This window comes from Dasypus novemcinctus, chromosome 23, assembly GCF_030445035.2.
Source record: "Dasypus novemcinctus isolate mDasNov1 chromosome 23, mDasNov1.1.hap2, whole genome shotgun sequence".
Lineage (NCBI taxonomy): Eukaryota > Metazoa > Chordata > Mammalia > Cingulata > Dasypodidae > Dasypus > Dasypus novemcinctus.
The window spans coordinates 58319575-58391663 of NC_080695.1; the positions used below are offsets into that span (position 1 = coordinate 58319575).

The 72089-nt window shown below is 42.0% G+C and overlaps 1 protein-coding gene across 6 annotated transcripts; it reads left to right on the forward strand.

The window, feature by feature from the left end:
- Positions 1-8838: 8838 nt before the first annotated feature.
- On the forward strand, positions 8839-31979 carry LOC131273041 (transport and Golgi organization protein 1 homolog). Of its 6 annotated transcripts, none has more exons than XM_058286433.2 (21): positions 8840-9032; positions 10957-11079; positions 12458-12479; positions 13952-14040; positions 14297-14374; positions 14464-14574; positions 15246-15317; positions 16461-16581; positions 16663-16738; positions 17933-17988; positions 18077-18167; positions 18331-18466; positions 19983-20084; positions 21166-21226; positions 21338-21373; positions 21451-21518; positions 21984-22078; positions 23720-23793; positions 23925-23993; positions 26528-26684; positions 31402-31979. In XM_058286433.2, the coding sequence occupies exons 9-21, from the start codon at positions 16720-16722 to the stop codon at positions 31611-31613; spliced, it is 1176 nt and encodes a 391-aa protein (XP_058142416.1). In that variant the 5' UTR covers positions 8840-9032; positions 10957-11079; positions 12458-12479; positions 13952-14040; positions 14297-14374; positions 14464-14574; positions 15246-15317; positions 16461-16581; positions 16663-16719; the 3' UTR covers positions 31614-31979. The 6 variants fall into 6 exon arrangements, with proteins under 6 accessions (XP_071067440.1, XP_058142416.1, XP_058142414.1 ...); XM_058286431.2 differs by having other exon boundaries at positions 8842-9032; positions 23922-23993; XM_058286434.2 differs by having other exon boundaries at positions 8847-9032; positions 23922-23993; positions 31442-31594.
- The last annotated feature ends 40110 nt before the right edge of the window (positions 31980-72089 follow it).

Consider the following 72089-nt stretch of genomic DNA (forward strand, 5'->3'; position numbering starts at 1 on the left):
AGCTGGCTCATGCAGAGTGCTGGTCTCTGTGGAGTGCTGGCCTGTGCAGGAGTGCTGCCCCACACAAGAGCACTGCCCCATGCAGGAGTGCTGGCCCATGCGGAGAGCTGGCACAGCAGTATGATGCAACAAAAAGAGACACAGAGGACAGGCAATAAGAGACACAGCATACCAGGGAGCTGAAGTGGCACAAGAGAATGATCATCTCTCTCCCACTCCAGAAAGTCCCAGGATTGGTTCCCGTAGCCACTTAATGAGAATGCAAGCAGGCACAGAAGAACACAGTGAATGGATGGAGAGGGCAGACAATGGAGGGAAGGGGGAGAAATAAATAAATCTTTAAAAAATGTATAGATAGATAATTGGAAAGACTAAATGTGGCAAGATTTTAATAATAAGGAGGGAATCCAAGTGAATGGTGATTGTTGTTCTATTCTTTTAACTGTTGTGTAGGTTTGATATTTGTCAAAATAGAGTTGAGGGAGATTTTCTTTTCTACCTGAAAGGTTAGTTTATAAATAGTACTAATCCTTTCCAGAGTAGGGCAAAAATGAAAGGGCTTTCTCTGGCAGTAGGAAAGACTAAGCTTAGCCACATGGAAGAACTGTCCAGAGATGAAGGCTGTGGCTGTCACACACTGGGCCACCTCCAGGAGATGGGTAGAGTCGCTGTCTCTTCAGATACCTCAGAATCATCCAGCTAAGGCCCAAGACCATATCCCTTAGATTCAGGAGTCAGGCAGGCCTGGGCTTTAGTTTCTGCTCTGGCAGACCCTCTGACCTCTCTTAGCCTCAGTCTCCCCATGTGTAAATGGGGTCATATCTGCTCTTGAGGAGGCTGTGACATTGACTTGAGATGATGCCTGTAAATGTTTTAGCACAGAGCCTGCTTCAGGGAGTTCAGGTGATTGCATCCCTTTACCATAAGTGTTCCTCTCATTGTTGACCAAATGCCAGAGTGTGCGTTCGTTGCCTGCAGTAGAAGGAGGAGTTATGATGGAATTCTAGTACACCCAGGTCATGGCAGATTTTTGAGGTCCCTGAGCCCACACAGTGGCCTCCATGGTGCCTCTCCACTCTGTCACCCTGGCAAAGCCTCCTACCCCTGATGTTTTTGGGTGAGGAGGGAGGAGCACTGGATTGGGGCTCAGAAGACTGGGTGGGAACCCCAGATCAGACTCTCATTGGCTGTGTGATTGTGGGGTCACCCTGCCCAGCTTGGGACTTCCTCTTTCTCACTGGTCAAATGCAAGGGTTCTGGTCAGTCCACACCTACTGCTCACCACCGTGTGTGTATCAGGGAGCACCATTAGGCGAATGTGTCAACTTGGCCAGGTAATGATACCCAGTTGTTTGGTCAAGCAAGCACTGGGCTAATTGTAATACAGTGGCACATCATGGACTTTAATCAGTGAGTTGATTGCATAGATAGCTGATTACATCTAGGATCATTTGAGAGATTGTCATCAGCAATGAGTGTTGTCCCATCCAATCAGTCGAGGGCATTAAAAGGAGAAGTGATTTCGACATTCAGAGAGAGAATCCCCATCTCCACCCCAGACAGCCTGTGTGTGGTCCTGGGGAATTCAACAGGGAACTTCATCTGAGCCCCTGGCTTGCAGCCTGCCCCACAGAATTTGGACTTGTGCACCTCCATAGTTCCATGAGACAATTTTATAAAATCTCATTCTATTTATAGATAACTGCTGTCAGTTCTGTTTCCCTAAAGAACCCTGACCAGGATCCAGAGAAATAGCTGGACTTGGATACCAGAGGCTCCCAGTATGGGAGGAAGCCGTGCCTGGCTTGACACTGATCACTTGAAATGCAAAAACAAAAAACAAATCTATATCTTTAGTGTCTGGAAAAAAGACAAAATGGAAGGAAGGAAGGGAGTGGGGGAGGGAAAGAAATAATTCCAGGTGTAAAAAACCTAAATATCCATCTGGGTAAAGGAACCACTAACTGAAGAATGGCCCAGAGTCAATCTGATGAATAAACCTTAAAATCCTCAGTGTGTGTATATGTGTGTGCGGGGGGGGGGGGGGGGGGGGGGAGGTTGTGTACATTTTTGTTATTGTCATCATCATTGTTTAATCTCAAAGGGGGAAATTGTAAAAATTGTGATATCCGTATCCTGGGGGAAGAAACCTGAAGATGCTAATGATTTAAAGCCTTTAAATTGACCTTGTATCTGAATTCTGAATCAGGACTTCTGGCAAATACTCAAGCCAGCATCATTTCTATGAAATCCTCTGACAGGACAGACCAATGTTTCTCAAGGGTGACTGTGCATTGTTATTACTTGGGGATTTTAAGAACTCCCAATACCCAAATTAAATGAGAATCTCTGGGGTTGGAACCCAGGCATCAGTATCCTTTCTGATCTCTCCTAGGTGATTTCATTTTCAGCTAATTGGAGAACCACTGATTTAGACTGAGCTAAACCCCTTAGTCAGTTACATATAGAATGAGACACATTTTCTCTCCTAGTCTATGCTCAGCACCTATTCTTTAAATGTCCACCAAGAGCAAATGGCTGGGCATCCATTGTCATTTGTCTGCTACATTGTGTCATTTACTTGGCCTACATATATTAATTGTCCACTTTGAGCAGGAGACTTAACTCTGACAGAATCTAAGATTTGCTGTATAATTTTGAAAAATGGTGTTTAAAATTCTCAACACTTAGTTCTAATAGGTTGGTTGCTTTACCCATTAAATTGAAACCTTTCCCTGTTTTTAGTCCCTTTTGGACTCTGGTGCTGAGCCGATTGGCAAAATTCTCATTGTTCCTGTTCCTAAAATATAGTTTGCTATTATAACTGGAAACTTGTAAAAAAAAAAAAAAAAATGACCAAGACACCAGCAGATACTCTAGTACAGGTTCCCCAAGATCAACACTCAGAAAGACTGCCTGAGCTTTGCATGTGCAGAAGAAAAGAGCAGCCTGTACCGGTCACCTCCAGGGGTACCTCCAAGAAAACTGTTTTTCTGCCCCTCCATTCTCTGAGCTATCAGAGGACAGAGAGGCTCCCACCCTCAGTAGCCCCTGGGCAGGCAGTGCTTAGCAGCCAGAGCTGAGAGACTTTTCTCCCACTGGAAGAGTAGGATGGCTCCTCATTTCAAAAGATGCTTTTTTTTTTTGCCCTTTATTTTTTTTTTAAATATTACATTTTAAAAATATGAGGTCCCATTCAACCCCACCGCCCCCACCCCCCACAGCAACACTCTCTCCCACCATCACGACACATCCACTGTACCTGGCAAGCTCATCTCTGAGCATCACTGCACCCAATAGTCAATGGTCCACATCATAGCCCACACTCTCCCACGCTCCATCCAGTGGGCCCTGGGGGGATCCACAATGTCCCATAATTGTCCGTGAAGCACCACCCAGGACAACTCCACGTCCCGAAAACGCCTCCCCATCTCATCTCTTCCTCCCATTCCCCGTACCCAGCAGCCACCATGGCCACCCTTCCCACACCAATGCCACATTTTCTCTGTGGACATTGGATTGGTTGTGTCCATTGCACACCTATGTCAAGTGGGATGCTTTTTGAGGCAATCCTGTGTTTGATTTTATGGTTTCTTTATATTTATAGCAAGAGATAATGGTTTTGCATATCCAGTAGTGATAGAAAGTTTCCTGTTTACATTAGATTTACTTAACTGTAAGAAGTGATGAGACTTTAAACCATAAGCTTTAAGCTGCTGTGGCCTTGACTGAGCCTGGGAAACAAGGTGTGCAATCTCACAGATAAGCCCCTCAGGGGGCTCAGCTCAGGACAGGGCCCAAGAAGAATAGGTGGTAGCGGGATCTGTTCTAGACACCGGGGTCCCTGGGACCCTGTCTACCTCCTCCACCTGGACCACCTCTCACCCTGGTGCTACCAAGCAATCTGGGTATTGTCCAGTAATCCCCCTAGGAGAAAAACTGATGAACTTAGTGAAAGTGCAAAAGTTCCTTGTAGATCCGAGAGAGATCAAGCATGAGTCAGCTTGGATGTTTGAACCATTTGCACTCATAACTTAAAGCCCACATTAGCAGGTAGTAGGGTGACATGGTTAAATGACATATCCACAGCTATTTATCATTTTAGGTTATAGGGAATGATTTCAAGATCATAAAATCTTTCCAACCCAAAATGTAATGTCCAGGCCAGAAAGCGATGTGTTTTAATGCCATGTTTTCATTATTACTTTCATTCAGCTCAACTATATTCTCTTTTCCATTGTCATGTCTTCCTTTCATTTTATTAAGAAGGGTAATTCTCAGAGAACAGATGTAGCTCAGTAGCTGAGCACTGCTTCCCATGTACAAGGTCCCAGGTTCAATCCCCAGTGCTGCCTAGACAAGAAAAAAATGGTAATTCTTGATTTCCAAACATATGGGGAGCTCTAGTTAGTATTTTCTCATTACTTTCTAACACAATTATAATTATAATTATAAAACATGCTCTGATTTCATTTCTCTGTTGAAATATATTGAAAGTTGCTTTTATTGCCAGAATAGGGTTAATTTTTGTGAATGTACCATGTGGGCTTAAAAATAATGTATCTTTTACAGTTGTTAAATATAATGGTCTCTATTATGTCTGTAATGTTTAGATGGCTTCTTATACAAATCTGCTCTTTCCTCATTTCTTGCCTGCTTCTATCAATTGCTGGGAGAAGGGTGTGAAAACTTCCCACTCTGCTTGTCTGTTTGTTTCTCCTTGCAGTTCCACAATCTGAGGGCATCCCTGGGATTTCAGGAAAGAAGGGAGGGACCTAGAAAGGGGGGGAAGTGGGTGGGGCTGGGCGAGCTGGATTGGACAGGACTAGAAATCAGAAGTGAAGCTTCCACAGAAGACTTGTCCTTCATTGGGATGGCTCATGAGGGAGGATCCGGTAGGGGGAGGGGGTGTTCTAGGTGTGAGGTCATGCAGGGTCCACTGTGATGGCCAGGAGCGAAGGCAGGGTCTAAAGCATCCAGGTTGCCAAGGCAGCAACCAAACAGTAGTAGGGACCTAGGAAGACAGAGCCTCGTCCTCCTGCTCCCGCTGCTCCTGCGAGTCCACTGCCTGTGGCCCCAGGTCCTGCTGTCCTGCTGGTTTACCACCCCTCAACCTACTGTCCTGTCTCTGAACCTTCCTCCCATCTCCCCAGCGCAGTCGGCTCCCCTCCTCCCCTCCCTTCTCCCCATCCCCTCCCTCATCTCTCCCTACCCCCACCCCCCCTTAGGAACCCAAGTGCCCCCTCCCTCCCAGCTCTCACCCCCACCCACGTCCTCAGCCGCACCTTGGTCCTCACCCCCAATTCCAGCCCCGCGCGCATCCTGAGCCACTCTGCCCTGCCTCCTCCCACCGCCCCCTTAGGGACCTGGACATGGAGGGGCCGCAGCTACTTTTCTGGCTCCTGCTGGGGTGTCTCAGTTCCCCATCTGCGAGTGTGAGTACACGCTGCCCATGATGTGCTGTCCTCCTTTTCCCTGGGCCGTTGCTCGCTGTGGTTTAAAAAGGTTTTTTCTTGGGTCTGTGAGGGGGCACCACCCTCGCTGTGGACGCAGTACCCCAGGATTTTCTTTCTTTTTCCTTTTTAAAAAAATTTTAGGAGGTAAACTGGGGATGGAACCCAGGGCCTCATCCATGTGAAGCAGGCGCTCAACCATTGAGCTGCACTCGCTCCACTTGCAAACCATTTCTGAGCTCTTGGTAAATGGATAAATTGTTAATAAACCGCAGGAGGTTCTTAACCAGCCTGCCTGGACTTTGGCAGCCGCTGTCCACAGGGAACTCTGGGGCTTGCCAGCTCTGCCTGTCCCCTACACAGAAAAGATTGAAATGGTAGAAACCTGAAAATAGTAACTTTATGTCTTCAAAAAGTAAAGAACTGTCGACATACTGAGAGCTATTGAATGGTAGGCTTTAAAGGGAGGAATTGTATGATATGTGAATTATCTCAATGATGTTTTATTACAAAGTAAGGGAGGGAAGCGAATTTGGCCCAATGGATAGGGCATCCGCCTACCACATGGGAGGTCTGTGTTTCAAACCCTGGGCCTCCTTGACCCGTGTGGAGCTGGCCCATGCACAGTGCTGATGCACGCAAGGAGCGCCCTGCCACGCAGGGGTGTCCCCCGCATAGGGGAGCCCCATGTGCAAGGAGTGCACCCAGTAAGGAGAGCCGCCCAGTGTGAAAGTGCAGCCTGCCCAAGAATGGCGCCACACACACAGAGAGCTACACAACAAGATGATACAACAAAAAGAAACACAGATTCCCAGGTGCCACTGATAAGGATAGAAGTGGTCACAGGAGAACACACAGCAAATGTACCCAGAGGGCAGACAACTGGGGAGGGGTGGAGAGAAAGGGAAGAGAAATAAATTTTTGTAAAAATCTTTTTTAAAAAAGTCAGGACCTTTTATTTAATAGGCATCATGGGCATTGCTCTTGCTAAGGCTCTACTTAAGGCTCTGCAATTTTGGAGTCCATCCCATGTACGCTTCATTTCCTCTATATGTATTAGTTCATATTTGTGAAAGCTTGGCCACCATGGGAATGATAATATCTACTCATTGGAGTCATTACTAGTCTGTTAAAAAACCAAAATGCCAGCTGCAATCTGTGCTTTCAGGATTCTTCCTTGGCTTTAGCACTTTCGGGCAACCCCTTTCCTTCTGCTCCTGGAGTTTGCCCCCTTCCTGGGAAGCGCTGAGAAGCCCATGAGGCCTGGAAATCCATGCTGCATCCTGCTGGGATGTTTCTAGTGAGGGATCCCCTGGGAGGACAGGGCCAGGAGGCCGAGGATTGCTGCCCTTTCCTTTGTTAGAGGTGTCTTGGTGGACTCCTGCTTTACCCAAAACAGATTAGGTCCTTGATGTCCTTATGATTGTCCCAGCATAGGTGGTCTAACTGTGAACACTTTCACTTCCACTCTCATAAGAAGACAAAAATAAACTCCCCAGAGAGAGATGGAGAGAGAGACACTCAAGACACCCCAGAGCAATCAGGAGATTTGTTTGCTCTACAGGTGCCAGTTTGTGGACAGGGCTCTGGGAAGGTCCACTGGTCAGGCCCACCGCTTGCATGGAGACAGAATCACCCCAGTGGAATCCCTCCATGCAAGGAAGAGTCTGTTTCTTTCAAGTTTACTGCAGGGGCTCATTTCTTGATAATCTTTATTCTGGAAATTTTTTTTCCTGACACCTTGGCTGCATTTGTCGTAACAGTTAGGTTAGGTTGTCTTCTACTTTAGCTTTGAGATTTTGTGGAGGAATTAACCCTTACTGTCTTGCATATCCCACCTCCACCCTTGCTCATGGCCATGTCCTCCTGTAGAAATCCTAGGGATGGTACTAAGGTGAAATCTTATCATTCCTTTTTGCAAAGTGAGATCTTAGGACCAGCCAGAGGGAAACTTCACACCCAGAGTTTTTCAGGGGAGCTTTGCTTGCCTCTCCCATGAGGCAGTTGTGTCCATTGTCCTGCATTGCAGCAATTGTTTACCTGGCTTTGCCTCCCCTAGAAAGTCACATCTCTGTAAGGGAAGAGGCTGTGCCTGGCCCATCAACCTCTTTCCAGAGAATACCTACAGGGCAGTGACAGTCATTTACATGCATTCTGATGATCACTAAGGCAGAATTTGCCTTGTAGAGGCAATACTCCACCTGCTTTGAAAATCAAAGGATGGTACAGAAAAGTAAACTCAAGCATCACATGGGTGGTGGGACATACAGATTGCTTCCTGTGTTGAAGGCAAATGATTGTGTAAAATTACTGGTGCAATTATAAGAACTTTGACACCACCCCACATATAACTAGAGAATTGATATCACCCATGCCTTAGTGCCAAAGATTAAGTCAAAGTAAATATCTTCCTTTCTTCATATATTTCTGATTGCTTACTCTTTTCTCCTTTCTTTCATTCAGATTTTCCTCAAAATGGAAAGTGTATTTTCCCTCAGCATCCCCTCTCATTGCCAAGCCTTGTACTAGAGGAAATTTAAAATTCTCTCCAGTTGGCTTTCCACAGGATTGTTTCTGACTTTTAGATTTCATTGTGCAGGGTTTTTTGATTTCTTAATATTTCTGACCCTGTCAGAACCACAGCTTTTAGTGGTCCTTTCTGATCAAGTCTAGCCAGCATTACTCTTCTAATACCAGAGTCCAGAAGTAATGAGAAAGCCCCGAGTGGGGATGTTTTGCCAGTTAGGGACAAGTTGGCCTTTGTCCTTTCTGTGTCTTTGTTCTGCATCTTTAACAATTGCACTTAGAGCTATAGCTCCTCCAGAGGGTGGCTGCTGAGAGGTAGTGTAAGTTTTCCCAGAGCACATGCTTTACCTCCCTCAGCTGTGAGGGCTGAAGAGGAAAGGGCTGTGGAGCTCAGAGGCTATGTTCTAGACAGGTTTGAATGTGCAGGAAACTGAAACAGTGTGTAGATTGGTATGAATTAGGTTGCAAATGTATTTTCTTCTAAAATCTAGTTTTTATAAAAATGATATATTTGCTTTTTGTATGTGGTGACCATACATGCCAGAAATTTTGCATTCTTCTTACCTAATAATTTCTATGGTAATGATTGGTTTAGGTACAATACTCTGCAGTATGAAGGTGAAGTCTAGGTAGTGGCTATTTGAAATTGTCTTTAGAACTAGCTACAATTGCCATCGTTTAATTGATATTCAAGATTCCTCTACTAGCAAATATATGTACTACAAAAATCTGACATTACATGCCCTGATTTAGAGAGAAAATGAATGTAGAAAGAATTCTTTAGTGGGTTTCGAAATGTGGGCTTAACCATATTCTGTTCTAAATTTGTATTGGAATAGTAATATCAGTATAATAGCAGTTTCCTATCTCTCTGTTATGTCCATTCTGTAAACATATATATATTCCTCTCATTTATATCTTTAATATAGAAATTTGATTGCTATTTTGTTGCATTCATTTATGCAGGCTCAGTGTATTTTTGAAAATATGACAAGGAATTTAATTCCGGTGATTTATGAATATACAAAAGAAAACTTATTCTTCCCTTTCAATGTAAGTTTCCATTTTCTGTCAATTATAAATTGGCTTCTAAATTGATCATTTAAATTGTGAGCTATTTACAAAATATTTGCAGGTTTTTGCCAGGAAAATAAAAAACTAAGTTTGCATATCGGGTTATTTTTCTAAAGCTCGGTTGAGCCATGTGATGCATAATAAACAGCACCTATTTAATGTATCTAAGTAGTTGATTTTGACATATATACACACCCTTGAAACTATCACTATGATCAAGATAGTAATCATATTCAACAAGCCCAGAAGTTTCCTCATGCACCTTTGTAATCCATCTTTTCATCCCCTCTCTCCGTTGCTACCACCTTCCCTCAACCACTGATCTGCAGTTTAGAGAACTTATGTAATGGAATCCTATAGGAGGTATATTTTTTAACTGGAGTCTTTAAGGCAACATAATCATTTTGAGATTTATTAATTTTTGTTTTGTGTATTAATAGTTTGTTCATTTTCATTGCCGAATAGAATTCTTTGTATGGATATACTACAATTTGTTTATCTTTTACCTTGGAAAGAGACCTGTGATTGGTTTTAACCATTTGGTCATGGCCATTAAAACATAAGGTAGCACCTCTGTGAGATATACTTGTTTTTTGCAACTCAATGCTGAATTGGATGGGGAAAAAAATCCAAATGGGATGGTGTCTAAAAGAGTGCAGACACCTTGGCCTTTAGTAACTATTTGGATTCTCATTCAAAAGAGCAATCAGTCATATGTACTCTTTTGGTTTTGCTAATACCCCCAATATCTTATGAAAAATTTCAATGAGGTAGCAACATGAAGTCATTAGCATTCAACTAAACTCGATTTATCACAACTTTGCATTCATCCATCCACCTACCGATCCTCCATCCATCCCTCTATCCATCCATCAATCCATCTTATTTTGGTACATGTTGAAGTAAATTGCTGGCATAAATATACTTCCTTCCTAGATATATCAGCATGTGTGAAATTAACTAGAGCTCAGTGTTTGTTTACAGATTTTTCTTTTACTGTAAAAGTTACACAGAATGAAATAGACAAATCTTAAGTGAACGTGCCCTAAGCTTTGACAAATACATATGACAGCATAATCCAAACCCCGATCCAGATATGTACATTATCATCATCCCAAAAGGTGCCCTCATTTTCTTTCCCAGTCAGTCCCCACTCTAATCATAGGTTAATTTCACTTTGTTGTAGAATTTCAAATAAATAGATTCTTATCATGTGTACTCTTTGTGTCTTCTGCTCAGTACAACATTGCTGAGATTCATCCTGCTGTCGCCTGGATCAGTAATTCATTCTTTCCCCTTGTGAACTCTGTGTTCTGTTGAATGAATATCCCTGTTTATTTAAAGCTCTGTTTTCAAGGAAACATTTAGAATTAACAATATCTAGTTGTTGTTTTTTAAAGCATACTGTTAAATTCTGAGTTATCTGTCTAGACCAGTTATCAGGAGCACTGTCAGCATTTCTTCCTTCACATCTGAGTGCTATAGAATTAAAATCAAGAATCTTAGAGAATTCTCACATTATTCATGTCATCCTCATTATCACCACTTACATTTTATTTAAACCCTAAAAGTTGACTTTCTGAGTAAAGGTATCTATTGTTTTTTATAAAATGAATTCCCTCATGCTGATAAAAATTAACTCATCCAAGAGAAAATTGTGATTCAAAGGGACTTCAGCCCAGCTTTAGACACAGGAATGGGTCCATGGTGACCAGGAAGTTGTTTTCTACTTAAGGACACACACTCACAATATCCAGCAACACTGCCGGCCACGGGCAACACAAGGTGCCAACTCCCAGTATTTCTTAGAGGCCAGTTTAGGGTTTCTGTGGTTGATGCTTTGTGACTGCTATATGACAGAGTTCCTTAAAGCTCTTCCTTATTTCCAATATTTATATTCCAGCTGGTTGAATATCTGCCTGATGATTTTCATCCTAGTCCAGATGTGTATGGCATTGCTTGGAAACCTGTTGCTTACTTGGGAATTGTTACATTTGCCATTTTCATCTCTTACTAAGTGCTTGCTGTGAGTATATTAAAGTGCCTTCTAGGTGTATTGAACTCTTAAATATGCAGGAGATTCTCTATTTCTTTGTTGTTTTTTAAATTTGCTTTTAGATGACTAACATGAATGTATGTTTAAAGTGGACACTGACCTTGTACAATCCAATCTTTGAAATAAGGACTCAGTGGGCAAGATAACTGTATACTCTTGATGGAACACTTACTTTATAAATCCTTTTTATTATAAAGTAGTACTAATATTAAGCATTTTCTGAGCCCCTCATATAGTGCTAATGAAATTGTAGGTTCACCTGAAAAGCAATTTAATAATGTGTCTGAAGCCTTTAAAATGTTCATATCATTTTTATTCATTATAATTCTGCATATGGGACTCTACCCCAATGAAATAACCAAACATGCTCTCAGTGGCCTTGGAGGAGTATGTTTGATCAAATGGTATTTATTACAATGGAAATGTGGCAACAGTACAGAAGAGTTAAATCATTGTATGTCCTTATAGTGCTGCAGTGTTAGGCAGCTCTTAAAATTCGTATGTTCCAAAGATATTTCAGGGCATGGACAATGCTCTTGATCAAAGGTTGAGTGGAAAAAACAGAAACCAGGGATTTCTCTATAGTTTAGTTAGAATGTACATGCTTCCACACATACAGGGCTCTCAGTTCTGGTTATGCTTGTGCATTTTCTCTGCCCCTCAAGCACTCCATTTCTGATTTGTTGACCTCTGTTTAAGTGTTCTGATAAAATCATAGGACCCACTTTGTTGGAATTGTTAATCAATTCAGTGAATAGTCAACTCTGAAAAAGATGTTTTAGATTCTGTATGGTGAATAAAAGTAACATATCTTAGTCTAAAAGATTTTGGTTTTTCTTTTGTTTTCTCAGGGACTTTTAGCCATCCCTGGTTATGGATTTCAAATGTCTATTGGATTTGACAAAAAAAAATTTGCAAATACATGATAAAAATGTGTGCTATTTCCAAGAGGGAGGTTATTGATGTGGGAAAGTGGGGGGGGGAGGGAAAGAGAGGGGCATATGGCAATTCCTTATATTTTTTTATGTAACAATTATGTAATCTAAACTTTATTTAAATATTAAAAATTTTTAAAAAGTTAGGGAGATTGTGTTCTTTTAAAATAGAATGTTAACAGATCAAGATAAGGCATTTACCTTAGTACTCCTTACTAGGAATGATTTATGAATTATCACCATTTAAACAGAATATTCTCTCGTTTTCAAATTTTAAATTCAGTGAATAAACATTGAACTTAATAAACAGTTGTTTTAATTTCATTGAATTATGATTTCATTCATCGGAAACTAAAGAATTTTATTAAGAATATGTTTTGACTTCAAATTTAATTTTTCCCCCACTCTTCTAGGTAAAGCATCAAATCCATAAAGGTATGATTTTAGACTTATATTTTCTTAGTAATATATTTTAAATACTGGTGTTGATATGGGTTTTCATTCAGCCAGAACGATGTATGGTAATTTCTGAGGTCTTGTTGGCTTCTTACATCTCAAAATCTTACTATTCCTGGGCTGTCAGCCTGGGTGCCAGAGAGGATGGAAGTGCCACCAATGGAGAGAGGTGATGAGGAGGAAAAGGTTTAGGAAGCTGTTGATGAGAAGAGTCTGGAGCCTTCAGGGAGGAGTTTGGCATGACCTGGCTGTGGGAGAAAAGTGAGATGAGCAAGACATTGACTGTGCCTGTCAAGAGGTTAAAGCTCAGAGATATCCAGACCTTGCTAGGCAGAGATGTATCATCATAGAGGTTTAAACCAGTAGCTATGGGGTTCAAGAAGGGCCATTGATTCCAGGGGCACGATGGACATGATGTTAAGTGGAGATGATGAAATCTGTATGTGCTTTGTTGATGATGAGGCTTGAATGGAGCTCTCTGTAGGGCAGGACAGCTGCATGGCCCATCACAGGCCCTCAAATGCTGCTGTTTATTAAAGGGATGATAGCATTTGGGTGGTGAGAAGTGTGGCCTTAGGGCACCAGAGCTCTCAGTTTGGGCAAATAGAAGAAAAGTGTTCTTGAGCTCAGAAGAGAGAACTAAATGCCAATTGGAGGAGTCTGGTTTCCTGAACCCTGTCTGAGGTGCATATAAATGGTGTGTACCTGTAAGGTGGATGTTTGTTATTTACCTGTGCAGTGGGAGATAACATTCTCATCTTGGAAGTGAAAAATCTTGTGACTTACAGATATTGGAAGTTGTCCAAGGTCCTCCAGAGACCACATGATAAAGTCAAGGTTCAACCAGATGCATCTGATGCCAAGCCAATGCTCTCTAGACCACCCCACACTGATGGTCATGAAATGGGTTCTGTTGGGTTTCAGGTCAACCCAGGTGGCTTCTGAGTAGGTCCAGCAGGTGATGTTCAGAAGGACCTCTAAGGAATTATAGTGGTCTTTTTCTAAGTGAGAGGAGTCATAAGGTTTTCCTCTGTAAGGCCACCACAGTGACATACTTATTTATCTTGATAATTAGAGGGCAGAGATGGAAGTGAACAGGGTGCTCAATTTCTCTCTCTCTCATCTCTGGCAATGGTACACCTATTTGAAGAGACGACATTTTTTAAGAAGGGTGCTTAGTGAAGGGAGAGGTATTAATCTAAGATAATTTACTGTTTCTCAATCTCTGAAAAAATTTTAAATAGGAATCTCATTGAAATAGGATTCTTTTCATATTTTAAAATAAACTTACATATCATTCACTAAAAATTACTTTTTTATGGCATGATATTAATACTAAGAAGTTTTTGCTCACAGGGCCAGATAATGTGCCTTTTCTGTTAATGCATTGGGTCATTCAGTTTTATAGGATTTTCCTCATAATTTCAGAGATTGTTTTTATCTCTCTTTAGCCAATGTACAGCAAATGATGGTGATAATCAAGAATTGCATGGAGGAAAACACTAAAATTCTGGAAAATCTATCCCATTGGGAAAAAACGGTAAAATTACCTTTTCATGTTCTTTTCTTATGACTTTACCTTGAATTCTCCCACCTTCTTGTCATTCAGGTCTTTTCCTCTTTCATGTTCTTGTTCTATTTCATCCTGTTCTATAAACTGCAAATTCAAAGCAGCACCATGTGTACACAGTAATGCTTTCTTTATGTCTGTGAGGAGTCCCCCACTTAGAGACATGTTTTGCAAATCCTATCATTAATGTTTTGGAATTCTGAATCTTTTGTGTATATCCATACAGATCAGAGAATCAGAGGAATGGATTCAACACACAAAGAGGAGTAATGACAGCCTGTCTGATGAAGTAAACCAACTTAAGGTAAAAATCCCTCTTTTCTGGATTAGCTTCTGAAAGCAGAAGTAAAAGGAGTGAATAGTTATTACTGATCTCGATATGCTGTCTTCAAGGTTAACATCAAAACCCTGGAAGAGAAAAATGACACACTGACTGACATCCTTGAGCAGACACAATCATCCCTAGAGAATGAGAGGCTTCAGAATGCCAACAGTCAGGATTTGGTGAGAGTTTTAGGACTTGGTGTTACTGTTGTTTGGCTTTTGAGTCTCTGTACATGAGGTGAAAAGTGTCCCCTGCTTTCCCGTGCTGTCATGAAAGGTGAGAGGGGTTCTGAAAGATGAACCTTCCTCTGAACATTGATCTGGAATATCCCTAAGTCTTTTTGTATTTTAGGACCTAAGAAGTATAGATTTTCAAAAGCATGGGTAATTTTCTCACCATTTGGCATGCTGTCCATGAAAAGTAGAACCGAGGGCCAGAGAGAGATGACCGAGAATTTCATGCCAATTTGAGGGTTCTCATCTCTCTTAATGTAGAATAGAGAATTTTCAAAGTGATGGTTTCTTTGTTTTTTCCCCATTAGGAAAAAGCTTTCATTGGAGCTGTTTGACTTGAAAGATTCCCCACCCTCTTTGTGTTCACTTTGTCATCCAATACTCTCTCCCACCCTCTCATTGGAAGGTAGTAGAGGCCACAGATTATTTATGCCTTCAAGGATTTTCTTTGTTTCTCGTTGATGTGCTTGAGTTTTCTCATAGGGTTTAAATGAATCAAGTGATTGTACTTGAGCTATAGGGGTAGCTGTGAGATATGTCTTGTGGTGTTCTTTTGAGCATATGGCCTGTTGTTTCTATTGGAATCCTAATATTCTTTGTTTCTATCCTACTTGCAGATTTCAGAAAAAGAAAAAATTATCACCAGCTTGAAAGAATCTCTTTCAAAGACTGCTGCAGATATGGCTGAGGTATGTGTACCTTAGCTTTGTTGAGGAACAAATATTTCATGTCTTAGGAAATTAAAATTATGTGACATCTTGTGGGAATTGGGAACTCATTTTGTTCATGGATGAATTCATCCATGGGAATATTTTGCTTTGGGTCAAAAATGCCCTTCTTGAAGCTGACATTTCTCTGGTGAAATCTAAGACAGAAGAGGAGAAGGTGAGGAAGGAAAATGCTGAGCTGAAAGTCCAGGAGGAGCAGGTAAAGAAAAGTCACTTCTAGAGCCTAGGCAATGAGACAGCCAAAAACGCTACCTTCTTGGCTGTTATTTCTCAATTCTGAAAGTCAAGGCAGGGGAGTACAGGGTTCTCTTCTTATTGGCAAAGGTTGAAATATGTCCCCAGGGCCAGGGTGTGTGTGCACATTCCTTGTCTCTGCATAATTTGTTGTGACCATCAGGAGGTTCATTCTTTGACCTATCACACACCAACCAGATTCTAAGTCAAGTCACCCACGGAGTGATGGCAGCTGATTCGACTTGAGGAGGTCTTTGATGACCCTCACCCGGGCAGTTACTGCCCCAGTGACCAGAGGAGGTTCCATCCTGTGGTTCCAGGCCTGGGAGACACTGAGCCAGGCCCTTCCATCCAAACTGGAAGTAAGATGTGGGAATTCCCTGCTTGTGGACTCTTTTTATAGGGCAGGAAAATGCTTTCTGTGAGATATTCTCAACTCTCACTGGATCAACTTCCTTGACAGTTATTTCTGGGACTCCAGGCACCCAATTCTGGCCTGACTCCAGCACTAAAGTTTTGACACCTTCCCTCCTTTTAATCAAGGCCATGGTTAGAGTTAGACAGAATAGCCAATGAGGGGATCTGGTATCCTCTTCCCTGTCTCAGTCATGTGGGCCCCAAATCCTGACTTACCTAATGCTTTTTTTTTTTTTGAGGTCCTGGGGCTGTGGATTGAACCTGGGATCTCATATGTGAGAAGCTGGTGTTCAACCACTGAGCCACATCGGCTTCCCTGAGTTGGATTTTTATTTAATAGCTTGCTGTTTTTATTTGTTTTTAGGAAGCACTGGGACCTCCCATGTGGGAAGCAAGTGCTCAATTGCTTGAACCCACATCTGCTCCCTCTAATGAATTTTTTTTTGCTTTCAGTCACAGCAAGAATTTGAATGCCAGATAAGAGAGCAGTCTGACTTTCAGGAACAAATCAAAGACTTAGAAAACACACAGAAAGGTTTCGAAGAAGCTCTGTCTGAAACATAATAATATTGTCGTAAGTTCACCACATTAATAAAGTTGGAAATTTGCTTAACTATAATTGGGAGACTTTCTGACTGTCTTTTTCTTTTCCCAGGTGTTGGCTGATTGTGCTTCACAGCTGAACTGTGTCTCTGCAAGTGTATCTGAGGACATGAATGGAGAACTGGCAGGTGAGTGCAGCCTCAGTGGGGTCAGACCACTTTCCCCTTATTTAAGTATTCAAATGTCCTTTTGAACCAGTTGCATCTCCTCTCAAATACCGGCATGTGGGCTCCCAGCCCCAGACCTGTGTCCGTGTGTCCGTGTGTCCGTGTGTGTGTGTGTGTGTGTGTGTGTGTGTCCAGCCAGGCGGGTGCCAGCCAGGCAGGTGCTGGGCATGGCAGAGCAGGAGGCACACCAAGAACCCTCATATGTCATTTCCCTGAATTGTACACTTGAAGTAGGTGAACTGTATTGAATGTGGAGTATATCCTAATTACAGTATTACTTTAAGGAAAACACTGAGATACCTCTTCACATCCCATAGGATGCCTGTAATTTAAAAGACCGACAATGACAAGTATGGCCAGGATGGGCAAAAATTCTGATCCCTGTACATCAAAGTTGGAAATGTACAATGGTGCAGCCCCTTGGAAAAAATGGTGTCACAGTTGCTCAAACAGTGAAACAGCATTACCTTATGACCCACTAGTTTCACTCCTAGTATATATCCAAGACATACAAAAATGTATGTCCATGCCTAAACTTGCCCTCAAATATTCATAGCTCCATTATTTATAGGAGCCAAAAACTAGAAACAAACGAAATCACCATGACGTATAGATAAAATATGGTGTATCTGAAATATGGAATGTTATTTGGCAATAAAAATTAAGTACAGGTACATGCTACAACATGGATAAACTTTGAAAACAATTTGTCAAGCTAAAGACAACACACATATGATTCTGTTTATATGAAATGCCCAGAATAAGCAAATCCATAGAGAAAGAAATTAGATTAGTGGTTGCCAGGGATTAGGAGTCCAAGGTTTGGGCTAAGTGGGGAGTGACTATCAATAGGTCCAGGTTTTCCTTGGGGGCTGATGGAAATATTCTGGAACTGGATAGTGGTAACGATTGCACAACTTTTTTATTTTATGAATAGACTAGAATCCACTGAAAGTTTACTTTAAAAGGGTAAATTTGGTGTGTATTATCTAAATATAAAAAGTTAATTCTGCTTCATTCTGCTGCTAATTGGGATTTTCTCTGAATGTTTGAACATGATGAAGTGTTTCCTTCCTTGGGAACCTCTAGAATCAAGAAAAGGTAAAGTTAGCAAACAAAGGAGTATAAAGCAACTTAACTCTTCTGTTTTTTTAGGTGACATGAACCCAAGAATGAACACTCAAAAGCACCAGATGATAGATGTCTCCCAGGTATAAATCTTTTCATAGTTTCCTATGTGCTGCCTGGAAGCTCTTATTATCCCTCACTTTTAACTGTATTTCTGTTTGGAACTCGAAGGAAAAAAATGCCATATCAACAGCTGAGAATGCTCTGAAACCATTTAAATTTCATCTGAGTGACTTGATGCCCGCTGTCTGTAAACTGCAGGGTAAGTTGCTTGTTGGAAAGAAATCCCCATTTGAGGAAAGGATTTTGCCCTAGAAAGGTAAAGAGTGGCTTCTTGCTGTGGCGGTGTACTTCCTTCTGCCCATCAACCAAGCTCTCAGGCCCACATGCTCACACAGATTGGAAAAAGGTGTTCTTCTTTACAGAATACAAAAAGAAATTGGAAGCTGACTGTTCTTTACTGAGGGCTGCAATAGCTGCAAAAGAAGAACATAAAACCCTACAGCTGAAAGTAGAGAGTTACAGTGAAATCTTTGAGAAGCAGAGGATAGCCGCTGAAGAGTAAGATGTTCCTCGTCACGGTTAGGATAATGCTGTGGGAAGGAATGTGTGGGCCCACGCAGATGCTTGTCATATTTTAGAATATTTCCCAGAATATGTTTGTCACTTTCATTCAGTACAGAATTAGCTCCTTTCTTACTGCCTTGATTTCCATAATCTGTATTTTTCTTTGCATTCTAAATGCAAATTCTTGGTTATATTTTATCTGGGAGGGCAAAAGGGGTACTGTTACCACCAGTTCCAGCTGCTCAGCTGCTTCTGTCTTCTTAGTGATTCTTTTTCTTTGTTGTCCAGCACCTCCTTTATCCTTACTTTCTCTTTTACCAAGTTACTGGATTCAGATCTTCTATTCCATTTGTTCTATTAGCTCTTGCAAATCTTGAGTGTTTTGTAGGACACGTGTTTCAGTAGAATAAAATCCTTGATGTCTTTATGGAATCTTTAGCTATCAAAAATGTCATTTGTTTTGGGCTTAAACTAAGGCTAATATTCCAACCAAATGCTGTAGATTGGTTTGGCAAGGAATATACGCTTGGAGAGTTAGACTTGAGTAGTCCATTACTCTTCATAAATGGGCCTCTAAATCAGAATTAGGTTACTTTTTTAAAAAATACAAAAAATTTTAAAAAGCAAAAAAAAAGTTTGTATTGCTTTTTGAGTTCTTCCTCTATAAAAATCGATTTCTCTGAAAATGGGCTTTCTGTGGTGATTGTCATTTGTGACTGACCTTATACTTTATTCTCTAAATATGTGGTAATCTCTGAGAAGATCTGTCTTGCTGAGCAAATACAATTTAGTCTTCTTTCATTGTTAAAGCCACTACTCTCTTCTGCCATCAAACCCTGAAACCACACCACTCACTATTTCCACTATTTCCTTCATTCTGTGTTCACCAAGCATTTAGGTTCACACTTCATTCTCTGATCTTCTTTAGAGAAATGTTTCTCATTTCAGTTCTTTTTTAAAGAATGAATTTCTCCCTCCAGTGGCCCTATGGTTCCATAAATATCTATTGTTTTCTTTCTGACAGGGATTCAGCAATTCCTACATCCATTCAGCCCCCTGTTTGCTGCCCTAATCTCCCTCCAAAGCCCCCTCCCTAGCTCTGGCCTGGATCCCCTTTCCTGCCACAGTCTCCTAACTCCTCTCCTTATCTCAAATTTCCTGCCCTTCTGTGCCCATTCCAAGCTGTTATCTCTCCTCACTAGAGCTACTGGGGTGAACTTTTACACTATGCATCGTCCGTGTTGTTCCAGGCTCAGTCTAGAGAGTACATGCCACTTCCTGCAGGGCTGATACTGTGCCCTCCATAGGGCAGAGTCCTTTCCTTCCACAGGTCTCTGGTGGCCTCTCCCATTTCCTTCCCTGCAGCCCCCTCCCAACCACCCTCCTACACCCCTTTGTGCAGCTCCCTCAGATCCCTGGAAGCCTCTCTACCTCTGTGTGGACTGTGTTCACCACAGCAAACATTTCTCATGGGTGACTGGATGTGGTGTGTATTTCTCTGCCATTTTAGGATTCTCAAACCGAAGGCACGTGAGGAGGAAGAAAGCCAGGCACAGCTGTCAGAGGTAGAGGAGAAAGTTAACACGGCTGCAAAGGAAGTCCAGAATTACGAGTTCCCCCACCAAACACCGTGGCTATGAAAAACCCTGTTGGAAGTTTTATTTTAGTCCTTTTGTACATCATTTAGAGAAAAGTAGCACAAAATCAGAAGAAACGGTCAGAAGACCTAGAGAATTCACACAAGGAATAAAAAGCTTTCAAATGAAGTAATGTGTGATATTTTCAAAAATTTCCCAACCCGTGTTTGTCAGAATTTGGAGGACCTTGGCGAGTGCAAATGATTCTGGGGGTGGTGTAAATGTTGGAACTCCTCAGGAAAGTAGTCTGGTGTAGGATGAGTCACAACCCCTAAACATGATTGTGCCATTTGAGAGCTCCAGTTGTTGCAGCCTGGGCAATGTGCTAAGAACATAAGTAAAGGAAGAATCAAGCTACGATGAAAGATAGTCTTAGCAGGAGTAATCAGGGAAATACTGAGACTGAGTAAGAACATTAGAGCACATCACACAGAACCTTCCAAGGCTGTAAAGAACAAGTGAGGTGGGAAGCAGACTTGGCTCAATGGATAGAGCATTCACCTACCACATGGGAGGTCCACAGTTCAAACCCAGGACCTCCCTGACCCGTGTGGAGCTGGCCCATGCTCATTCTGATGTGCACAAGAAGTGCTTTGCCACATGGGTGTCCCTTGGTAGGGGAGCCCCATGTGCAAGGAGTGTGCCCCATAAGGAGAGTTGCCCAGAGTGAAAGAAAGTGCAGCATGCCCAAGAGTGGTGCCACATTCACGGAGAGCTGATGCAACAAGTTGACCCAATAAAAAGAGACAGTTTCCTGGGCTGCTGAAAAGAATAGAAATGGACACAGAGGAACACACAGTGAATGGACACAGAGAGCAAACAACTGGGAGTGGGGGGAAGAGGAGATAAATAAATCTTTAAAAAAAAGAATAAGTGATGAAACTATTCAGCAAAGCTATTATCCTATTGTGTCCTTATATTCATATGACATGAGCTTTCACGTGTATGGATAATGTCTCCAAGGGGCAGTTTTTAGGGTGATGGGAACAGAGTAGATCCCTTAAATTTGTCACCAATATTGTGCTTTTTTCTGATGTAAGCTATTGTCACTCACAGGCAAAAGATTAAGGCAATGGAAGAGAAGCTGCAGGCAGCAGAGTGCTCATTTAGCGAACAGGTAATGACTGATAGAGCCTGATGCTTGCAGGTTCTTCAGCACCCCATGCAGATGATTATAATGGCCTTGAGGATCCCTGAGCACTTATTTTTGATTTGCTATCTTTTTCAGATCACTCCTCATGAGAAGAAGGCTCATGACACCTGGGTAAGCTGTTTCTTTCTTTCCTTCCTTCTGTGTACCATCTACTGCAACTGAAAGTGCATGTGTTTTTTAATCGATAGTTAAAAGCTCATGCCTTGGAGAGAGCATTGGTGCAGCAGGCCAGAGAAGCTGAATACTTGAAATATAGGTATGGGCTTTTTAAAAAAATTATTTTGAAATAATTTCAAACTTATTTGAACAATTGCAAAAATAATAGCAAACCCATTCTTAGAACTCCATCCTATCCTGCCCCTGATATTTAGATCCACCAATTTTAACATTTTGCCACATTTTCCATATTATTCTTTCTATCCATTTGTCTTTCTCTAATATCTATCTATCTATCTATCTATCTATCTATCTATCTTTCTATCTATCTGCCTCTCTATCTATGTCTCTATCTAGCATCTACCTGTATCTATATATGTTTTAAACCTTTGAGACTAGGCCTGTCCACATCCTGCTACTTGAAAAGCTAATAATTACAGGTGTGAGATTTTGATGTCCATTTTTTAAAGAGTGTTTTCAAGCTTTTAATTCCAAGTTGTTTGGTAGCTACTACAGTGTGTGATTTTCTCGTTTTTATTCAACTCATTTTCTTTCTCTATTCAAGACTAGAAATACTTCAAACTAAGAAGCCCCAAGAGGAGGGTGGCGTTAAGACATGGGTGCCGGGAAGGCCTGATATGGACCACCCTCCACAGAGAGGTAGGAGCACCTGTGAAGAGCCATCTTTCAGTTTGCCAAAAGCTGCTGAGAGCCGTAGGCTGGGAATGGGTTGGCTTTTACAATGGGAAGTTAGTAGGTTAAAAGCTTCCAGTTCTGAGGTCGTGCAAGTGTCCAAACAAGGCCTCCTTAGAGATGTTTTCTCACCAGGTTGCAGCTGTGGGTGATCAGGCCCATGGCAGGACATAATGGGGGCTCCATTGTCTCTCCCTTCTCCTCCAGACTTACTTCCTGCCAAGGTCAGCTGTGGGTGATCAGGCTCATCACTCCTCTCTTGCACCTTCTCAGGGGGCCTCTCTCCAGTCCTCTGGGCTCTACTGACTCCAGCCTCTGGGCCATTTCTCTCAGACTCTCAGGGTTTCTCTGTCCCTGCAGCTTTTTCTCTGTTTCTGCTGCGTTTAGTTCTCCATCTATAAAGGATTTCCAGAAAGAGGATTAAGACCCACCCTGGGACATGCAACCTAATCAAAGACCCTTAACAGAAGTCATTTAATCAAGAGTTCCCATGCACAATTGTTTTACATGCACAGGAATGGATTCACTCTAACAAGGTGGTTATTTTTGGGATCCACCAAAAGCTTCAAACTGTCACAAGCTCTAAAATAATTTCTGCTGCAAATTCCACATAAAATGCTTTTGGCTCTGGTGGGCAGTCCTTGTGCAGCCTGAAAACAATCCCACACACTTTACAAAGAGAGCGAGTTGCTTCATGGGGTGACCAGATGCTGTCATCTCAGGTGCCCCAGGCACAGTGACTTCTTGGGTCTATCCCCTGTGAATGGAGGCAGCTCATGTCCCCCATATGTCAGCAAACACCCTCCACCCCATCCTTAGGGTTACTCTTAACTGAAGAGATGGCACTAGAATGTATTTGGGTTGGTGTGCAGTTTCTCCCTTGTAGTAAACTGCTTTTGAGAAAAATCACACCAAACATCTTAGAAAGTGGCATCTATGACTTAACTAGAGAAACAATTTTCTTGATTTGTCTTAGTGAGTATGTAGTCTACTACAAGAGCTGCTTTAAGACAGCAAGCATATATTTATTACTGTTAGTGATCACATTGTTTGTTTGAACTTTTTATTGATAATTACAATGCTCTGTACACATCCAGGTAATTTTGCTCCTCTAACCTAATAAATGTAACCCTCACACTTTACTATAAATACTCCTATAGTTCTTTTCCTCATTACCGAGATAAAAATGTCAAGGCTTGAAGAGCAGGAGATGTGCTCTTAATGTGTAGGGTTTGTTGATATTCTTTCCATCCAAGGCTCTTCTGATTTCTACTCTTGACTTAGACTTTGACTTCCCCTGTGTCTCTTGGGAGACCCCTGGTTTTCATGCTAGTCTGAGCCCTGACCTGTGCACAATTGTTTGACTCATTAAGAAAACACCTGGGCCTGCAGCCAGAGCTCCACCATGTCCTCCTCAAGGGTTAGGGGATACCCCCCACCCCCCACATTCCTCAAGATTATCTGAGCATCTGGGAAACTGTGCTTCTGGTGAGGGACACAAGTGGGTTAAAGAGCTAGAGATGGCAGGAAGGTGGTGGAGGGTTTGCTGTTCTTCCCCACCCAATGTGCAAATCTGAAGAAACCCCAGCTGTTCTCCTGCCTTCATAGGACCTGGTGCAGCTCCCCTGTGGAGCAACAGCTGCAGAAGCTCATTCCCTGCTAGGGAGACAGAGAAGGGCAAGGTAAGTGCTGCCTCGCTTCCAATGGTAAGCAGCTATTTCAGGAAACTTTTACACTTAATACAAATCCTTCTGGCCTCATGTTGGTATAGTCGCTGATCCCTCTACTGTCTCATTTCCTTTTCAAATAGCAGACTCCTCTGCCGAGGCCTGAGGGCAGTGCCAGTCCCAGGAGACCATCTCTGGCAGCACCTGAAGAAGCTGTAAGTCCTTAGGGCTGAGGCTGAAGGGCATGTGTGCTGCTCTTTCTGGGAAGAACAGGAGGAGAAACACCCTTCTCTCCACTACTTTCCATCTCCTGGTCCATGTTTTAGTTTTCTGGCTGCCAAAGCAAATACCTGCAATAGACTGACTTCAGCAATGGGAATTCATTGGCTCCTGGTTTTGAGGCTAGAAGCCCAAATGAAGATATCACCAAGGTGGTGCTTACTTCCCAAAGACATCCTTGGTTTTGGCTTTTCTGTCTCATGGTGATGCACGTGACTGCCTCTCCCGGCCTCACCCATCCTCTTCCTAGTTCTGTTGACTTTCAGCTCCCGGCCACTCCTGTGTCTTTCTGTCTATCTGAATTTCATTTTGTTTTATAAAGGACTCCAGTAGTAAGACTGAGACCCATCCTCTCTGAGGTGGGCCGCACCTTAAATGAAATAACCTTATCCAAAGGTCCTACTTACAGTGGGTTCACACCCACAGGAATGGATTAAATTGGTGAACATGTCTTTCCTGGCGGTACTTAGCTCCAGACCACCACAGGGCAGTTGATTTGTTATGGATCTCCTTGACTTGCTGGTGTCCAGAGACAATTCTACATGGAGTTTGCAGACTACAGCATTGTATTAGGGACACCACAAAGTTTTGCTGTAGCAAAGGAAGCCAGGTTACTTCCAAGAATGGAAGTAGCTTTGGGTTTCTAGTGATTTCAGGTGATTTTTATAGACATGGAAAGGAAATTTGCTTGGCTCCTATTGATTGGGTGAAGGTTTGCCTTCTGATACAGGCTGGTTTGGAGCAGATGGACTTTATTTTGTATTGGAACTAGGAGCTTCGTTGACTACCTAGGTCAGTTAGCTTGGTAGGGATTTCACGTTTCAAAAGATATGAAGAGGAAATTCAAGAGAGTTCAAAAAGGCAGGAGAGCACAGTCTTTTGACTCTCAAGGGCCCCAGGGGCCCCAGGTCTTTATTTAATTTTATCACTGGATTACTGAAATGTGCTCTTATTTTATTTAAGGAGGTAGTGGGGATTGAGTCTGGGCCCTCGTACATGCGAAGGTGGTGCTCAGCCCCTGAACCATGCATGCTCCCCCTGAAATGTGTTTTTGTTAGTTTTATTTATACCTTCTCCCATCTTGGATTAGCTCATTACCTGTTTAGAACCTGTGCTGTCATCCTCATTACAGAAAAAACATGAAAAGTCCCCCTTCCACTCTATATTGTGTGCTTCAGGCAATTTTGAGTTCACTGAGACAAAGGGAATTCATTTGAAATTTCATGATTTATCATTGCCCCATCTGTGTTTTGAAATGTACTATTGCAGAATCCCTCCCCTTATACCCTCAGTAAAAATTATCTGAATTATCAGACATTACATAATTTAGTAGAAAGGTCAAGTGGGAGTGAAATAGTGAGACGTGAAAGGCAGCGATGACCTGGAGGGCACATTGCCAGCAAAGGCCTTCCGGGACGTGCACATGGTGGGGTTCTCGTGTGGCCTGTGCAGCTGGTAGAGCTGGTCAGTCCTCTGAACGCACCTCATGAGATTTGTCAGCCTTGAAGTCAAAGAACACTTAGTTCTGTTATGGGGACTTCCCACCTCACTTTTCCATAGGATGAAATTTGTCTGCATTTCAATGTACTTAACATACAGGATTACCTGTGAATTTAGATAAATATTATAGCCGAGCAGCTCTAACTTTCATGAGTAATGTTTCTGTCTGAAAACACTGTCCCAGGTCCCCTGCAGAACTCTAGTAATATGATCTCCCCAGAGGGCTGTGTGGCCCTGGGCAGCTGCTGCAGCGAGTAGAAAACCCCCCTGTCTGGGAGGCAGGCAGAGGGAACGAGGAGCAGCCAGCAGGCAGACCAGGTGTTGACATAGCTCTGCCTCTTCATCTTGGAGACCCTGTTCTCTTTCATTTAGAGCAGGATGGTCAGATTTAGCTTTTTTTTCTTAAATCAATTTTATTGATATATATTAATAAAGCATAAACCCAAGCAAAGTGTATAGTCAATGGTATTGATAGAATCACATAGTTGTGCATTTTTCCTTTCAAACATTATTAGAGCAAGAGTTCTAGAATCAGAGGTGAGACGTGAGAGGCCTGTGGAAGGATCTGAAGAGTAGCTTTCATTCCCTGTGTAGAGAATGGACCTCTCATCCCCTCTCATTCTTTCTGAATCCAATATGCAAAGAGTGAGCTTCTGTGGTGTTGCTGAAGGACCCTGGAAATAGACGCATGTCTGCCTGGATTGTGCTTTTTCCTTAGTTTGGAATGACCTCTCTTAATGCTTTGGGACAGGTCCCTCTCTCCCCTGGCACCCTTTAGCCCCCTGCCTCGAAGCTGTCCATGGGACTGAGTAGGGGGTCCAGTTTCCTGGCACTGATGCTCTCTGGAAACCTGGCCGAGGGGAAGGTGCCAGGCGCTGACCTGCTTCACTGGGTTTCAGCTTTGGTTGGTGTCAGTGTTTCATCTGTCACATGAGTGTATTTCAAAACTTCACATCCTTCTGCTCTGCAGGTTAATATGGCTGCAAGGGGGCCCCCTCCTTTCCCAGGACCGCCCTTCATGCACTACCCCGTGGGATGCCCACCACCACCACTGCTGAGATGCCGGCCACCTCCTCCACCCTGGGGGCCTCTCGGACCTCCCCCACCACTTCACCCTCCACCGTTTGGTAAGAGGATTTGAACAGTATGAATTGTCTGCAGCAAAGTTCACAGTTGCTACTTGGGTTTTCCAATGCAGTGGTCACCCTGGCTGAGGACATTATAACCCTCCTCAAGTGTTTAGGACACACGATGGGCTGCATCATCTCCCCACAGCAGCTGTCCCTTGGAAACAAGGAAGAAGGTTGACTAGAAAGCCAGAAATATCAGTTCTGCCACTGTGTACAGAGCCATGGCCTGTGCCCGACTCTGTCAGGGCTAAGGCACACCCCTAACTCTAAGAGCTTAAGATACCCCACAGGAGAGTGGCACTGCCATGACATGGCACAGAGCATGTGATTGCCCATAACAGAAGCACCAGTGGAGGGCCCTGGAGTGCAAAAGAGGGAGATGGGAATTGCCTCTAAAATAACCAGGAGGATTTCAAAGAGAAGGAAGAGTTAAATTGGTGAAGAAGGATGCTTTTAGCATTCAAATAGATGAACCTGGAAGGCCATTCCTGTTGGGGCAGCACCTTAAGCCAGCAGTTTGACAGCAAATGTGAGGTCCAGGCAGAGCAGCTAACAAGTGTGCCCAGATGGCACAAGAGGGGAATGATCTTGATCAAAATGTCCTTGTTGCCATAAAGTCCTATTCCATAATTCGAAATGTAGATGATTTTTTTTTTCTTTTGATTTGTGAAGGTTCTGGATCTGCATGAAAGAATCCCAAGTAGGGGTGTGAAATTAAATTTGGTTCTATCAGGACATTATGTTTGCCCAAGTTTACTACACCCCAATGGAACAAAGTGAAGGCTAGACCTGGTTACAGGAGCACTGCCTTGGCCTCCAGGATGAGCGAGACTCTCCGTGGGGCATTCACGGCCCCCAGCTGGACCTCCATCACCACGTCCCCTGCAGCCTCTCTGTTCCCACCCTGACTTCCAGCTTCACATCCACACATGTATCATGCTGTAGCCTGATCCTTTGCCTGTGTTCCTGTGCTTCCTAATAACCCTCCTGGGGGGTCTACTGTTAGCCTCAGTTTTGTCATTTATGAGACAGCGATAATATTGGTTTTATATGGTCAATTTTGAGGATGAAGAGATAAAGTACATGAAGAGAGCATCTTGTGGAATATCTGACCTCTGTTGGACCTTCACCCTTCTCATAGTTGAAATGAAAACATCTGCACACAACCTTCATTACGTTATGTTACTTTACACTAACCTATGGCTAGATAGAGTTCGGGCCAGAGACACACAATCCCCGTTTCAAAAGGTAACACAATGAGTCTGTGTTGTATTAAAATTCAGCTCTTACCACATAAAAAAAGAGAATGTGTACACAGTGAAATTCAGAGCCTCCATCTGAGATGTTGTCACAGTTGTTGCATTACATATAGACCCACAGATGCAGAACACACTGAAGTATTAATCCAGGGGCCACAGCCATATTGTAGAAGACAAAATATATAAAGGATAAATGAGATCAGATTGAAATAACCAGGGCCCTTTTGCCTTACAGGACGATTATATTGACATTTGAAAAGGACCCTCAGCAGTGGTCAGCAGGCTGAGGCTGTTAGAAAGCTAGAAAAGGTGTCAGAGCTGCCTTAATGCCTGAAGGCTTTCCCTGTCCCATCCTGCTCCCGCCCTCCTTCATCTTTCCTAGGTGTTTTCCTAATAAAACTCTTGCTATTATCCTACCCCCTGTCCAGCATCTGCTTCCTGGAGGACCAACAACCACCCCCCCAGGTGCCACACCCCCAAGGGGGGTTAACATTTCCTTAGCAGGAAAAAAGCCAACACCAAGGTGATGAGGGAGAAGCAAGTTTCCCCTCTGGGGCATTACTGACTGGGAGGATCCCAAGGAAGCCTCCTGAGTGGAGGAAACATCCATGTCCTGCTCTGGGAGGTGGTGGTGTGAACTCATTCAGTAAATAGTCACTGAGCCCAGTGACTGCCAGTTAGGGTGTGCCAGATGATAAGACAGACAGGTATTTGACTCTGAGGAGGGCCAATTTCTGTGGTGGGGAGTGTGTGAGGGGCCAGAAGTGGCCAAAAGAAACCAGTGAAGAGACACCGCACTGGTCCAGGCCTCTGTTAGTGCCCTGGAGCACTGTGCCAGCTGCCCCCTGTAGCACCAGTTCAGAGAGGCTCTGACAGAAGCTGCGCTGGAAGCAGAGTTGCCATGTCAAGGCCCACAAGCCCCCACAATCTGCCTACAATTTCCTTTTTTGAGGGATGGACAGAGCAAAAGTCAGTGGTGGTGATGCCCTCCCATGGGGAGTGAGCTGGGTGGAAAAGTCTGGCTCCCCTCCAAGTTCTATGATCCATTGCATTCTGTCCCAGCAGCCCTGGGAACTACAGGGCCTTCCCTCCTGCCAGTTGTGGGAGGTCCCTTTTGCCAGCAACCAGGGTTCCATTGTGAGACACCAAGGCGTCTAGGCCTGGATATCCACAGGCTGCTCCAGGAGAGGCTGCCAACAGCAGGGGGCCCATAACTAGGCAGGAGCAGACATCTGGAGCTGCCTCTGCTCTGAGCAGGGCCTTGGCCAAGGGCTGGGATACGTGGCGCCCCTAACTTCTGGACTTGACAGGAACAGCAGGCCTTAGGGAGTGAGCCAGGGAGAGGCAGAGAGAGACAAAGATGGAGAAGACAAATACATGGATATTGAGATGAGGACGGAGAAAGAAACAAAGACATACCAAAAGGGGAAAGAGAAAGGAAGGAAGGATGAGAGAACACCAGAGAGAGTCAAGGAGAGAGTTGGGAGGAGATGGATAGAGCCCAAAGAGAAGGAATAGCTTGGGAGAGTGGAAGGGGGGCACATGCGGCACACACACACAGAGATCCTGCATTGAACAGAGAGAGAGAAAAGAAACTGGAAGAGAGGAATGGAGGCAGAGATGGGAGAGGCCATGACAGCCCTGGAGAAGGACCCCAAGCAAGCAAGAGGGAGAGAGAATCAGAAAGAGACAGAAATGTTGAGGAAGAGCTAAAGTTTGTGAGAAACAAGGGCAAAGAAATTGGGGAGTAGAGAGAGAGGGAGGTGGGAGGGAAAGAAGCACTGAAGCAGGGAGACAGAAACAGGCAGAAAGAAGCAGCAATGGGGAGCAAAGGGGGAATGGAGGGAGCAGGTGGGGCATGGGAGAGGGAGTGATGGGCCCGGGTGGAGATCTGGGAGGGTCCTGGAGACTAGGGTTGTGGACAAGGCAGGAAGGCCATGGAATCAGGGACTGGGGAGTCCTGGGCACTGATGCTTTCAGGTCCATTGGCCAAGATTCACAGGGACCATTGCAGTAAGAAATCCAAGTCCCCCTTTTTGGCTGGAGCTGCTGTGTCCACTAAGGGGATCTGTCACTGAAGGGGGGGCCTTCTGGGAGAGAGGGTGGCCATTTGGCAGGTTTGCCCTGGAGGGCAGGTTTGCTCTGTGGGGAGATGATCCTTAAGCAGTCTCCCACACTGCCCCAGACCCTGCTGCACTCCCCACCCCCACCAGCTGAGCCCTCATCAGGTTCCAAAACCAGGCCCCAGGCCCTGTGCTGCCCCCAAGGTCACACAACCTGGAACTGGCAGAGCTGGGGTTGAGGACCAACGTGATGGGCCCCCCAAAACCCTGGGTCTCCTCCTGCTGTCAACCTAAAGAGCATGAGACATCCCTTCTAAAATATAGAGAACCCACTTCACATTGGACAGTGTGCCCAGAGCAAAAATTTTCATGTGTATTATCTCATTTACTGAATTCTCCCAGTAACCCATTGTATAGATGAGGAGATCAACTAACCCAGCAGTAAAAGTTTCTCACATTCCTTGTCCACAGCAGGTGGGCTGTGGCTCTGCTCCACTTATCTTCCTGGTGGGATTTGGGCTAACAGTGCAGCCTCCATCTGGAACCTGAACAGTCTTGGGTCAGAGGGACAAGAGACAGGGTGGGCCACACACTGTCTCTGTAGGCCTCTGCTAGAAGAGTGACCCACAGTCACACGTCAAAAGAATAGTGAATTCCCATCCTGGGGAGTTCTGCCACATTTTCTGATGGAAAGCAAGAATCCCCCAAGTACAGAGGCAATGGCTAGTGAGGGAGGATGGTCCATTGACAGGCCCTTGATATTGATGACTGTGCTTATGAACCTTTACTCTTGAAATTGAAGCTTAGTGTGCCTAAGAGTTACCTCCTGAGAGCCTCCTTTTTGCTCAAATGTGGCCTCTCTCTAAGCCAAACTCAGCATATAAATACATTACCTTCCTCACAGCACAGGACTCCCAGGGATGAGCCTCCCTGGCATTCAGGTATTACTACTAAGTACCAACTAGCAGTGTAGCTGGAAAAATATCTTGACCAAAAGGGGGAAAAGGTAAAGAAAACTGAGTTTATATTGCTAAGAGATCTCAAAGTGAGTCAGATCATTCCAGAGGTTACACTTATGCACGTCTCAGCAGGATCTCATTGACTGCCAAATTAGACACTTCCCCAAACACCAGTCTCCTGAGGGCTCTGGAGTCACCTAGGCACTATGGTCAGAGCAGATAGCTCAGGAGTTTGGAGCCTTGCCAGAGGGCCTACTTTGAAGTTTCTGCTCCCCAGTGTGACAGAGTCGCACTCAGTTGCGGTTTCCCTATACATGGCTCTTCTGTCCCTTCTATTTGAACCTATAGTTGGTGCTGGAGATGGTAGGTGTATGTCTAAGAGACTTGAATCTTTGGGCTGTCCATCTGTCACCTGGGCCTTGTGTATCAACAGAGTTGCAATACCTACTCTTCAGTTCATTGGTCTCCTCCAGGACAACTAACAAGGAGGTGAGGATGGACAACATTATACCCAGGAACCAAGAGAGTCTACAACTACAAGCAAGAGAGTCCCAGCCATATGGGACTGAAGCCCCTCTCAACCAGAGGTGGAGTGGGCATCACCATCCCAGAATCCTCAAGATTGGGGAACAAACAATGGACTAGAGTGGACTTGTTGGTATTCTACTATAGACTTATTGTGATTCTAGCAATGGAAGAAATTACATCATTGATGTGGTGGCAGTGGCCACTGGAGGTTCTGAAGTCAGAGAGAGGGAGTCAGTGAGCATTTTCAGGACTTGGGAATTGTCCTGAATGACACTGCAACAACAGATACAGGCCATTATATATCTTGCCACAACCTACAGTATTGAGTGGGAGAGAGTGTAAACTACAATGTACACTATAATCCATGCTCCAAAATTCAAGTGCAATGAATGTACCACTAACAAAGGATGTTAATGTGAGTAAATGTGGGTGGTGTGGAGAGTGGCGTCTATGGGAATCCCCTATATTTTTATGTATTATTTATGTAATCTAAATATCTTTTTTAATTAAAAATATATTTTAAAAAATGAAAAATAAAGAGTGACCAGTTCTCTACCATGACATTTCACTGAACAAACTCAGACCCAGGTCCAGGCCTGACTCGATGGGGTGGAGCAGTGTAAGCCTCTCACTGGAGGGGACAGCAAACATTGTGATCACTTCTAAAGGCCACCCTGAGACCTCAGGGAGTTTTTGTTTTGCTTGGCTTTGCTTTCTTGTTTTCTCCACCAGTATTCACACTCCTCCCTCCTTCTTCCTCTCAGCAACCAGTCCCTGGATTCAGTCTTTACTTTGCTGACCTAAACCTCAACCAAACCAAACATTTATTTCCTGGTTGGATCTTCAAGAGACATCAACATGGTCCCAAAGGCAGAGGCCAGTTTCCCCTCCTCTTGTTCCCCATTTTCCCCCTGCAGGCTGAGTGGCTCCTGGGGACCAGGCTCCCTGAGGCTTCCTGACTGGGTGTGGCAGCCCCCTCTGCCTGGCCTGCTTTCTCCCCTTCTCACCTCAACCTCCTCCACCCACTTCTGAAGGGTCAGCTCAGATGTCTGCTCTTGGAAACTCTCTCTGGTCCCGCTACCACCCATGACCCGACTGTGGACAGATGGCCTTGGATACCTCTTGTCACCTGCTCACATCCCTGGGTCACCCTTGGATTCCAACCAGGGCTCAGCAAACAGTTCCAAGCAGGCCGTGACTTGCATCCCACATAGCTTACTTCCTGCATTTCTACACATGGGGCAGTCCAATGGGAGACAAGAACAGATGGCTAAATCCTTTTTCTATCCCTCAGGCAGGCCATTCTGATAAGCTTTCTAGATGGAGTCCTAGGACATCCTGTGGAGATTAGGCCTTCACTGCTCACATGTGGTCTGGATAACAGCCTTTGTCCCGGCTTTGCTTCCTCCTTCAAGCTCCCCACTCCTTCACCCTACTCTGTAGACCCATTTCCCCTAACAAAACACCTGCCCTGAAGTCCTGGTTCCAGGCCCTGCTTTCTTTGGGGGTGGGAGGCCCAGGCCAAGACAATGAGCCCCCCACTCTGGGTGCCAAGAGCCCTCTGTGCCCCCCCCCCACAGCCCTTTCACACTGTCCTGTGGTGCCATGCTTCAAGCCTGTCCTTTAGCCTGAAAGTGCACTCCTTGAGGGCAGGAACTGGGTCTGATTCCTCTGCCCCAGCGCCCAGCAAGGACCTGGCTCTGAGGATGCCATCAGTAGAGACTGGAGGGCTGAGGATGAAGGAAAGCAAATGACGCTTCATGATTAGCTTTCTCTTCACACTAATAGTTGCCTCATTCTGGGCTCAGTTTTCTCCTCTGTCCAATGGGCCTGAATGTACTAGGTCGACCTGCACACTGGGCAAAATCCAGGGCTCACACAGTTCTGGTCCACTAGCACAGGATGGGCTTTAGATCTGTTGTAACATCTGAAGTGATTATGCCATGAGTGATGGCGTAATACAATTTATAATCCCCTTGGCCTGCCAGTCAGGACATTATGCAAATCTGGAGAAGTTTGATTTTGGAGTGAGGTCTGCAATATTTCAAATTCTGAACTTAAAATGGGCTTCAAAAGCTTATGTTGCTCTACTCCACATCCTCAAAGTTCAGGGGCATATATGCATCAGTCCTGCCTGACTGGGGTATGATGAGGCTGGAATGGGTTGGTGGAGCCCCTGATGGGATGCATGAGATGCCGGCCTCTGGACCAGGGCCCAGCACACAGTAGGTACTTTATTAGCTGGTGGTCCCTTCCCTGAGCTCCCTTGGGAAAGCTTCATGGACCCCAGTTCCTGGGTCTCCCTCCATCCTCTGGTTGGATATGGAAAAGTCTGCTCAGTGCCCATGAGGTGCTGCAAGCACACAGTAAAGCCACAGGAAGACAGCAGACCATTTGAAGGCCTGGGGAGACAAAAGCAGCCTCTGTAGTTTTTGCCTTCATTGGTGGGTCAACAGGAGCCACACAGCAAGTGGACAATGGGTGCGATTGGGTGCCTCCAAATAAAAGAGGCAAGTAGAATGGCCAGTGGCAACAATCTGGAAAATAAATAAAATTTAATCCTAATCTTAAAGGGAACACTAATATAAATTCCAAATGGATCAAGATTTAAGTTTTACAGAGAAACAACGTTTTAATGGGGGTATAATTAGTCAAAACTCATCAAATCCTACCATTTAAATAGAGCTCGTTTGTTATATATAAATTAAACCTCAATAAGGTTGGCTTAAAAAAACAAAAGTAGTAGAATAAAGTGAGAAAATTCCTTTACAAGCTTGGTGTGTGTGTGTATGTGCAGGGAGAGGGAGTCTTTTAAACCATGTCTTTCAAATCATTTAGAAAGAATTCCTGCTGCTACTTCAGTCAAGCATCTTCTCTTGGGAATTTAAGCTCACCTTCATCAGAGTTTCCAATTTGTGGCCTGCCCCTATGGAATTCACATTTGCCAATACCCATGGTCACGCAAGCAATGCCTATAATAATCTCATATATACAAGTTACCAGTTCTATTTTTCTGGATAACACTGACTAATTCAGTTTTTGGAACCAGAAAATGGGATGCTGCTATTACAAATACCAAAAATGTGGAAGCAGCTTTGGAATTGTGAGACACTTAACCATAAAAGCTTGGATTAAGGAAAACTTAGACCAAGGAAATTTAGGCATATGCAGAAGCACTGCCAGCCTGGACAGAAAGGGACAGAGAAGGGAATGAATTAAAGGAAGAATGACTTCAAAGGCAGTGCCTTTGCAGCAGAGGACTGGCCCTTGAGTGGACAGAGGGCCCACCCACTTGTGTGGCAAGGGCAGTTCCACCCCTGTGCTGGGAGGGGGTGGGGCTTCCACCCTGACAGGGGAAAGTTCAGCTACCACCTCAATGCTTGAAGAGGGTGGGACCTGAACTCCTGTTTGGGGGCAGAGTGGGACTGTTACTCCAGTGCTCAAAGAGGGTGGGATCTATGCTCACCATTTTGGGAGAGCTTGGCCACTACCCCGCTGCTTGGAAAGAGTAGGGCTGTCACTACAGCAGTCCTGGGGGACAAAACATCAACCCACTGATGACTCTCCAGACCTTGAGATCTAATGGAGTTTTCCCTGCTGGGTTTTGGACTTTCTTGAACACTGTGACCTCTATTTTCCTTCCAATTTCTCCCTTTCGGAATGGAAATGTCTATCCTATGCCAGACCCATCATTGTATTTGGAAGCAGATAACTTGCTTTCTAGGTTTCACAGGGCGGCAGACAGAAAGGAATTTTGCTCCAGAATGAACGACCCCCATAAATGATTTTGATGAGACCTTGGATTTAAAATTGCTACAACAATGACTTAAGGTTTTTTGGAATATTGGAAAGGGTAAATGTATTTGATATGTGGGAAGGACATGTCTTTCTGGGGTCCAGTACACTGTGATAGATGGAATTATGTCCCAATTTGTGCATGTTTTTAATCCCACTCCTGTGGATGTGAAACCATTATAAATAGGACTTCTTGAGGATGTTATTTTTAGTTTAGATGTAGCCAAATGACAAAGCTAGGTCTGAATCTGGATTACTGGAGGCTTTATAAAGAGAATTTGGAAGTCACAGAAGAATGGAGAGGACATCACAATGTCATACAAACTCACAAATTGAGAACTGCCATCACCAGGAGGCTACTGACCCTGGGAGAAAGCAGTCTGTGTATATGCCTTGGTTTGTAACTTCTGGTTTCTAAAACCAGGACCTAACAAAGTCCTGTTTCTTAGCCAACACATTGTATAGTATTTCTACTAGTAGCCTTGGCAAACTAAGACATTTTTAAAGAAAGTATGGATAGTCATTGACCTTTATTAGAAGTTTCCTTAAAGTTAGGGGAAAAACCTAGCATTTGAAAAACTATATGCTGTCCCTAATTCACTTAATTTCATATATTTCTCAGAACACCCTATAGGAAATAGATATTTTGAAAGTGAAGAATTGTGAACAGAGTGAGGATGTCATCAATGTGGTGATGTAAGACATGCCCTGGAAAAGTCTCCCATCAGAATCAGCTTATAAAAGGACACATTCTTGGAATCCTAGAGGACAACAGAAATGGGAGAACTCCACAAATGCTGAGTAAAAGAAAAAGAAAAACAATCTCCAAGATCAGGTAGGAGTCTTCCTAGAGCAGGCAGGCTGGATCCTTACTTGGTCTCACACAGCTTGGGAGCAGCACAGAGGCAGCACAGCCTGGGGTCCTCCTAACTTGGATGCAGACTATAGAGCCCCTGACATCAGGGAGTTAGTACCCCATGAATACCCAGGCAAAGGGACAGAGAGCTACACACAGGGCAGAACACAAGCCACCAAGGCACACTGCATATAAAAGGGCCCCAAGAGGAAATAGAGAGACCTCTCTCTCTCTCTCTTTTTTTTTTTTTTCAGAATTGTTGACAAGAAATATACAGACTGAATCCACTTTCTGTTGGCTGGACCACGATAATGCAAAATGGACTTTTCTGGATTGCCCCACCTCTCTGAATTGACCCCATCTGGGTCTTTGGGAGAGGATATGCTAATGGGGATGAAATTGAAGGCAGAAAATCCTCACAGAACAAAAACTAAAGGGGAAAAAGGGCTGAATTGTTATAAGACCAGATAAGTATAAGGGAAAGGAGACACCTAGTGAGGGAGAAAATTTAAACAAATCGTAGGAACTGAGGAGAACAGTACAGATCAAGATTCCCAAAGAAGGAACAGAGGAAAGGAAGCTAACTCCTGGAGGTGAAACAATTGCACAAAAAGTGCAATCTTAAAAATTGTACTGCATATCCAGGCGAAAACTCAGATGAAGAAGAGCTGAGAAAATCTGAACAGTTAACATGGACTACTGTGTGGGAAAATAGCTTGAATTTGAACATGGGGACTTGGCTTGAAGTTGAAACATTTCTATAATACACATAGGAAGTGCGGACTTAGGAACACTGGGCCTTGACTAGACAGAACACTGTCTGGTCAGCATGAAAACTGTTTGCCTGAGGAGGTGTTTGAACTTTGTATGGCCTGATCCCTATTATTGTAGATGTTGCAACTCTAATAGCAAACAGCCTTGAAAGTAATCATAGATAGCCATTCTTTGTAATTTCTAATAAATAAGATGTGGAAACTAGGGTCAAGACTCTCAGTTCCAGAAGCTGTGAGTCCCCTGGTCCCATCTTTATTTTTTCTCTTGTGTCTTTCTTTCTGTCCTTTTATTTCTTAAGTTCTGCATCACCTTCCCTTCAAGCAAACCTATTGCTGAGCTGGTCTCAGCACTACTGTGTAGGTCCAGAATAAGTTGTACCAAATGTCAGAGTAGAACTTTAACACAAAGCCAATCATGAATAAAACCCTGGATAAGAGGGAGAAACTGACTTCCAAATTAGCCCATCAAGATAATCAGATGCCCAGAAATCAGCAAAAAATGACAAGCCATAGTAAGAGACAGGAAGATATGGCTCAGTCAGGGGAACAAAGAAACTGAAGAAGACTTAAACAAATGGAAGGACATACTGTGTTCATGGACTGGAAGACTAAATATTGTTAAGATGTCAGTTCTACCCAAACTGATTTATAGATTCAACACAATCCCTATAAAAATCCCAAAAGTCAATAATCATATTTATTTGGAAGGGTAAAGGGTCCTAAATAGCCAAAAACATCTTTAAAAAGAAGAAGGCAGTGGGAGGACTTTCACTTCCTGACTGTAAAGCATATTACTTACCTACAGTAGTAAAAAGAGCATGGTATTGGCATAAATACGGACATCTGGACCAATGGAACCAAATCTAGGACTCAGAGATAGACCCTCACATCTACAGTCAAGTGGTTTTGGGCAAGGCTGTTAAGTCCACACAGCTGGGCAGTCTATTCAACAAATGGTGTTGGGAGAACTGGATGCGCATATCCAAAAGAAAGAAAGAGGACCCCTATCTCATACGTAATACAAAAATTAACTCGAAATGAATCAAGGAGCTAAATACAAAAGCAACAACCGTAAAACTCCTAGAAGAAAATATAGGAAATCATTTTCAGGATCTTGTGGTAGGTGGTAGTTTCTTTAAACTTACATCCAAAGTATGAGCAACAAAAGAAAAAATAGATAAATGGGACTTCTGCAAAATTACACACTTTTGCTCACTTTATTAGGGTGTTCACACTCAAAGGACTTTGTTAAAAGGGTGAAAAGGCCACTGACTCAATGGGAGAAAATATTTGGCAATCACACATCTGTTAAGGGCTTAATATCCATGGTCTGTAAAGAGATTATACAACTCGACAATGAAAAGACAAACTACCTGAGGCAGATTGGTATTGGTTATGAATTCCAAAAAGAGATAATGGATTGTGTTTGTAAACTTGTCTGTTCCTCTAGGCATATTAGATTGTGTTACACTCAGAGGTTTCACTTTTACTTTATTAAATCAATACTAGGGCTTTTATTTGACCACATCATTAGGGTGACTCAGTTTGAGTCCCTGCCTACAGCTAGTCTGCAGTTGTGGGCTATATAAATGGATGCTCAATCAAAGAAAGGAAAGTAAAGACATGGAGAAGAACACAGAGTTTAGTTTGGGATGCTGCAGCCCTAGGGTGAGAGTCAAGCCATTCACTTGATAGTTTGCAGTTGAGAAGATCAGAGCCCTGAACACCTTAGAAAGCCCAGAAAGAAGTGAGCCCCAGGGAGAGAGACAACCTTATGATAACCTACAGCTGAGAACAGAACAGATCAAGATTCCCAAAGAAGGAACAGAGGAAAGGAAGATAACTCCTGGAGGTGAAACAATTGCACCAAAAGTGCATTCTTAAAGAAGGAGATGGGACCACAGAACCTTAAGAGGAAGAGAAAGGCTGACCCCTCACAGGGGCCAGCAGCCATCTTGCCCCAACACAGGGCAACAGACTTTGGTGACAGTATTAACTTATGCTTTAGGGTCTTGTGACTGTAAGCTTCTATCCCAAATAAATACCCTTTATAAAAGCCAACAATTTCTGGTACTTTGCATCAGCACCTCTTTGGCTGACTAAAACAATAGACAAACTACCCAATTTAAAAATGGGCAAACTAGCAAAAAGATATTGAAGGATAAGATCATGAGAAAATTATGATAAAGGTTTTTTATACTCTGAAATAAGCTCGGTTGCCATTAGTTTTACTTCTGCATAGAAATGTGTGTGGTAGTTAAAAAAAAAGTAAAAACAAAAAATCAAAAAGAAAAAAGAAAAAAGAATAAAAAAAGAAATGTGTGTGGTTAACTTCTTCTTGTCATAATTAAATGCAAAATTAAAATACATTTATGTGCTGTTGTGAGGTATTTTTGAAGCCCTGATATAAATTTTCACAATAGCCTTTTTTTAATAGTCAGTAATACAAAATAATCAAGTTCCTATGAATAAAGGGATTTTCCTACCTGTTTAGGGAATAGTGCAATCATTGAGTTACCATTTAACAATTTTTTGGCAATTTGTTTAGTCTTACTGACTATATAGGTTTTTATACCATGTATATGTCACTTTTGAGGATAGTGAATGAGCCTTTATTACTATATTTTTTAAGCAGTTGTATTAGTAAGAACTTGGTAAATAAATATTTAAATCCTCCCCCAAAAAGGCAAAAGACTTGAAAAGATAATTGTCCAAAGAAGATATATAAATGGCAAAGATACACATGAAAAATGTTTAACATCACTTGCAATTAGAGAAATGCAAATCAAAACTACAATGAGATATCACTGCATACCTATTAGATACACCACTATTAAAAAGTTAGCACCATAAATGTTGGAGAGAATGTAGAGAAATAGGAATGCTTATTCACTGTTTATGGGAAAGTAGACTTGTATAGCCACAGTGGAAGACTGTTTGGCATTTCCTAAGTAATTTGAATATAGATTTTCCATGTGACCTAGCAATACCATTACTAGGTATATACTCAGAAGAACTGAGAACAGTGACACAAATAGACATCTGGTACACTGATGTTCATAGCAGCATTATTCATGATAGCCAAAAGTTGGAAACAACCTAGGTGTCCACCAACTGAGAAATGGATAATCAAATTGTGGTATATACACACAATGGAATGTTGAGTGAAGCAAGCCAGACACAAAAGGACAAATACTGTATGACTGTGTGCTATTATGAACTACATAATTATGTAAACTCATGGAATTAATAATTAGATTATAGGTCACCAGAATATAGAGTGAGGGTAGAGAATGGAATGCTGATGGTTAATCTGTGCAGAATTAGTTAAAAGGTTGGTTGTAAATCTTAGGACATGAATATAAATGGTAAGTGCACATCATGCTGTTTGTGAGTACAAGAGCTATTATACGGGAATGACAGTGGTTGAAAGGGAAAGCCTAAGAACATTTATATTACTAGAAGGAAAGTTAAAAAATGTAATGTGGGACTATATAACATAGTGAAACCTCATGTAAAATATGAATATGGGTGATATTGCATATTTAAGACTTTTTACAAAATATAAGTAAACTAGAAAGAAGGAAACAGAATAGCAGCTATGTATGGTAGGGGTAGCATACAGAGATTCATAGGTGATGAGTTCTGTTTGTTTGGTATTGCTGTTTTAGTATTATTATTGCTGGAATAATGAAAATGCTCTTAAAATAATTGGAGTGATGAATGCAAAACTATGTGCTTATAGAGAAGACACAGAATTTGGAACAATTAATCAAAGATGTTCAAACAAATCTCCTAAATCAATTCAAGGAGATGAAGGAAAATATGGATACAGAACTAACGGGTATTAAGAGAAAAATGTGTGAGCAGAAAGAGGAATTTGAGCATATAAAAAACACAACAGAAATGAGGGGGATGAAAAGCACAATACTGGAGATTGAAAAAAACAGGATATTTGAACAGGTAGAAGAAAAAATCAGAGAATAGAAGACAGGGCAATCAAAATCTTACAAACAAAAGGGTAGAAAAAAGAATAGAAAAAATTGAACAGGGTCTCAGGGATTTGAATGACAGCATGAAGTGCACAGCATACATGTCATGAGTTTCTCAGAAGGAGAAGAGAAGGGGAAAGGGGCAGAAAGAACATTTGAGGAAATAATTTCAGAAAATGTCCCAAGTCTTATAAAACACATAAGTATACATAGCCAAGAAGTGCAGCATACACAAACAAAGTAAACACAAGCAGACCTATCCAAGACATATACTAATCAAAATGTCAAATACCAAAGATAGAGAATTCTGAAAGCAGCAAGAGGAAAGCATTTGATCATGTACAAGGGATCTGCAATAAGACTAAGCACAGATTTCTCATCAGAAACAATGGAGGGGAGAAGGCAGTGGTATGATATATTTAAGGTACTGAAAGCAAAAAAGTGCCAGTCAAAAATTCTTTACCTGGCTTTAGCAGTTTGATATAGTTATGAATTCCAAAAACTGACATTGGATTATGTTTGTAAGCGGTTCTGTACCTAGGCATGATTAAATTTTGATTAGGGCTTTGATTGGGCCACATCAGTAAGGTCTTGAGTCCCTGCCCCTTGGTGGGTGGGGACTTGCATTTAAAAGGCATGGCAAAGGACAGAGTTGGAGCTTTTTATTATTTTATTTTTATTTTTTAGATTTATTTATTTATCTCCCCTTCATGCACACACACACACACACACACACACACCCGAGGTATCTGCTCTCTGTGTCCATTTGCTGTGTGTTCTTCTGTGTCTGCTTTTATTCTTGTCAGCAGCACCAGGTATCTCTATGTCTTTTGTTGCATCATCTTGCTGCATCAGCTCTCTGTGTGTGCTGCACCACTTCTGGGCATGCTGCACTTTTTTCACGTGGGGTGGCTCTCCTTGCAGGTGCACTTCTTGCACGTGGGGCTCCCCTATGTGGGGGGCACCCCTACATGGCATGGCACTCCTTGTGTGCATCAGCACTACACATGGGCCAGCTTCACCACGTGCGTCAGGAGACTGTGGGTTTGAACCCTGGACTTCCCATGTGGTAGGCTGATGCTCTGTCTGTTGAGCCAAATCTGCTTCCCCGAGTTGGAGCTTTTTGATGAAGGTGGTTTTTGATGTTGGAGTTTTGATTGGCGGTTTGATGCTGGGGTCTTGACTGGAGCCCTGGATGTAAGCACACCGAAGAAAGAGAAGCAAGCCCTGGCAAGTGATGACCTGAGCCAGGAGAAGAAAACAGAGGAATAGAGATGACTCTTTAGACATGGCAGAAACCCTAAGGAGAGAGACAGATCCCTTTGCCTGCTAGCCTACAGCAGACCTTGTGGAGAGAGGCAAAGCCTAGAGAGACTCATAGATTGTGGCTGACCTTGAAGAGAAACCAGAGGACCTGAGCCTGGAGAGAAGCAAGACCTGGGAAGAAAGGAATCCAGGAAGCCTGAACCCTCACAGACATCAGCAGCCATCTTGCTTCAGCACATAAAAATAGACTTTGGTAAGGGAAGTAACTCATGCTTTATGGCCTGTTACCTGCACATTCCTACCCCAAATAAATACCCTTTCTAAAAGCCAGCAGATGTCTGGTATTTTGCATCAGCACTCCTTTGGCTGACTAATACACTGGCAAAACTGCCGTTCAAAAATGAGGAGAAGTTGAAAATATTCACAGATAAAGAGAAACTGAGAAGGTTTAACAAAAAAAAAACTGTCCTACAAGAATTAATAAAGGGAATTCTGCAGGTTGAAAGGAAAACGCAGGCTTGGAGTAGGTGAAGAAATGAAGATCTTCAGTAAGGGCAACTAAAAGGGTGAATACAAAACCCATTAGCACTGCATCTTCAATACACACCTCTGCTCTTTATTCCTATAAGAGCCGGAGTACAATTGAACAAGAAACAGGCACATTTCCTGCAAATGGACACACAAAATACAAAGAATTAATGTAGGACAAAAGCAACATAAAGAGGGGACACTGAGGGACACAGGAGCAGAGAACATGGGAGCTGCAGAAGCTGAGTTGGTGTCTTTCACATTAGCAGATTTGATGTAGGTCATGGGATACCAACCCCAGGGCGACCACAGAGGAAGTATTTGAGAAATACACAGAAACAAATTTAAAAAAGATCCATCAGATACAACACAAAAGATCACCTACACAGAAGTGGAGGTTACAATAAAGGAAAAGGGAGACATGAAATGATGTGACACATAAAAATCAAAGGACAAAATGGCTGAAGTAAGTACTGGCTTTATGGTAATAACCCTGAATGTTAATGGATTAAACTCCCCAATCAAAGGACAAAGATGGACAGAATGGACAAAAAAAAAAAAAGCATGATCCAACTCTATGCTGTTACTGGAGACTCACCTAAGACCCAAAGACACAAATAGTTTGAAATTGAAAGGATGGAAAAAGATATTCTATGCAAATACCAGAAAATGAGCTAAGCTACGTATACTATTGTCAAACAAAAAGACTTTACATCAAATAAGGACATCATATATTAATAAAAGTGGCAATCTTCCAAGAAGAAATTATAATTTTAATTATTTATTCACCTAACCAGGGGACCGAAAATACATGAGGCAAACACTGGCAAAACTAAAGTGAGAAACAGATGTATCTACAATAATAGTTGAGACTTCAATACACCTTCTAATCAACTGATGACTATCTAGACAGAAGTTCAAAACTGAATAATATGATATATGAACCTAACCAACAAATACATCACATTTCACCCAAAAGATCAGGATATACATTCTTCTCAAGTGTACATGGATTGTTCTCCATGATAGACCTCACGTTGGGTCACAAAAGAAATCTCAAATTTTAAAACATTGCAATTATACAAAGCACTTTCTCCTGACTATAATGGAATGAAGCTAGAAATCATTAACAGGTGGAGAAATGGAAAATTCACAAATATATGGAGGATAAACACACTCAAAAATCAGTGGCTCAAAGAAGAAATTGCAAGGGAAATCAGTAAATATCTTGAGAGAAATGAAAATGAGAGCACAACATATCACAACTTATGGGGTGCAGCAAAGGTAGTGCTGAGAGGGAAATTTATAGCCCTAAACATTTACATTTCAAAAGAAGGCGGTGCTAAATTCAAAGATCTAACGGCGCACCTGGAGGAACTAAGAGAAAAACTGGCAAACTACTCCCAATACAAACAGAAGGAAAGAAATAAAGATTACAGCAGAAATAAATGAAATTAAGAATAAAAATATAATAGAATTAAAACCAAAAGTTGGTCCTTTGAAAAGACCAATAACAGTGATAAACCCTTAGCTAAACTGACAAAGGAAAAAAGAGAGAAGACAGGAATTACATAGAATCAAATAGAGGGAGGACATTGGTAGTGATACCACAGAAATAAATAAGAGGACACTATGGACAACTGTAAGCCAACAAACTAGACAATCTGGATGAAACGGACAAATTCCTAGAAACACAGGAAGAACCTACACTGACTTCAGAAGAAACAGAAGACCTCAAAAGACCAATTACAAAAAAAGAGATTGAATCAATCATCAAAAACCTCCCAACCCAGAAAAGCCCAGGACCAGATGGCTTCATAGGTGAGCTCTACCAAACATTCCCAAAAGAATTAATACCAACCTCCGCTCAAACTCTTCCGAAAACTTGGACAGGAGGCAGCACTGTCTAGCCCATTCTTTGTGGCCAGCACCATCCTAATACCAAAGCCAGGTAAAGATACTACAGGAACTAAAAATTACAGATTTCTCTCATGGATATAGACGCAAAGATCCTCAACAAAATCCTGGCAAATCAGATCCAACAGCTCATTAAAAGAATTACGCAGCCCCGCCCACCCCTGGGCTCCTGGGCCCCCTCCCCACACGCGCTCACTCCCCGCCGCCCGCGCAGACCCCTCCCCACTCGGATCCGGTGGGTGACTGCAGGGGCGGGGGTGCCAGCCCAGCCCCCCAGAGGACGCGCCCAGCCCGGCCCACCCCGCCAGCCCTGCGAGGAGGCAGTGGGTGCGGGGGCGTCGCCACTCAGGGCAAGGAGCAGCGCCCCGGGGCCTGGCAGCCGCCGCCTGCGGGGACCACTTCGCTGTCCCGCGCCTCGTGTCCACGTCCAGCCCCGCGGTCATGCACCGGCCGCGGGAGGGGTCCACAGCCACACGGTTCCATTCCTGGTGCCTCCTAAAAGCAAACCAAAACCGAACAACCAGCAAACAAAGGGAAAACCACCTCGGGGAGCAGATGTGCCCCAGTGGCTGCCGCTGGCTGGAGCCGCGTTTGCCTTGCAGGCAGGTCCATCGTCCTGCAGAGGGACACAGCCGCCCACGGACACAGTGGCTAACACTCGGGCTTCTGCAGCAGAACCATCAGCAGCGAGCGCTGCTCCTCCCCGGCACTGCCCCCTCCCCCCGGGTGCCCAGGTTCCAAACCCCGCGGCCAAACAGGCTCAGCAAGGCCGACTTGCCGAGGGACAGGCCCCTTCAGATGGGCGCCCTGAGCCGCGGCGGGCAGAGGAGCGCTCCGGGGGCAGACGGCCTGGGCGGCTTCCCGCTGCCTGGCCCAGCGCCTGCCTCCTCCGGGGCCCGCGCCATGCGGCCTCAGAGGCCTGGAAGCAGAGACGCAGGTCTGGCCGGCGAGCACCAGGGCACCAGCAGCGTGCTCGTGTGGTTTGGGCTCTTTCCCAGGCTACCGAATTATTTTGATTTCTGGAGGTGTCACTGAGATTATCAAAAAGAGATAGAGATAGAGAGATAGAGACATTTTTAACCCATTTAGAAAATGTCAGGTAGTCACAGAAACGGTGTCAGAAGGTTTAAAATGGTTTTATATATGGGTCACATTGAAACCAGTAAGAGATAGGAAGAAGCACTGCTTTGCAGGTGACCCGCATCTTTTGCTCTCCAAAGATTCCATAGCGGGAGCTGGTGCCCATGTTTTCCAAAGCTCCAGTCAAGGAAGCGGTTGACAGTTTTTGAATTCAGGCTCACCCTGCGGCAGAGCCCACCATGTGACTCAGTTTCCTAATTCCAAGGCCAGGTTTAAAAGTTTTGCCCAACACATACTGCAGAGAGATTTCTGCCAGAATTTTTTTAAAAATAATTTTTAATTTTTATTTCTAAAGAAACATTATATTACATAAATATTATATAAGAAATATAAGTTATTTCCATATATCCCAGTCCTTCCCCCTCTCACACTTTCCCACTTCAACAATATCCTTCATTACTCCGGTATATTTGTTACAACTGATGAAGCATTGTTACATATTGAAGCATCTAACATACATACTAACCATGGACTGCAGTTTACACTTGTCCTGCACAGATTTGTACGTTATAACAAAATATACAATGGCCTGTACCTGTCACTGCCTGTCATGCAGGACAACTCCAATGTCACCAAAATGCCCCCATGTTACACCAATTCTTCCCTCTCCCATCCCTCAGAATTTCTGGTGGCCACTGCCTTTATATCAATAAGAGTTCTACCATGGCTAGAATAATAATAAGTCTACAGTAGAATAATAATAAGTCTACTTTAGTCCATTGTTCATTCTCCAATCTTGGGGATTTGGGGATGGTGATGGCCACTGTGCTTCTCACTGAGAGGGGGCTTAGATCCCCTGGGGCAGATGGATGGAACTATTTTGCCTGCAGTTGCAGACACTCTGTTCCTTGATATGGGCATTGTCCATCACCAGCTCCTTATTAGTTGTCCTGGGTGGGTCCAATGAACTGGAGAGTAGGTGTTTCAACTCTGCTGAAATTCAGGGCTCGACTTTCTGCCAGAATTTAGATGCACCATACAGTTTAACCTTGACAGACACCTGAAGGGGGCTTGAGGCAAGACCCCTCCTCACAGGCTTCCCCCCAGCTCAGTCCCCACCCACTGCCCCATCACTTGTCCACCCCAAGAGAGGGGCTTGGCAGGAGGTGGGGCCTGGAATCCACACAAGAAGAAAGGCCATGACCCCATCTCAAGATACTGAACCGGCAGTGGGAACCATCCCCCACCCCACTGTGCTGCCCAGCCTCTCTTCTCATGCAGCTTTAGAGCATTACTCCTTTTATTTTAAAAGGAACAGGATAGGAGAAATGCAGCGTCCCTTGCCCTACATGGCATGTATTCCCTCAATGGTGACTGACTGAAAGCTTTCCTTCTAAGGTCTGGAACAAACAAGGATGCCACTGACCCCACGGTTATTCAACATTGTGCTGGAAGTTCTGGCCAGAACAGTTAGGCAAGAAAAAATAAGAGGCATCCAAATTAGAATCGAAAAAGTAAAACTTTCCTTGTTTGCAGATGACATGATCATATCTATAGAAAGTTGTCAAAAATCTACAACAAAGCTACTAGCACAAATAAATGAATTCAGCAAAATAGTGGAATACAAGCTTAACATGCAAAAATCAGTAGTTCAGTAATGTGTCTATACACTAGTAAAGACCAATCTGAGGAGGAAATCAAGAAAAAATTCCATTTACAGTAGCAACTAAAAGAATCAAATAACTATGAATAAATTTAACCGAGGATGTAAAGAATTATACTCAGAAAACTACAAAACTTTGCTAAAAGAAATCAAAGAGGATCTAATGGCAGGACATTCCATGCTCAGGGATTAGAAAAATAAATGTTAAGGTGTCACTTCTACCCCAAATGATTTCTGGGTTCAATGCAACCCCAACCAAAATTCCAATAGCCTACTTTGGAGAAATGGAAAAGCCAATTATCAAATTCTCTTGGAAGGGGAAGTGTATGTGGCTAAAGCAAGTGGGCTCCCATCCACCATATGGGAGGTCCAGGGTTCGATTCCTGGGGCCTGCTGGTGAAGGCAAGCTGGTCTGCATGGAGATCTAACCCATGCTAAGTGCTGGCCTGAGCAGAATTCTGTCCTGCACAGGAGTGTTGGCTTGCACAGCAAGCTGGCCCTGTGGACAGCTGGCACAGCAAGATGATGCAACAAATAGAGACACAGAGTAGAGAAAATAAGAGATGAAGCAGACCAGGAAGCTGAGGTGGCAAAGAGATTGAGCGCCTCTCTTCCTCTCTGGAAGGTCCTGGGATCAGTTCTCAGTGCCACCGAAAGAGAAGGCAAGCAGACACAGAAGAACACACAGCCAATGGACACAGAGAGCAGACAATGGGGGGAGAAGGAATAAAAAAAATTCTTTTGGAAGAGTAATAGGCCTCAAATAGCCAAAAAAAAAAAAATCTTGAAAAGGAAGAATGAAATTGGAGGAGTCATGTTTCCTGACTTTAAAGCTAATTACAAAGCTGCAGTGGTCAAAACTACACAGCATGACACAAAGATAAATATAATGACCAATGCAATCAAACTGAGAGCTCAGAAATAGAGTCTCACATCTATAACCAACTGATTTTTTTTTACAAGGCTGCCAAGCCCACTCAATTGAGAAAGAATAGTATCTTCCAAAAATGGTTCCAGGAGAACTAGATATCCATATGCAAAAGAAAGGAGGACCCCTCTCTTACACCACATGAAAAATTAACTCAAAGTGGATCAAAGACCTAAAATTTAAAATCAGGAGTATAAAACTCCTAAAAGAAAATGTAGGGAAGCATCTTCAGGATCTTGTATTAGGCATTGGTTTCTTAGACTTTACACCCAAAACTCAAGGAACAAAAGAAGAAATAGGCAAATGTGATATATGAGAAATTAAAACTTTTGGGCAGCAAAGGACTTCATCATGAAAGTGAAAAGACAGCCTACTTAATGGCAGAAAATATTTGGAAACCACATGTCGAGTAAGGGTTTTCTATCAGGAATACAGAAGCACTTCTACAACTCAACAATAAAAAGACAAGCAACCCAATTTTAAAATGGGCAAAAGATTTCAACAGAAATTTCCAAAGAAGATATATAAATGGCTAAAAAACACATGAAAAAATTGTCCAAGATTACTACCTATTAAGGAAACGCACACCAAAACCACCATGAGATATAATTTCCTATGTGCTAGAATGGGTACTATTGAAAAAAGAAAATTACAAGTGTTGAAGAGGATGTGGAGAAATAGAGCATTCATTGCTGATGGAAATGTAAAATGGTGCAGCCACTGTGGAAGACAGCTTGGTTGTTTCTCAGAAAGCTAAGGATAGTATTACCATATTACCCAGTAATCCCTCTACTAGGTATATACCCAAAAGAATTTAAAACAGGAATTCAAACAGATATTTGAACACCAATGTTCATAGTGGCATTATTCACAATTGCCAAAAGATGGAAGCAACCTGAGTGACCATCATCCGATGAATGGATAAATAGAGTGTGGCACATACTTACAATGGAATATTATTCAGTGTTAAAAAGAAAGAAGTTCTGATTCATGAGACAACACGGAAGGACCTTGAATTCATCATGTTGAATGAAATAAGCCAGTCACAAAAACATAAATATTACATGATCTCATTGGTATAAAATAATTAAAATAAGCAAACAAATAGAGTTAGAATCTAGAATACACATTACCAGGGGCTGGTTTCGGGTAGGGAAGGAGGAGTTAATGCTTAATTGGTACAGAACTTCTATTTGGGGTGATGGAAAAGTTTTGGGGATGGATGGTGTGATGGCAGCACAATGCTGTGAGTGTAATAAACAGTGCTGGGTTATATGTGAATGTGGTTAAAGGGGGGAAAATTATAGGTCATAAATATGCATTAGAATAAAAATTAAAAGATAAAACATAGGACTGTACAACACAGTGAACCCTATTGTAAATGATGGACTATAGTTAATAGTACAATTATTAAAACATTCTTTCATGAATTATAACAAGGGTACCAAAGTAATGCAAGTTGGTAAAAATGGGGGGGGGGGGGGGGTGGGGTGTAATGCAGGAATGCTGTATTTTTTACAAGATTTTTCTGTAAATCTACAGAAAAAACATTTTTAAAATGTTAAAAAGTAAAGGACTGTGGAATAGAGTTAAGCCATTTGGTTAAGATGATTCCCCTATGGGACAAAGATAAAATTCAAACACACCAAGATTTGGATAGTGTGTTTCTCTATAACACAGTTGTCAACAACAAAACCAAATAAATATGATAAAATTCAATGTTGGAAACTGAGTTTCATAGGGTCTTCACTCCTACAATTTAATTTTCATTACAAACTCCAATTAAAACAAAAGAGAGTAACTAGCCAAAATAAAATTTTGTATAAGCAAATATTTTTTGAACTATTTTTATTGACATTGTGGTTTATCAGGTGTTATTTTAGTTCTCTAACTACTTTCATAGTCACTTTGTTCCTTGGTTCATTACTTTTCCAGGTAAATCTCATCAAACATAAACAATCAAGATTCTTAAATGTTCTGGAGTTTTCCTGTAAAGTAAGTGCCTAACTATTTGTAAGTAGTAGATACAAAGCACATTCAAATTTTAATGTATGATCAACTATAATTTGTCTTTCTCTACCAACTAGCCCACTGTTTTAGTTTGCCAAAGGGATGTTGATGCAAAGCACCAGAGATCTGTTGGCTTTTATAATGGGGATTTATGTGGGGTAAAAGCTTACAGTTCCAAGGCCATGAAATGTCCACTTGAGGCATCAGCAGAGATGATTTTTCACGGTGTCAGCTCTTGTTGATCCTGGCGTTATTGCCATGTGGTGAAGCAAGATGGTGCCAATCTCTGAGGAGGTTCTGCCTTCTCCACCAGAATCTACTGTCTCTTGGAGCTCAGCTGTGAGCAACCAGGCATAGTGAAGCCGGCTAGTAAGATAGGGAATCAATAGATGGATCTGGAACCTGACAAGAAGTCCACATGGACATCAATAACCCCAAGATGGCTGCTGGAAGGCCCTCCCCAAGATTCTACACTCAGAAGACTCCTTTGGAAGTCAGGAGAAGCCCTGGATGTTCCCCAAGGACTTTATCATTGGGCCCCTCCTGGAGACTGATGAGAGGAATAAGCAATGAAAATGCTAAACAGCTGGAACTCCTCCCCTCCCATTAGCAAAGGGGTGGGATAATCAACAGTTCAAAAAGGCAGGCACCAAGTCCTGAGCTCACTCTCTCATGCACTGTCTCACCTGTGGACACCTATCCTGCCCTCTGTGCACCACTCTCACCATTTTTTCTTCTGTCATGTGGCCACACAAGTAAACCTGGAGGTTTATAACCTAAAATGGGGGATTGTAGTCTGTAAATCAGCCCTCTTTACCACTTTTCAATCCTTCCTTTCTACCTGGGACCCCTGATCTGTTATTGTCTCCCATTTCTTATCCCTTCCCTACCTGATAAATTACTGGCCTACCGCACCAGATGTGCTCTTGAAATTCCTTTCTGCAGCATAGTCAAGAACCTAATCAAAATCCAGGAAGAATAGGGCTTTTCTCTCTTCTGGGTCTCAGCTCTTTGAGCCTCTTGGGGGCTTCTGGATCACAATAGAATGAAACTGGAAATCAGTAAGAGAACAGGAAAGAGGTAAATTCACAAATATATAAAGGGTAAACACACTCCTAAGTCATAGATGGGTCAAAGAAGAAATTGGAAATGAAATCTGTAAATATTTTGAGACAAATGAAAATGAGAACACAACCTATGGAAAGGGAAGGGGAGGGGAGAGGAGGGCAGGGGAGGGCAGGGGAAGGGAGGGGGAGGGGAGGGGAAGGGAAAGGAGGGGAAGGGAAGGGAAGGGAAGGGGAGAATATGCAAATAAATACAATGGAAATGATGGGGGAAGTTACTACTGACCCCACAGAAATAAAAAGGATAAGAGTATGTTATGAAAAACTGTATGCAAACAAAGTAGACAACCTAGATAAAATGTACAAATTCCTAGAAAAGTACAAATAAATTACACTGATGCTACAAGAAATACAAAACTTAACAACCCAACCACATTTAAAGAGATTGCATCCATTATAAAAAAACAAAGAAAAGTCCATACCAGATGGCTTCATAGGTGAATTCTACCAAGCATTTCAAAAAGAATTAACATCAATCCTGGTTAAACTCTTCCAAAAAAATTGAGGAGGAGGGAAAATTTTCCCAACACATTTTTTAAAGCCAGATAAAGACACTACAAGAAAAAGAAAATTATAGACCAATCTCTCTAATGAGCATAGATGCAAAAATACTCAACAAATATTTGCAAGTTGAATCCAAGAGCATATCAAAAGACTTACACATCACAGCCAGGTGGAATTTTTTCCTAGTATACAAGGATGTTCAACATAGAAAATCAATCAATGTAATACATCATATTAACAAATTGAAGGGAAATAAATACATGATCATCTCAATATATGCAGAAAAGACATTCACAAAATCCAGCATTCCTTCTTGGAAAAAAACTTCAAAAGATAGGAATAGAAGGAAAATCCCTCAATATGACACAAGGCACATGTGAAAAAATCCACAGCCAACATTGTACTCAATGGAGAAAGAGAAAGCCTGAAAATTTTCCCTCTAAGATCAGGAACAAGACAAGGATGCTCCCTGTCACCACTGTAATTTGACATTGTTCTAGAAGTTTTAGCTAGAGCAATGAGACAAAAAAAAGTAAGGGTATGCAAATAGGAAAAGAGGAAGTAAAACTCTGTTTGCAAAAGACATGGTCCTATATTTAGAAAATTTTGACATGTCTACAATAAAGCCATTTGAGCTAGTAAATGAGTTTAGCAAAGTGGCAGGATGCAAGATCAACACACAAAAATCAGTAATATTTTTGAACACTTGTTTTGAATAATCTGAGGAGGAAATTGGGGGAAATTTCATTTACAATAGCAACTAAAAAACTCAAATAACTAGGAATCAATTTAACCCAAGTACAGGACATATATGCAGAAAACTACAAAACAGTGCTAAAAGAAATCAATGAAGACCTAAACAAATAGAAAGGCATTCTGTGTTCATGCATTGGAAGACTAAATATTGTGAAAATGTCAGTCGGACCCAATCTGATTTATAGATTCAATGCAATACCAATAAAATTCTGATAGCTTACTTTATAGAAATAGAGAAGGCAATTACCAAATTCAGAAGGGAAAGTGCACCTGAATAGCCAAAAAGCATTCTAAAAAAGAAGAGTGACATGGGAGGAATTTCACTGCCTGACCTTGGAACATATTACAAAGCTATAGTGGTCAAAACAGTATAGTACTGTCATAAAGTTACTAACATCAATCAGTCCAGAAATAAACCCTCACCTCTATGGCCAAGTGGTTTTTGGCAAACCTACCAAGTTCATGTTAACAGAACAAAACTGTCTCTTCAAAAACTGGCGCTGGGAGAACTGGATGTTCATAACCAAAAGAATGAAAGAGGGTAAGTGGATGTAGCTCAAGTAATTGGGTAATCTACCATATAGGAGGTCTGGGGTTTGATTCCTGGGGCCTCCTGGTGAAGGTAAGCTGGTCCGAGTGGAGAGTTGGCCCACACAGGAGTGCTGGCCCATGCAGGAGTGCTGGTGTAGCAAGGAGATGCTACAAAAAGAAACACAAAGGAGAGACAATGAGAGACATAGCAGACCAGGTTGCTGAGGTGGCACAAGAGACTGAGTACTTCTCTCCCACTCCAGAAGTTCCTGGATCAGTTCCTGGTGCCACCTGAAAAGAAGACAAGCAGACACAGAAGAACACACAGTGAATGGACACAGAAAGCAGAGAACGAGTGCAAAACAATGAGGTATGTGTGTGTAAGGGGAGAAATAAATAAATAAATCTTTTTTAAAAAGAATGAAAGACGACCCCTATCTCACTCCCTATACAACAATCAACTCATAAGGGATCAAAGACCTAAATGTAAAAGCCAGGACCATAAACTACTAGAAGAAAATGTAGGGAAATATCTTAAAGACATTGTGGTAAGTGGTGGTTTCTTGGACTTTACACCCAAAGCACACACAACAAATAGATAAATGGGACCTCCTCAAAGATCACACTTTTTAAAAAAAGATTTATTTATTTATTTATTTCTCCCCCCCCCCCCCCCCCCCCCAGCCCCAGTTGTCTGTTCTCTGTGTCTATTTGCTGTGTCTTCTTTGTCCGCTTCTGTTGTCAGCAGCATGGGAATCTGTGTTTCTTTGTGTTGCGTCATCTTGCTGTGTCAGCTCTCTGTGTGTGCGGCACCATTCCTAGGCAGGCTGCACTATCTTTCGCGCTGGGCGGCTCTCCTTACGGGGCGCACTCCTTGCGCATGGGGCTCCCCTATGCAGGGGACACCCCTGCGTGGCAGGGCACTCCTTGCACGCATCAGCACTGCGCATGGCCAGCTCCACACGGGTCAAGGAGGCCCGGGGTTTGAACCGTGGACCTCCCATGTGGTAGGCGGACGCCCTAACCCCTGGGCGAAGTCTGCCACCAAAGTTCACACTTTTGTACCTCACAGACTTTGTCAAAAGGATGAAAAGGCAGTCAATTCAATGAAGAAAATATTTGGAAATCACATGTCTGATAAAGGTTTAATATCCATGCTATATAAAGAGATGTTACAACTCAACAATAAAAAGACATGCAGCCCAATTTTAAAAATGAGCAAAAGACTTGAATAGACATTTGTCCAAAGAAGAAATACAAATGGCAAAAAAACACATGAAAAAATGCTCAACATCACTAATGATTAGGGGAATGCAAATCAAAACTACAATAAGATATCATGTCACACCTATCAGAATGGCCACTATTAAAAAGACAGAACTATAAGTGTTTGAGAGGATGTGGAGAGATAGGAACACTTAATCACTGTTACTGGGAATGCAGAATGGTACAGCCACTGTGGAGGACTGTTTTGCAGTTCCTAAGGAAGTTGAATACAGATTTACCATGTGACCTTTCAATACTACTACTGGGTATATACCCAGAAGAACTGAGAGCAGTGACACAAACAGACATCTGCACACCGATGATGAAGGCAGTGTTGTTCTTGAGTGTCAAATAGTTGGACACAACCCTGATGTCCATCAACTGATGAATGAATAAACAAACTGTGATAAATCCAAACAATGGAATATTATGCAGCTGTAAGAAGAAATGAAGTTTTAAAGCACATGATAACATGGATAAACCTGAAGGACATTATGTTGAGTGAAGCAAGCCAGACAGAAAAGGACAAATACTGTATGATTGTGTTACTATGACCTAAACATATTGTGTAATATACATACGATTCCATTTATATAAAATGTAAATATAATTTATAAAGATTAAATTTAACTAGTGGTTATGTAGGGCTAGAGTGGCATGCTAAAGGGTGTGGAGTTTGTCTTTCTGGAGTAGTGAAATAATTCTAAAACTTTTTGTGATGATGAATGCACAGCATTGTGATTATATAAAAGCCACTGATTATATATTTTAGATAGATTGTATGGTATGTGAATATTTCTCAATAAAACTGCTTAATAAATAAATAATAGTGCAAGAATAGCAAGAAATAGCAGCTAGGCACAGCAGGGGAAACAGACTGAGAGGTGAAAAATTTTGTTTGGTTGTCTTGTTTTTGTCTATTATTATTATTGAAATAATGAAATGTTCTAATAATGATTGAAGGAATGAATGCACAATTATGTGATTATATGATATACCATTGATTGTGCACTTGGGATGAATTGTATGCTTTATTAATATGTATCAATAAAATTGATTTGTAAAAACAGCAACAACAACAACATTAATAATCATGGACGTCTGGTTCCTTTCCATAAGGACCACTCCTGGCTAGGAGTCCTGAGGTTCCTTGGAGATTCAGGATAAACACTGGATTTTCCTGGAGTGGCAGTTTTACTTTGTAGCATATTTAAGACTGTTGTACTAATTCAGATACAGATAAAATGGTACACAAAGCAAGAGCCTTGTTAAGTACAATTTAAATACAATGGAACACATTCTAAAAGCGACATGCATTCAGATAAAACTTACCAACCTTTCTTTGAACTCTAGCTCAAGGGTCTGGTTTTCCTCCGCGACCAGGAGTGCCTGGGTACAAAGTTTGACACATGAGAGTGACGACCACTTCCAGATGTTTCCCACCACTGCTCCTGCCATTGCCTAAAGGGGCATTTTAGGGTTCCCCAGACATCAAAAGGGTCACTTTTGTGGCACAGGGTTAGGGACAATTTGACGGACAGGTGGGCTGCTTGGCGCTTTAGGACCACGCCAGGACCCATCTGAAGATGGTTGCTTCTAATTAACGTAGTTGAGAGCCACGATCTCATCCAAATCAAGAGTTACCCTCCCATTTGTGTTTTTATTTTTCTTTTTGTAGACACAAACCATTTTCACCGCAAATGATGGTGCAGGCTTTTGTTTTGTTATTTAAACACTTCAAGAAATACTTAGGAGGCAAAGCTTTATGATGTATTATGAAGTTTTATGCTTTGCTCTACCTTTTTTCAATTTAATCCCTCAAGAATGTTTGTATATGGCATGATATGGACTCTGTATCATTCCCCAAAATGAATACCCAAGTATTCCTATACCGTGCATGGAATATTTCATCCTTCCCCAATATTTTGAAATGCCATATCACATTAAATAACCCTATAGGCTTGGATGCATTTTGATGTATTCCCTTTTATTGATCTTATTCTTTCTCACTTCCAAATTGCATAGATGTAGGTCCTGTTTTGAGAACTCATTGAAAGTGTCCCCCATCACCTGTTTTTCAGAGTTTTCCCACTTCTACCTTCAACACAAGCAGATAAATGGTTCTATTTATGTTTTTAATCAGAATTGTGGCAAAAAATTTCTTAGGAAGACATTACATTTTCATAATGTTTTCCTTTTCAGGAAGGGTTCTCTATAGGTTGAGTTCAACTTTATATTTTTCATCACTATTTTATGCTTATTTGCCATTTAATGCTTACATGTCTACTCAATTTATATACAATTAGATTAATATATGTACACACAGTAATTCAATAAAATTAGATAGACTATATATACTATATGTGATTATACAATTATAAATTATATATACGAGTATACACTTAAACAGTTATGTATATAGAACATACAAATACAAGTTTTTGTGCCATATATAAATATAATTATATAGATATAATTATATAATATATACAATTACACACACATGCCCTCAAGGGACACAAAGACCATTTAAGCGGAGTGTACCCATCAGGCTCCACCCCCTCAGCTCCCTCATGCTCTTGCCTGCAGCCAGGGCACCCCATTTGAGCCTGCCCCTCTCCCACTTCACAGAAAAGAAGCATCTCTCTCGTTCATATGGACTGTACTCTGGCACACTGCACCAGGGTATTAAAAAACCATCTGAGGACCAAACACAGGGATAATTCTAACTGTAAGCATCTAATTAAGAAAGTGAATGGCTAGTGACTGGGTCAAAAATAGCTGTGCAATAGATGTCTCCTATTCTTCACTGTTAAAAAAAAAAAAAGGAAGAATTCATGGAGTTGTTAGCTTAGGGAAATAACTGTTTCTAAGTTGATAATGTGAGTTTTGCAAGTAATTTGAAGAAGTTCAAAGGATTGAGTGACTCCGCTATCTTAAAACCCTTCCATTCCCAACTTTTCATGTGTGTGAAAAAGATTTGAAAATTAAAAGGAGAGAAGTGATACTGTGCGACGGTTTGCTCGGTTGGTAGAGGTGGGGTCTGGCTGCGGACGAGGGGTCGGTCCAGCTTGGGACGAGGGGTCGGTCCCACTTGGGACGAGGGGTCGGTCTCACAGGGGTTGCGCGGTTCGGCTGACGGGGTCGCCCAGCGAAGCCGGCGACGAACTGGGGACAAGGGAGGCCAGGCCCTTGTCGGGGGCTCTCAGGACTGGAGGGCGCACGGCAGAAGAACTACCGCGGAGACAAGGTAAACACGCAAGTCCAACTTTATTGAGGGAGAGGCAAAAGTTTTACAGGGGCTGGGGAAGGCTGATTGGTCAAAGCCACGCCCTGTTCTGAAAGGTCAGTGGGCGGTACTGGACGGGGGAGGGGTGGTGATTAGGGATTGGCTGTTGCTGTTGCTGGGGGAAGTGGCAGGGTTTAGTGATTGGTGGCTGCTGTTGCTGGGGTAGAGGGCAGACTGGAGTTTCCCACCCACGCCTGGCTGTTGCTGCTGTGGGGCAGGGGGAGGGCAGACTGGAATTTTCCGCCCTGCGCAGGGAGAAAGAAGAAGAAGGCATCGTGTGGCGCTATCCGGGAGGAGGGGCGGCCGCGGAAGCATGGCCGCCGAGAAGGGGAGACCCGAGGGCACTCTGCGCCCATGCCGAGCTCCCTTCAGGGGTGGCGGTGAGTCCGACCAGCCACCCTATTATGGGGGAATTAGGCCTACCGCGGCTGCTCCCCTGCCAGGCCAGCAAACCACACTTCAGCCCGAGGGGTGACCGCAATACTGAACTTGGTCTCATTCTAGCAGTAAAAGTTCTCCATGCAAGTATGCACTAAAAATAGAAAAAAAAAGGAAACAGAAAAAGCAATTTTAAAGTACACATTATTACTACACAGATAAACATTTAAGACATGTTGAGTGAAATAAGCCAGATAAAAAGGACAAATATTGTACAATTCTGCTTATATGAAAGTGCTGGAATATGCAAATTCATAGAGATTGAAAGCAAAGTTTACCGGAGATGGGGAGTTAGGACATAAGGGGTGTAGGATATCCTTGAGGGTTTTAGAAGAGTTTCTGTAATAGATGGGGGTGGTATTAGCACAATATTGCAAATGAGATTAATGCAGAACTGTATGCTGCAGTGTGGTTGAGAGGGGAAGTTTTAGGTTATACACACACACACACAGATATGGTACCACAATTTTTTTTAAAAAAAGAGTAAGACTAAGGAGACAAGGATAATTAAACACGTGATTCTGGGCTGGATCTAATAATACAGGAGAAAATATCCAAAAGGACATTATTGGGACATAGGAAATATTGGAATAGACTTATTAAGCTTTATACCAATGTTAAATTTCTTGACCTTGGTTATTGTACTTACTGTTGCATAAGTGAATATCCTTGTTCTTAGGAAATATACACGGACATAGTAAGTGGTAAAGGAGCAGGATGTATGCAAACTATTTTCAAGTATTAAAAAAGAGAGTGAGATAGTGAGCAAGAGGATGATAGAGAGAGAAAATAGGAGAGAAAGAGAGGGAGATTGATAGAATGATTGATAATGACAGAACAAATGTGGCAAACTGTTAAAATTGATAAATCTTGGTGTTTGAGTAGGGGGCATATTGAAATTCTCTGTATTATTTTTGCAACAGTTCTATAAGCTTGAAATTATTTCAAAATAAAAATGTTTCATTAAAAAGTCCACGTATTGTATCAGTGGAAGAGCACTTCTTTAAAAAAGGTTCCTTTTCATGTTGAATAATAAATTCAATAATTTTTTTTATCTCAGGTGGGCTAACTGAAGTTAGAACCCAGTTAAGAAGAAATTTTACACTTCAAGTCTTATGATCAGAAGAAATTTTTACCATTTAAGTTTACGTATATAATTTGGTCTCCAAAAATTATGAAGTGGTGAAAAAAAGACTATAACTGTGACATATTTTACAATAGGATACAAATTCTAGAGGGAGCAAATGGAATGGAAAAACAAGTTAGAGAAGAAAAATGAATGAAGCAAGGTTTCAGACTGGTAAAGAGCTTGTTCAAGTGTATTTCAAATGAATAATGGTGGTGAATAACAACACATACATTTAACAGTGATATCACAGCTAGAACTGACCATACACCATCCACAAAAATTAACTCCAAAGTCAATCATAATTATAAATGGAAATTGCAAAACCATAAACCTCTAGATGATAAAAGAGGGGGAAATCTAGGTGATCTTAGCAGTTTGATATGGTTATGAATTCCAAAAATAGATAATGGATTATGTTTGTAAACTGGTCTGTACCTGAGCATGATTAAGTTATAATTAGGGCTTTGACTGGGCCACGTCATTAGGGGTGGGGACTCACAGATAAAAGGCATGGCAAAGGACAGAGTTGAGGGTTTTTGATGTTGGAGTTTGATGCTGAAGACTTCATTAAACTGGAACCCCAGGAAGTAAGCTTACAGAAGCAAGACCCTGGAAGGGAGGAACCCAGGAAGCCTGAGCCCTTGTAGACGTCGGCAGCCATCTTGCTCCAACACGTGAAAATAAACTTTAGTGAGGAAACCAACTTATGCTTTATGGCCTGGTATCTGTAAGCTCCTACCCCAGATAAACACCCTTTAAAAAAAAAACCAATTTCTGGTATTTTGCATCAGCACACCTTTGGCTGACTAATACAGTGACCTTAGATTGGCAATGAGTTTGTAGATAGAACACAAAAACAAGATCTATGAAAGGAAAGCTTGGTATATTGGACTTAAAATGTTAATATTAAAAACTTCTGTTCTACAAAAGACACTGTTAAGAGAAAAGATGAACTGCAATGGGAAAAAATATTTGCAAATAACATATCTAATAAACTCCTTGCATCCAAAATATACAAAGAACTCTTAAACTCAGCAAGAAACCAAACAACCCAATGCAAAATAGGCAAAGGTCTGATCAGACATCTTACTAAAGAATATATAGAGATGGCAGATAAGCACATGAAAATCTGGTCATCAGATTTCATTGGAGAATTTCAATTAAAACAACAATGAAGTACCACTGCGTCTATTAGAACAGCTCAAATCTGAAAATCTAACACTACACTTGCTGACCAGATGTGAAGGAACAGGAATGCTCATTCATTGTAGGTGGGATGAAAAATGGTACAGCCAATTTGGAAGACAGTTTGGTAGTTTCTTACAGAACTAAACAGTCTTTCCATGAGATCCAGCAATCTCCTAGGTGTTTACACAACTGAGTTGAAAATATCTGTTCACATGAACACCTGCTCATATTTATTTAAAGCAACTTTACTCATAATTGCCTAAAACTGGAAACACCCAGATGTCCCTCAAAGGGTGAATCAAACTGTGGTACCTCCAAACAATGGAATATGGTCCAAAAAAGAAAATGAGTTACCAAGCCAGGAAAAGGCGTGGAGGAACCTTCAATGCGTATTGCTTAGTAAAAGAAGTCAGTCAGAAAAGGCTACTATTTAATTCCAGCTATATGACATTGAGGAAGAGGCAAAACTGTAGAGACAATAATAGACAGTGATGGTCAGGTGTCAGGGGAAGGGGGATAAAAAGGTAGTGCACAGGGGATTTTTAGGTCAGTGGAATTCTTCTGTGTGATACATGACATTATGCATTTGGCAAGACCCATAGACCCATACAACACAAAGAGTGAACACTAATAAAGCTATGGACTTTTGTTTGCAATTATATATCAATATTGCCTCATCAATTGTAATAAATGTACCACATTAATGGAGATATTGATAACAGTAAATGGGGAGAGACAGGAAATATGAGAATTCTTTGAATTATCTGCTCAATTTTTATAAGCCTATTTCTGTCTGAAAAAAATCTATCACTTAAAATAATGTGACACAGCATTACCCTGAAGTATCATCATTTAAGATATGCCAGATATTGCATCCTTAGTGACTATTTTAATTCATGATGAAAACCTTTAGCCGTCAACTTAAGAAAACTGTACAGAGCTGTCCCCCCAAATTTTATGGTCCATGAGATCAGAGAAGCTAGAGTTCCTAAAGACAACGGAAAAGAGCATCACTGGGAAATGATGTGGCTTTATATATTGCATATAATAGAAACATTTGATTATTTTTCCAATTAAGCTGTTTGCCATTTGCCGTTTTTCCTTTTTGCATATTTATTAAAATATTTCTATTCTTTTAGAAGTTTTAATTGCTAGAGGTTTTTTGGTCACATGCATTTCCAGCATTTGTTGTTTCATGTGACTTTCTTTTATTAATATAATGAGGTTTGTTGATTTTCCCAATTTGAACCTATGATTGTATTCTTGAAATAAACCTTCATAAAACATCTTTACTATTTTTAAATCTCAAGGAAATCTTGTTGAGGGAGGTAGTACAAATTTTTCTAGAAGAATGGCCATATTTATACTCTTAAATGATTCAGCAAATAATAAATTATATACAGGGAAGCAGATTTGGCTCAACTGATAAAGCGTCTGCCTACTAGATGGGAGGCCCAGGGTTCAAACCTAGGGTCTCCTGGCCTGTGTAGTGAGCTGCCCCATGCACAGTACTGATGTGCTCAAGGAGTGCCCTGCCACGCAGGGGTGTCCCCCACATAGGGGACCCCACGCACAAGGAGTGCGCCCCGTAAGGAAAGCCGCCTCGCACAAAAAAGTGCAGCCTCCTCAGCAGTGGTGCCGCACACACAGAGAGCTGATACAAAAAGATAACACAACAAAAAGAGACACAGATCCACGGTGCTGCTGACAAGAATACAAGCTGACACAGAAGAACACACAGTGAATGGACACAGAGAGCAGACAATGGGGAGCAGGGGAGAAAGGGAGATAAATAAATAAACAAACAAATAAATAAATAATATACACAGCTGCCAAAATGTCAACAAAATGTTAACAATCGTTGCATTAAAGTTGCATTTTTAAAAATTCTATATATTTGAAAATGATTGTGATTAAAGGATTTAAAAGTGCAGGATTTTATTTGCTCATGTGATTAAAATTTTTCCGCTGTATATTTTTCAGTTATACTAGGCCCCAGTTTTCCAGCTGGGGTGAGGGAAATGCCACCTTGTAAGATGAGGGCTAAGCTTTCCAACAGCACAGTGTGATCTGCCCTTCCGGCTGCCCATAGACACCCATACGGCCACTTTCTCATTGCTACAAGAAAGACTGGTCTGTGCTAAGTTTCTGTCTCCCCTTTATTCAATTTGAGTTTCTGTCTCCCCTTTATTCAATTTATCCTGCAAGAGAACATACTGGAGTTGTTACACTGCAGTCCGGGTAACGCTGTAAAAAGCTAGGAAATCCTAGACTTGTGTTCCCTGCTGTCCATGGGTGGTCGTTGCACCTGGTTCCACCTGATGATGGTTCCCTCAAGTTGAGGGAGCCTCCTTGTCAGCTGCCACTCCCTTCATCCCAGCGTTTCCCAACACCCTGAGCCTGAGAATCCGGGATCTTGTTGAAAGCACGACCAGTCTCTTTCCCGGAGGATCCCAAGCAGGTCAGGACGGCTCGCTTTCCTCAAGCACCCCGGGGAGTCTTAATATTTGAGAAGCCTGGGGAGACACTGATTGAATTCATTCACTACTTCAAAATTTATAGCTTTATGAAGGAATAAAGGAAGCACAAGCTCCAGCACATATTAAAACGTGCAAGTCCAAGTTTTTACTTACGTGTGCGCCTGTGACATCATCAGCACTCTCAGGTTCATGGACGTAAACATTGGCCCCAAGTTTCCTCCGACGCCTTCGCTTCATGCTTCTCTCCTCCCTCCCCAGGCAACCACTGATCTGCTTTCGGCCTGTGGGGACGACTTAGCGCTTAATATAAACGACCCCACCCAGTACATGCGCTTCTGTGTACTTCTCCTTTCATTCAGAATCATTATTTTGAGATTTATCCATGTTGATTTGAGTAGCAATAGTTTCTTTCTTTTTTGGTTGAGTCATATTCCATTTCGGGAATTAGCACAGCTTTTTAAAATCCATTCTCCCACTAAGGGATATTTAGGTTATTTCCAGCTTGGGCCATTCCACAAAATTGTAGGTAACTAAGAGGTACATTTAGTGACAGCATACTGTGCTTTTCTGTAGGAAAAAAAAATCATTAAAACTTCAAAATAGAGGATAAAAAAAAGAAGAGTAAAATCCTGCATAAGTCCTATGTAAATGACAATATTGAAAATACACTGTCCTTATTTTAGGTAGTTGAGATTTTGGATATTATTTTCTTAAACAATTTCAGTCTCAGAAGAGGAAGACACCTCTAAAACATCCAAAGGAGGCACCCAGATTTCAATATGCAAAGCTAAAGCAAAAGTTATCATTGTTTTAAAAATAATACTAAGAAACAGCCTGTATCAGAGATTGGTAAACAAACAAACAAACAAAAACATGACTATGACCCAAATAGGCAGCTTTCCCTTCTTGCCACAGGAAGGCACAGAAGTTTCCCTTTTGAGAATGTATTTTTATTTCCTGCAACTTTTAACCAAGTCACCAGGAGATATTTATAAAAGCAATTTTATTTAACAATTTTTTTTAATCTTGGAGAAATTTTGGAAAATACAAGAAATACCCAAGTATAAATAAAGGCCATCAGTTATTACATCTCCTAGATACAATCACCACTGTTGATTTCCCCATGTGTTCACATCTTTTCCACATCAGTTTTAGTGATAGTCAAATGATTCATTATCAACTTCTGTTGTATTATGATTTTTAGAAATCCTCTGTAGTTGGTCATTGTTTTCAATTTCCCCCTTTACGAATGGTTCACCTTAATATACGCCCCCACCTTTCTCTTCCGAGTGTTTCATTTTTAATCAATGCCCTCATTTTTCATTTTCAAGAGCTTTTCTTTGTTCTTCCTGAGCCCTGTAATATCCTGTTTTCATTTCATTAATGCAGCCTGTTCCTCTACATTCGTGAAAATGTTAATTACAAGCTGGGAGACTTTTTTCTGTGAACAGTCCCCTGAACTGCCTCTGTGTCCTCTCCATTTCTTTCATGACAGAAATGCCCCCCAGAGGCCCTTCTTGACTTGGAGCGAGGCCGTCAAGGCCGGTCGGGCAGGGCTTGTTGACGGTGCCGTTTCTAGAGTGAGTGGGCAGCCTGGCAAGGCAATGCTGTCATTTTGGGGCACCAGGGCTAACCAAGGGAGAAGGAAGCAGCACTTCTTAAAATATCAATTTTATCAAAATGTATCCATAAACCTACAGCCCATCTGAAGTGGACAATCAATGGCATTTTGTTTAACCAGAGTTGTGCATTCATCACTTCAATCATTGTTAAAGCATTTTCACTACTCCAAAGAAAAGGAAAAAAGGAAAAATACCCTATATTTAGTAGTCAACTCTCAATATCTCCAGCCGTACATAACTGCTAACCTAGTTCCATCTATTTGTATTTGCATTTTGTACAGATAGAGTCTAACAATATGTAGTACTTTTTGTGTATTTACTTACCGTACTTCCTTTTTTTAAACCATTGATGGAAGGTTAATATATTACTCTACACTACTGTGCATAGTTCACTTCGGTTGTATTTTTGCCCAAATATCACCCTCATATTAACATCTTGTAACATGAACATACGTTTGTTCTGTTACAGAGAAAAACATTCTCACGCACCCCCTACTAACCACACTCGTTTTTCACAAGAGAGTTTACTATGCTGAACAGTCTCAGTTTCACTTTTTAGCTTGAGAAGGAAGCACTTTGATCAGTGATCTCCAAAAAGAATCTGGCCTTCTTCTGCCAGAGCTGAAGGAGCAAGTGAACAGAAAGAGGCAGATAACTGCAAAAAAATAATAAGTTTCAGAAGGAAAGAGGCAGGCAGCAGCGGCTGAGAGCCTGTTTGTTAGTGATCCTGATTATATAGGAAGCCAGTCACCTTAAGTGCTTTCAATACAAGATATTGCCTTGTTGGGCTCATGTGCACAGGTGGACAGTTTGTGGACATCAAGTTCTTAGGTTACCGGCATGTGAGGTTAGAAGGGGGTAAAAAGTTGGGGGTAATTTCAAAAGGAAGCTGAATGGGAGATCAGGGCATCCAAGCACTGGAGAGCTCCACCACATTTGAGAATTGAGGGAAGGACGCTAGAGAAAGAGATCCAGAAGGATAGGGGTGGGAGCGGATGTGACTCAAGAGGTTGAGCACCACCTTCCCACATGGGAGGTCTCGGGTTCAGTTCCTGGTGCCTCCTACAGAAAAACAATGAGCAGACAACAAGCAAAACAATGAGCAAATAGACAAGGGTGCCAACTCAGGTGGGGAGGACGGAGAAGAATAGGGGCCATGTGGTGAGAGAATGGGCTGTTTGACACGGTGTCTTGGGGGTCTTCCAGTGAGCAGTAATGGAAAGACACAGGCTGTGGCCAGGGAGTGGGTATCTGATGAGGGAGAGATGAATTGCAGGTGAGATGGGCTGTGAACTGAGACCTGCAATGTTGGAAGAGAATTTCTGTGCACATTAAAATCTGCAGGAGGCGATGTGAGGAGTCAGAGGGCAAGGCAGCAGTGGGACCTGCACCAATGGAAGGGGGTTGCAAGGTGTTTTGTAATTGTAGCAACAAGGAGGGCAAACTGGTTCATTCAGCTGATGTGCATTTAAGAGAACAAGGATTTCTGCAAGGAGAGGGGGGGGCGGGGAAAGAGTGGCATAGAGGCAATAGAAGCAAGAATATTCAAAAGACAGATAGCAAGCTTTTAAGAAAACATAGTTTATTTTTTAAAAGTTCCAAGGGGCATTAAAAAGACCCAAAGGCCTGAAGATGAACAGGTTTCGCAAAAGAGCAGCATGTGGTACTGGTTGTTGGTGCCTCCATTGACCTCAACTTGATCCTGGTTAGCTATGCCTGGAGAATTCTTCTAGCTGATGGTAGGTGAATTCCTCTCCTGGCATATTCACAAAAGTTTATCACTACTGCAGTGATGAAAACAGCAATGCCAGAAGCAATCAATGTCATTGCAATGGGGAGAGTGACACCATCTGGATGAAAAACCACCAAAGTAATTCCAATAATGAAAATTATTACTCCGGTACAGAAACGACAGAGGTAATTGCAGATTCCATATGAAAACTCTTCTTGCAATATTCTCTGCAACGAGTTCCTCTGGTTATAAGTTTGAGTAGCTGAGTTCATGATGACTTATCTGCAGGAATTCAGGAGAGATAAAGGTTAAGATTTAATAAATCAAAATGATGACTAGGAAGCTCTCATTTGTGGTGACTTTGTTAGAAGTAATTCTGGATTCCACTCACTGTGAGTTATGAAGTGTCCTGACGTGTCGAATACAATGTGCTAGTTCTAGGACAACCTGGGAGTGGACTTCCAAAGAAGATGCCAGAAAATCAGGGATGATCAGCATCTATTCTTACTTTCCTCTAAGTTCCTTCTTTCAATAACATTTGAAGATCTCTTTTACAAAATGTCTGGATCACTGCCAGAGAGAGCACTAATGAACCTGGCAAGCCCAAGTACTGGGGTTTTCTGGTACCTGTAAACTCTGATAAAAATTGCATTCTCCTGGAGAATCAGTGTTCTTTGGGGGGTATATTTTAAATTGTTAGTCTAATTCAGACATAAAATGGAGAACAAAATTAGAGCACATTAGTTAACGTACTATCACATTAAATAACTACATACCCTTGGATACATATATCATGTTCTCTTCCATTTATCTAGTCCTTTACCATTTCCAAATTGTACAGATATACATCCTGTTTGTGATCTGGCTGTAAGTATTTCCTATCAACTTGTCTTTTGACCTTCCCTGGCATTACCTCAAAACCTAGAGATACACTGAGGTATATAAATGGAAAGTTGATGAAATAATTTCTTAGGAAGACACTCTATTTTCATAATATTAAGTCTCTCTCTTGCGGCGGACTTGGCCCAGAGGTTAGGGCATCCGTCTACCACATGGGAGGTCCGCAGTTCAAACCCCGGGCCTCCTTGACCCGTGTGGAGCTGGCACATGGGGAGTGCTGATGTGCGCAAGGAGTGCCCTGCCATACAGGGGTGTCCTCCGCATAGGGGAACCCCACGCGCAAGGAGTGCACCCTGTAAGGAGAGCCGCCCAGTGCGAAAGGAAGTGCAGCCTGCCCAGGAATGGTGCCGCACACACAGAAAGCTGACACAACAAGCTGACGCAACAAAAAGAAACACAGATTCCCATGGCATTGACAACAACAAGCAGACAAAAGAAGACGTAGCAAATAGACACAGAGAACAGACAACTGGGATGGGGGGTGGGGGGGAAGGGGAGAGAAGTTAAAAAAAAAAGTCTCTTTCTTAAGAAAGGGCTTCCTACTGAATTCATCTTTCATCTTTCCATTCTTCATTAAAATTTTATGCTTATTTCCCATTTAATATTTCTGTTTCTGCTCAATTATGCCTATTATGTTATATAACATTTTTGCATATAATTGCAATATTTTATATATTATAATTGAGACCTTATCAGTTCTATTTCTGACTGGCAGTATATCCATAAAGGATGCTACAGAATATGTCTATATTACTTATATTTGCTTTGTCAGTTGGTTATGATAATTCAAAAAACTCCTCAAGTGAACAGTGGATTTTCTAGGTATATGATATCTACAAATACTCATTTTCCCAATATTTTTATTATTTCGTTTTCTTAGTTACCACATTACCTAGGACAGTGGTCTACCAATGAGTACACACATCGCCTCAAGGGATACAGAAACCATACAAGTGGTGTACAGTCAGGGGAGCTCTGTCAGCTCAGCTCCTCGTGCTCTTTTCCTGCCTATAGTCAGGGCATCCCTTTTGAGGTTGCCCATCTCCTACTTCACAGAAGCAAAGTATCTTTCATTCATACTGATCTTCCTACAGTGCATTGTGCCCGAATATTTAAAATACATGGGACAGCAAATGTAGGGACAATTCAAAACACAGTCGGGAACAGATAAGACTAAAGCAGTTGAGCACCTGCTTCCTACATGGGCGGTCCCAGATTTGGTTCCCTGTGCCTCCTAAAACAAACAAAAAACAACTAACAGACGGGGAAAAAAACAACAACTTAGGGTTGCCAATGTGGTTGAGTGCCAGCTTCTCATATATGAGGTCCCTGGCCCTGGTACCGCAAAGAAAACAACAACAACGAAACTAAGTTGTTATTTTAGGAACGTGAATGACTAGTAATTGGACAACAAACAGTTTTGCAACTAGATGTTTCTGATTCTTTGCTGTAAACAAAAAAGAGAGAGAGAAATTAATGGAGCTGTCAGTTCATTAAACAACTCAACAAAAGATTATTACATGACTCTTGCACATAACCTTGAAGTTCAAAGAATTGAGTGGCACTGCAATGGAATATTTGTATGTATGTGAACAGGATTTTTTTGCTTCTGCCTGTGAAAAGGAGAAATCAATCAACTAAACCTAATCTCATCCTAGTCCTAGGAGTGTTTGATGCAAACATGCACTTCAAAAAATAGAAGACAGAATAGAGAGAAGAGAAACAGTGCATGCATACTATGATTGGTGGTACAGTTCTCAAAAAGTATCCTTTGCATGTTTAATATCAAATTGTGTAATATGATACACTGATCATTATATACCACACATAAATATAACCCACAGAAGAAATTTTATACTTAGCACCTTATAATCAGAAGAAGTTTTTTAAATTTAAGTTTACATACATACTTTTGTTGCAGAGACCAATATATGGTGGGAAAAAGGACTTTAAAGTGTTACCATTAGGATACAATTCTGGGGAGCTGTGAAAGGAATGGAGAAAAAACAAAGAAGGAAAAAGAATGAAGCAAAGTTTCACACTTTTTAAAAAAATCTGGTGAACATGTATTTCAAATGGATGGTGGTGAAGGTTCACATTCAATACATATATTTAAAAGTGACAAGGGAAGCAGACATGGCTTAACTGACAGAGCATCTGCCTACCATATGGGAGGTTCAGGGTTTGATTCCCAGGGCCTCCTGACCTGTGTGGTGAGCTGGCCCATGCCCAGTGCTGTAGCACGCGAGGAGTGCCATGCCATACAGGGGAGCCCCACGCACAAGGAGTACACCCCACAAGGAAAACCACCCTGCATGAAAAAAAAGGGCAGCGTGCCCAGGAATGGCGCCACACATATGGTGAGCTGACACAGAAAGATGACGCAACAACAGAAAAAAGAGATGCTGTTTCCCAGTGCTGCCTGACAATGCAAGCGGATACAGAAGAACACAGCAAATGGACACAGAGAACAGACAACGGGAGGGATGAGGAGAGAAATAAATAAAAATAATCTTTATAAATAAATAAAGTGACATAGCATTTACTTTGAAGAGTTGACCTTTACAATGAACCAGACATTGCATGTTTTTGTGACTTCTGTTTTGATTTTAACTTTTATTTTTATTTTATTTTTTTTGTGTGTGTCTATTTTAATTTATGATCAAAACCTTTACAGTTCAATTTAGTGGACAGCAAAGTACAATTTGTTCCCTACTAATTTTACTATCCATGATATCAAAGTAGTTGAAGATCTGAAACACAATGGAGAAAAACTAGACTGAAGAACTCCTAGTTTTGTATCTTGCCTTGATTGAAAAACTGATTATTTCATCATAAGATCATTTCTTATGCTTTTTGACATTTACTGATCCTCTTGCATATTTAGAAAGCATTTTCAATCTTGGAAAAAGTGTAATCAGAAATTGCTAGGGAATTTTGTTAACTGCATATTCAGCATTTGTTGGTAAATATGACTGCCTGCTTTCTTGTAGTAATATGACATTCAAAGGTTTTCCAAATTTGGAGCCATCCTTGTGTTCCTGAAATAAACCTTCATAGGCATCATTGTTACATTAAAACTGTATAGGTAATTCTCTTGTGCAGAGGTGATATTGAGTTTTTGTAGGACAATGTCCTTATTTAAGAAGGGTGAAATTGTATGAAGTTATCTATTTACTCTGAAATGATTCAGCAAGCAGTAATAACAAAAATAATGATAAATTATATACACATGTACCAAAAGTATGCCAAAACATTAACCATTTGTTACGGTTAAGTGAAGGATGGGTAGGTGTTCTTAGTATGTATGTTTATTAACTCCTCTGTATACTTGAAAATTATTGTTATTAAAGGCTTTTTGAATATTTTGTGTTCAAATGTTTGTGGGGCATTGTCACAGTGGGTAGAGATTCACACAATAACCAAAAGAATATCAAATTCCCATCCTGGGGAGCTATGCCACATTCTCTAATGGAAGAGCAAGAAGCCCCCAAGTACAAGGGCAATGACTAGTGAAGGAGGATTGTCCACTGATGGGCCCTTGATACTGATGACTATGTTTATGAGCCTTTGCTCTTGAAATTGAAACTTAGCCTAATGTTGAAGGGTGCCTAAGAGTTACCTAATGGGAATCTCCCTGTTGCTCAAATGTGTACTCTCTTTAAGCTGAACTCAGCATATAAATGTAACAACTTCTCCCCAGTGTGGGACATAACTCCCAGGATGAGCCTCACTGGCACTGAGGGATCGCTACCAAGTACCAACAAGCAATGCAACTGGAAAAACAAAACAAAACAAAACAAAACACCTTGACCAAAAGGGGGGGAAGGTAAAGACAAATGAGTTTATAATGGTTAAGAAAATTCAAAGTGAGTCAGGAGGTCATCCCAGAGGTAATGCTTATGCACATCTCAGGAGAATCCCACTGACAATCAAAGTAGATACCACCCCAAATAGAGGGGCTCCTGAGGGCTATGGTGACATCAAGACATTATAGCCAAGGCAGATAGCTCAGGAGTTTGGTCCCTTGCCAGTGGGCCCTACTTTGGAATTTATCCTCCCCAGTGTGACAGAGTTGAACTCAGCTGTGGTTTCCCTTACACATGGCTCTTTTGTCCTTCTATTTGAATGACATTACAACAACAGATACAAGTGATTATATATCCTGCCATAACCTACAGAGTTGAGTGAGAGTGAGTGGAAACTACAATGTAAACTATAATCCATGCTTAGCGGCAGTGCTCCAAAATGTGTTCATCAATTGCAATGAATGTACCAAACTAATGAAAGATGTTGCCAATGTGGAAGGTAGGGGGAGTGGAGCATATGGGAATCCCCTATATATTCTATGTAACATTTATGTAATCTATCTTTTAAAAATATTTTTAAAAAAATGTTTAATGTAAGGGGAACAGGTATGACTCAAGCAGCTGAGCACCCACCTCCCACATGGGAGGTCCCAGGTTCAGTTCCTGGTGCCTCCTAAAGTCAACAACAACAACAAGCAAAACAAACAAAAAAAAGCACTAAGTCGATGTGGCTTAGTGCTTAAGGACCGGCTTCCCACATACCAGGTCCCGGGTTTAATCTCTGGCCCCTGGTACCTAAAGATAAGATTTTATTTGCTCATGTGGTGAAGAATGTTCACATGACTATTTTGAGTTAGACAAAGCCTCCAGTTTTTTCTGGGGATTTTTTTGGGTGCTAACTTCGTAAAATGATTGTAAATCTTTCCATCAGTACCAAGCTATCAGTCCCTAAGACTTCTCTAGGTTACCACCTTTCTCATTTCTTCCAGAAAGATTGGTCTGTTCCCTTTTATTGCC

Bases quoted from the DNA above. Each gene is read 5' to 3' on its own strand.
- LOC131273041 (XM_058286431.2), top strand. The intron at 18,467-19,982 runs GTAAGATGTTCC...CTGCCATTTTAG, and splicing joins CAGAGGATAGCCGCTGAAGA to GATTCTCAAACCGAAGGCAC. The intron at 21,227-21,337 runs GTAATGACTGAT...TATCTTTTTCAG, and splicing joins AGTGCTCATTTAGCGAACAG to ATCACTCCTCATGAGAAGAA.